At 40.9% G+C, this 72089-nt stretch overlaps 4 protein-coding genes, 1 long non-coding RNA gene and 1 pseudogene across 6 annotated transcripts; 5 read left to right on the plus strand and 1 right to left on the minus strand.

Moving 5' to 3' along the window:
* Window positions 1-12560: 12560 nt before the first annotated feature.
* On the plus strand, window positions 12561-30183 carry LOC131256779 (xylose isomerase-like). 2 transcript variants are annotated; one of them, XM_058257822.1, is made up of 21 exons: window positions 12569-12741; window positions 16325-16399; window positions 16497-16610; window positions 16974-17048; window positions 17148-17277; window positions 17369-17460; window positions 23546-23596; window positions 23754-23830; window positions 23928-23982; window positions 24060-24161; window positions 24464-24515; window positions 25193-25238; window positions 25330-25385; window positions 27772-27823; window positions 28241-28320; window positions 28404-28474; window positions 28582-28622; window positions 28993-29092; window positions 29167-29238; window positions 29351-29428; window positions 29995-30183. In XM_058257822.1, the coding sequence occupies exons 2-21, from the start codon at window positions 16346-16348 to the stop codon at window positions 30028-30030; spliced, it is 1434 nt and encodes a 477-aa protein (XP_058113805.1). In that variant the 5' UTR covers window positions 12569-12741; window positions 16325-16345; the 3' UTR covers window positions 30031-30183. The 2 variants fall into 2 exon arrangements, with proteins under 2 accessions (XP_058113806.1, XP_058113805.1); XM_058257823.1 differs by lacking the exons at window positions 29351-29428; window positions 29995-30183 and adding an exon at window positions 29321-29342 and having other exon boundaries at window positions 12561-12741; window positions 29167-29282.
* On the plus strand, window positions 29435-29941 carry LOC131256782 (uncharacterized). Its single transcript, XR_009176939.1, has 2 exons — window positions 29435-29838; window positions 29888-29941. It is a non-coding gene; the product is annotated as an uncharacterized LOC131256782 (long non-coding RNA).
* Window positions 30184-38523: 8340 nt separating the features above from the next.
* LOC131256338 (mitogen-activated protein kinase kinase 5-like) lies at window positions 38524-39411 on the plus strand. The gene has a single exon (XM_058257287.1). It carries the CDS (start codon window positions 38524-38526, stop codon window positions 39409-39411), a length of 888 nt encoding a protein of 295 aa, XP_058113270.1.
* Window positions 39412-41934: 2523 nt separating this feature from the next.
* Window positions 41935-42894, plus strand: LOC131256341 (mitogen-activated protein kinase kinase 5-like). Its single transcript, XM_058257288.1, has one exon. The coding sequence runs from the start codon at window positions 41935-41937 to the stop codon at window positions 42892-42894; it is 960 nt and encodes a 319-aa protein (XP_058113271.1).
* Window positions 42895-48556: 5662 nt separating this feature from the next.
* On the minus strand, window positions 48557-49647 carry LOC131256781 (polyadenylate-binding protein 2-like; annotated as a pseudogene).
* Window positions 49648-62788: 13141 nt separating this feature from the next.
* LOC131256780 (putative glucose-6-phosphate 1-epimerase) lies at window positions 62789-63700 on the plus strand. Its single transcript, XM_058257824.1, has one exon. The coding sequence runs from the start codon at window positions 62789-62791 to the stop codon at window positions 63698-63700; it is 912 nt and encodes a 303-aa protein (XP_058113807.1).
* Window positions 63701-72089: the final 8389 nt, after the last annotated feature.

Raw genomic sequence — 72089 nt, forward strand, 5'->3', positions numbered from 1 at the left:
TCTCACACATAATGTTGCACCTAAGTCTTTTTTGAAAATGGAGAATTCAATCAAAACTTATTTTTCTATATATTTTCTAAGTTTTTTCAACTAATAATGCATCATTTAATATATGGATAGAATAGTGCATTTGATCCCTTTACTCTTAAGCATACACGCACTTGACTAATTGATTACCAACATAGCTATCTTTAAATTAACCTCTTGAAACTTCAAGTAACAGTGATATGAAGCTTAATTTACATTAAAAAATAGTTTTATTTATTTGTTAAAAAATTATCTTTAGCACAAAACCTTTTAGTTGCTTCTTTTATATATATATGTAGAGTCATGCTCGCCTACGCACATGCGCACCTTTGCACACATGTCATGGGCGTCTAATTCGAATGGTCCATGTGATGCGGAATCTCATGAAATCCCAAGGGACAAATTTTCTCCCTGATCTAAAATTCTGGTGGGCCATAGCAAAGAGAAATGTAAATCAAGGGAGGAAACTGTTTTCATTTTTCATGGCCCACCAAAGTTTTGGATCAAAGTAAAAATTGGGCCTAGGGAGTTTAACAAGGTGCTGCTTCATGTGGACCGTTCAGATTTTAGAGTCACACAAGGTATGATGAGTTCTCAAAATAGTTCTTATGAGTTCCGTGCGAACTGGTGCGTAGCTGAGCATTCGGTTATATACACACACACACGGGAGATGGTTCTTTGCGATCGACCTCATGGAAACTTCCCATGAGGTCGAGCTGTGTGGGCCCCACTGTTATGTGTGTTGAACATCTACCCCATCGGTTAGATGCACCATTCCATGGTGGGCCTCGAGCTTAAAAATCAAGTCAATCCATGACTTGTGTGGGCGACACAATGTACAAAAGTTCTGAGGGGTTACCCTCCCATTAAAACATTCATAATCAAGTTTTGGGCCCATCGAGATGTGGTTCACAAATCCAGCCCATCCATTATGTGTGTCCCACTTGGATGAGGGGACAGACCAAGTTTTAGACACATCCAAATTTTATATGGGCCCCACTAAGTGCTTTTATATGTTTTAGGCATGTCTTCACATGATTTTAGATGCTATGGCCCACCTGAGTTCCCTATACAACTAATTTTTAGAATATTTCATAATTTAAAGGGGACCATCAAATGCGCAGTGTTGATTTTTAATGCGCATCACAATGGGGCCCACACTGCTCGACCTTATGGGAAGTTCCTTGAGGTCGACCGCATAGTACCATTCCCATTTCCATATATATATATATATGGAAATGGTACTATGGGGTTCACCTCATGGGAACTTCCCACTAGGTCAAGCTGTGTGGGCCCCACCGTGATGTGTGTCGAACATCTACCCCATTAGTCGGATGCATCATTCCATGATGGTCCACAATCTTAAAAATAAACTCAATCCATGACTTGGGTGGGTAAGACCACATACAACAGTTACCCTTCCATTAAAACGTTCATAACATTTATTTGGCTCATTGAGATGTGGTTCACAAATCCAAACCATCCATTGTATGTGTCCCACTTGGATGAGTGTTCAGACCAAGTTTCACCTGCATCCAAAACTAAGGTGGGTCCCACCAAGTACTTTTATATGTTTTAGTCATGTCTTTGTATGGTTTTTTTGATGGTATGTCCCACCTGAGTTCCGTATATGGCTAATTTTTGGGATATCCCATAATGTAAACGGGACCCATCAAATGCACGGTGTTGATGTTCAACACACATCACGGTGGGGCCCACACAGCTCGACCTCATGGGAAGTCCTCATATTACCATTTCCTATATATATAATGTAATGTAATGTAAATGAGACCCATCAAATGCATGGTGTTGATGTTCAACACACATCACGGTGGGGCCCACCCAGCTCAACCTCATGGGAAGTCCTCGTATTACCATTTCCTATATATATATATATATATATATATATATATAGAGAGAGAGAGAGAGAGAGAGAGAGAGAGAGAGAGAGAGAGAGAGAGAGATATGCTCACACACAACTAGTTAGACTATTCAAATTGGTCCAACTAAGGGTGTGCATTAAATATAAAAAATACTTTTCTTTATTCATGTGTACATGACATCTAGTATTACATAAGTATTATGAGTTTGTTCATCAAATAGAGTTCACATGCTAGTTGAATTTAGACAGATGAAATGAATTTTTAACATTTCATTTTTCTTGTAAAAGAATATCCTACTATTGATTACAAAAAAATTAATATTTTATATTATTTATGTACTTATAAGGTAACCTACCTGATTAACGGACCAGATTTCTCATGCATGTGGTTCATCATATAAATACATCGCTCATGTATGACATGTCCAGTTATCCCATTTTCTTTGAAAACAAACCTCCTCCTCCTCTAGCGCCTCATTTAATAACTCTCTCCTTGTTTAATAATCTGTTCCCCTATTATATTGGAAACTGGGGAATTGCCTCCAAAAGCTAGGTGGGCCTTCTGTGATGTTTGTGATAAATCTTAGTCGTTTATTAATTTTTATAAGATAAGTTAAGACATGGGTCAAAAAATGAGTTAGCTTCAAAACTCAAGTGGGTCACACAAGTAAAGGTAAGGATTGAACGTTTACAGTGAAACATTCATGATGCCACAAAAATTCTTGATTAGGTTAACATTTTTGTAATTTCAATTCATCCTAAGCAGGAAAGACCTCGTGAACGGTATAAATGATATATAAACATTACGACCGACTAGCACCAACCAGTACCGATACCGGAAAGCCAAAGAGAACTTCGTTAGAAGGTCTCAACTACAGGAGACTGGACTAGAAGCTAAGGTCAAACTAGTCACAACGCCAAACTTTTCATGTATATATAAAATCAAAACCGTTTGATAGATTTTACATCATAATAAATACCTTTTAAAAACGTAATATTCATCATTGATGGTTAGAACTTATTTTCTATTTATCACTGTTTGAAATCTATTTTAAAGGGTGTGGGTCATTTGATGTGTAGATATTAATGATTATTTAAAAATATGATCCAAATTATGGGTCCAAAATTTTGAAAGGGCTGGATTTGATATAAACATCATACTTTATAAGTTATCATATGATGGGCGTAACGTTTAGTCCAACCAGTTGAACTTAAAAGTTTCCTAGGAATGTAACCACACATGTGGAACACCTTTAGGAACGGAAGTACCGGTGGCACTGATGATATATATGCCATCCAACATGGTGTATATATGCCATCCATATGATTTATGAGTCATTCCTACTAGGATGAGCTGAAATTATAAAAACATTAGCATGATCCAACACTTACGTAGCCGTTTGAATGTTTCAACGGTGGAAGTTCAATCCTCACTTTTTCCTTTCGTGTGGCCCACTCAAGGTTTGGATCTATATCATTGTTGGTTCATATAGTAACATGATCTAGCAAAACTGATCAGCGGATAGATTTATCACAAACATCGTGGTGGCCCGAATTAGCTTTCAGTTGCAGCCAAAGGCTCTGGGTTTCCGTTTCCAATAACATAGGGAGAGAGAGAGCGCACGTAAACGAGATAGGGATTGAATGAAGAGAGAGAGCGACAGGATGATGAGAAAACTTATTTTAAAATAAAATGAAACATTTAGAGAAGGTGAACTCTTGTGATTTATCCCAGCAATGTACCACACGTGTAACAAATCCGGTTCATTAAACGGTTATGGTCCCTTAAGAACATGCGAAGCATATAAAATTATTATTTTTATGTAATTACTAATATAATCTTATTCTACAAGAAAAGTAGATGGTTAGAAATTCATTCCAACCATTCCGATTCAATTTGCACGTGTAGCTTAAGTGAATTAGGATCATTTAATAATTTTTTACAGATAAAATTAAATTAATATGACTTATTTGATAAATGGACTAGATAAGTAACATGTATTTCCATCGTACCTATATAAAAGTCAATACCATGTACTCTCATAAGGAGGCATTGCATGTTAATAAATAGGTGTTTTTTTTTTTGTTTTTTTTTTTTTTAATATTTAATGTACAGCGAGTTGGACCATTTAAATTGTCCAGCTAGTTGTGTGTGAGCATTTCTCATATATATATATATATATATATATATATATATATATATATATATATATATATATATATATATGTCTTTTAATTAGTTATCTATTAATAATTATTATTTTAATATCTAACTTAAATACTTTTATATCTTAGCAAGCCACCTAATCATAATTAGGGGTGTACATGAACCGAGCTAGCTCAACTCGGTTCGAAGCTGAGTTCGAGCCGAGTCAAGCTGATTTTTTGAGCTCAAAAATGAGTTTGAGCTGAGTTCGATCAAGCCCCAGCTTGACTCGACTCGGATCGAACCCAGCTCGAATCGAACTTGAATTGAACCAGTTCGATGACTCAGTTACCTTGCCATTGATATTCTCATCAAGTGTTTGATAAAATGACTCAGCCAAGTGTGGCTGGTGGCAAGGAAGGTATGTACATGAAACAAATACTCTTTTGTTCTTGGTTTTTATATTGCTTAGAAGGTGTTTGATAAAATACATGTAAAATCATTGCTTCTGTTTCACATACACATTGATTTTGAAGGTGCAGTCCTAGGTGTTTGTAGAAATGCCTCAATGGTGAACTCGACTCGAACTTGGCCTGAGCTGCTGACCGAATCGAGCCGAGCTGGCCAGTCAAGCTCGAGGACCGAGCCGAGCCGAGTTCGAGCTTAGGTAAGCCAGTGGTCGAGTCGAGTCGAGCTGAGGCCAGCTCGACTCGGTTCGACTCAATATACACCCCTAATCATAATAATTTTAATAGACATGCATGAATATAGTAATGGTATGTGTGTACATATATAAACATGAATGCATATATACATAGAGCGTCTCAAGTCCATGTGGTTGGACCATCAGTTTTTGTTCATGTAGCAAATAGCTTCCAACCTTGATATTTGTGTGACATCGAACCCGTCCAATGGGTTGGCCTTATCGATGAGATCACCTTGTGCAATTGTCAGTAATATTTATTCATCTAGGTGGACCACACTTCTTTTTTGCTATTTTTCCATGGCTAGAAAATTTTCCTATTGTGTCTCTCCTGATGATTAAAAAAGGGGCTGGCTTTGTACTAGGTGATTCTCATGGTGGGCCAACCTATAGAAAGGGTTCCATGCCACATGCACTTAATAGATTGGATGTTATTTGATGGTACGTAGGATCGTACCTTGAAGTCCAACCATCTAAAATAGGGTCACACCATCTGAAATCATTCTTAAAACATCTAAAAGCACTTGGTAGAAACTTTTGATGGTCGGCTCAGATGAGATAAACGTCATGTCATGGTGAGGCCACCCCACCCAACTGCACACATGCTCTCGTGGGTGACCAGCTCTCTCTCCCTCCCTCCCTCATCCAAGAGAACACTATAAAGAATCAACTATATAATATGATATTTTGATATAAGCAACTTTTTAATGCATAATGTGTCATTTATTGATTGCTTTTGCATGCGTGTACCCTTGTATGTGTGAACATTTGAGTTCATCTAGACATTCATACATAATCTATCCATTTATTAACCCAAAACTATGCAAATATACTCTCGTATATTAGGTGCCTCTAGATGAACTCCATTAAATCAGACTCTATTCTCTTTAGAAACTAAAATTTCACAGTTAGTATGATAAAACACACCCAGGGGAACCTATCCTATGGTCCGATCGTCGACTGGACTATTTTATCCTATTCAATCTTAACCATTAAATCTTAAATCAACAATAGAGTCCATTTAGCAGACCATCTAAGAGAGTAAAATGATCAGAATAGTTTCTTTTCATATCTAGTCTCCACCGTTGACACCACGATTGGACACTTACATCACCTTGTAGGACATCCCATAATTATATTAAGGGTGTAAATATATATGCACTTTGATCCTCTCAAAAATATAATTTCTGAACCTCTATTTCTTTTTCAATATTTTTACCACAACCTATCTATATTAGACTAGCTACACATTATAAATTTTGATACAAGATTATATCATCTCAATGTTAAAATAGAAATTTTAGATTTTTAACCCGTGTAGTCCGCTTATATCCAAATTTGAAACGAGCCATACATCGAGTGTGGGGACCATTGGCACGTCACCTTAAAAATGCACACATCAATACACCCTTGCTAAAACGTTCAACTTTAACACATGTTTCTTGATTTTGAGAAGATTCTCATATGCTTTCATCACCGTCCATTTTCCTCCTTAGTGGGAAAATTGTATCTGTTTTTGAAATAATAGACCCTTAAGTAGTCTAAAACAATCATATATATTCTCATTTCCGTAGACACTCCCATCACCCTCCATCGTGTTTTTGGACGACCATAACTTTCAAATGGGTCATCCTTTTTCAAAATTGACAGTCAATTATCTGATCTATGTTTTATCGAACATTTTGACCAGAAAAATTTTGAACCTAGATCATCAACCACACTTGAAGCTTTGACTAAAGTTTTGTTTGTAACCTATGAATGTTAGTCATTTTGTGATTTTAGAAGAAATTTATAATGTGAGTATCCCACCACTTTAGCACTTCAATTGCACTGTCAATTATGACAGTTGAGGACCCATTTTTTAAGATCAAAATATTTTTATTAATAAAGCCACACATTTGGAACCTTTTAAGTGCGCTGGTTCTTGCACATCACCCTTATATAGAGCCCTCTTATAACATACATTACATACACGTTTCTCTAAAAAAACAGAAGATATGATTAAGTAGTTGTAACTTCTTCCCCTATTTGAACAACCCACGTGATGCGACACTCAATGAAACAGTTAGGGCCCAAATTTTAACCCGATTCAAAACTATGGTGAGCCATAGTAAAGAGAGAAGCAAATTAAGGGAGGAAAATATTTCCTTTTACCATGACCCACTAGAGTTTTGGATCAGTCTTAAAGTAGAGCCTCAGGGGGTGTTTGGCACGTGGAATTTAGTGGTATTAAGTGGGATGGAATTAATATTTTGCAATGATGATACGGTGTCACGGTTTGTCTGCAAATCCCATGGTTTTGTAGATACTATATGTTATGTTTGGATTGTAAAAATTGAAAAGTTAAATCCTAGGATTCATCTGAAATCATGTTTGGATTAATAGATGGGATCAACAAATCCCACCATTCACTTGCTAACACTGTTTGGAAATGTCACAGGCTTTCCTACTATATTAATTTCAACAAGTTATTTGGACCCCATTATGATGTATGTGTTATATCCACACCATCCATCCATTTTTCGTGATCGTTTTATGGTATGGGTCAAAAAATAAAGAAAATCAAAAGCTTACATGGACCACACTAGAAAGTAGTAGAAATAATGACGTTGACAGTTGAAACCTTTTTAGGGCCCATCGTGACGTATTTTTAACTATCAAACTTGTTCATAAGATCAAATAGACTTGGACAAAGGGAAAACACAAATATCAGCTTGATCCGAAACTTCTTTAACCCTCAAGAACTTTTCAACAATAGGCGTTCAATTCACATTGCTTTATGTGGTGTGGTCCATGTGAGCATTCGATCTATCTGATTTTTTTTAGCTCATGCCCTAACATGATCTTTAAAAATGGATGTATGCTTTGGATATATTCTATATATCATGGTGGGGCCCACAGATCTTGCTGACATCAATATACTCCTTAGTTGGATGGTCACAGATCATAGGCGGGATGACATGCTACATTTCAAATTTCAAATGTAATTTTCAAATGGATTTGAAAAGACTCGTACAATTTCATGAAATACTTTGTAATCCTCCACAATACATGTCTCATTTTCCGATGCATATATACCTGGTAAAACAAACACGGTGTGGGATTTAACTGGTGGTATTGTCAATTCCATCATACTTAATACCACTTAATTCCACGCGCCAAACACCCCCTTAGGGGTTTCATGGGGTGTCGCATCACATGGACCAATTGGATTTTGTACCCATGACACGTGTACAAAGGTGTGCAGCTAAGAAGTTACATATGTAATCATTTTTTATGTACACACAGTTTAGATAAAAATGAGATTGTGATGCTGGGATCTTGGATAGAAATAGGTGATATTTTAGATGATTAGGGCCATCATCAACATGCATCCGAATGATAAATAGGGTGTCTGCTTGATTCGAAGCCACGAGCGAGATATTGCATGAGATATAAGCTCCAACAAGATAAAGGCCTCGGGTGTGGGAGGATTGAGTTTTCGGAGGAATAAGAAGGTGGATACTTGGGGAGCTTACTAGGGAGACCATTGTATATATGGGCGAATGAACAAAAATTAAACCCCACACTCAATTCTCGAGATTCGTGGGATGTCTCGCGAAGATCTTCAATCTGAACCTTCACTTCACATCTACCCTCTACTACTCGTAGATGGCAATGACTTAATGATTACCTATGAACTAACTCAATACGCTATAGCATAATGAAGGCGCGCGTGTTGGCATTTCATACAAAAATACTTGTATGCATTAAAAACCTAAGGTGTGAAAGGGTAAATACATTAAAAAGGGACCAAATTTAGCGAATGATCTGAACTTTCAAATCTAGGTGTTCCTGAAACTCCTAAAATCAATGAAAAAAAGAGTAGAATTTTATCCCCCTCTAAAGGGCCTACGAGAATAATAGTTTTTCTTTTTCTTTTTTGGTCATAACCAAAGACATCTTTTAATAAACTAGGAGGATATGTAAAAGATATTCGTTTTTTTTTTTTTTTCCCATCACTTGGACATGTGTGAAAAAAATATCGAACAGATTGATAGGGAGCTGAAACACGAGGGGAGCTGAAACACGAGAGTGCTTACCTTCGAGCCAAGAGTGCCTGCCCTTTCTTTAGTCGGCCACTTTTTCCAGAACACAATCTACAATAATTATGACCATGTATATTTATCTCTATATTTTCGAAATTAATCCCATAAATACATATAATTTAGAAGAATATGTAAGTGATTCATACATAACATTTATTTCTTTTATCACCTTTTTCACTCTATTTTTTACTCTAAGCCATGTTAGACCAGAACTTTTCAACCTCTTAATTTTTTATGCTTTTGTTTTTACTATATTTTTAATAATTTAAATAAAGAAATTTTCCACCAGATTTTTCTCTTGTGCCATTTTGCCAGCTATGTGCTAACCACACATATGAAAGAGGAAGACTAATAGTAATTTTACAATTTAAATAAAGAAATTTCCCACGCCAGATTTATCTCTCGTGCTATTTTGCTAACTATGTGCTAACCTACTCATATGAAAGAGGAAAGCTAAGGGTTAATTTGGCACCACAGATTTGGGGGATTTGATGGGATTACAAATCCCCTAATATGTTTGGCACATAAAGTAATTGGGGGTTTCAAATTCAGGGGGTTTCAAATCCCCTCGAGAGGGAGTTTGAAATCCAATGTCAAAGCTTGGACTATATTTAAAATCCTTTTGTGTCACTAGGCTATTAATCTATTGTGTCACCAGGCTATTAATCTACATTTAAAATCCAATGAGAATTAGATATGTTTCATTTTTGGGATCATACTTTTAAAATGAGTGAATGGATCAGCGTGGATATAAGGCAAGTAGATAACGGTGAACCCCACGGTGAGTGAGGTATCCCATTTCACCTTCGTGAAGTAAGTACAGCCATAATTAATGGAAATTCTAAATATCATCCTAATCCAAAACTTCAAAGGCCAGATGAAGGCTTCAATTGCGTGCATCTCCATCCTCACCGCTCATCCGTTGTGTGTCTTAGATAAGCTGTCGATGGGCCTAATTTTTGTGCTCCCATCCTAAAATGATCTCTCGAAAATGATGGACGGAGTGGATTTCACGTATACATCACGGAAGGCCCCACAGCTCTTTCATTTTCTGCCTCCCAATGGGAGGACAGGCTTGGTAAGCAGACGGCGAAACGCTCGGGATAATCGTGCAAGCGACTCGCCGTAGCATTAATACTGCTAAGGCTACTCGCACCTCGTAGGCTTGCTTCATCTATCCAATCTCGTTCTAATCTAGCCGTTCATCTAGTAATTTCTCATGAAAGGTCAGTCACAGAACTAAGACATCTTCTGAATACAGACTATCAACGGTCCAAAACAAATGGAAAATTCTAGATCTTGTTTACCTAAATATCAATGGTGAAGGGAAGCGGCGTACCCAATATATAAAAGTTTCTTTAGAAGATAGAAGGGATAAGATCGGTGAATCACCATCGCGTAGAAAAACAGGCGTGTCTTTAAAAGCGAGTCTCTTTACGAAATCTTCCTTTCCGTTTCTGTCGAAAGTGGATTGCCTTGCCACGGTAGCAATTAGGTGCGGCCTCCGCCTCATCTAAGATGGTGCGTCACTTACCGTGGGGCCCATCTTGATATATGTATTCTATATCCACGCTGTCTATCCGTTTTACCGTATTATATTCGCATATGAACCCAAAAATGAAACAGATCCAAATCTCAGGCAGACCATATCATAGGAAACAGTGCTGATTGAATGGTCCACTATTAAAAACTTCCTAGAGCCCACCGTAATGTTTATCTTCCATCCAACCTGTTAATAGCGTCACGAAAACATAAATGAAGGAAAAAAAAAAAATACCAGATCGATCCAAAATTTTATAACCCACAATAAGTTTTTAATTGTCAATCACCACTGGTATGATCCGCCTGGGATTTGGATCTGCTTGATTTTAGAGGATAATCAGTGAAATGATCCTTCAAAACAGATGGCCGGAGTGGATATAGAATACAGTAGATCTAGATGGGCCCTGCTGTTAGGGTTGAGCCATACTGGGTGAGGCCAGGGCTGCACCCAATTTACTTCCGTGTGGCACACACCACCAACTTCGGTGGTGTGATGATGTCACCATATATATCACGTGCGCACCTACGCACGTGCGCACCTTTGCACACGTGCCATGGGTGTCTAATCTGAACGGTCCATGTGATGCGGAATCCAATTAAACCCTATATGACAAATTTTCACCCCGATCTAAAATCCTGGTGGGCCATAGCAAAGAGAAATGCAAATCAAGGGAGGAAACTGTTTTCATTTTTTATGGCCTATCAAAGTTTTAGATCAAAGTAAAACTTTGGCCCGAGGGGTTTCACAAGGTGCTTCTTCACATGAACGGTTCAGATTTTGGATCCACATCACGTATGATGGGTTCTCAAAAAGTTCATACGTTTTACGTACGAACTGGTTCGCAGGTGAGTGTACATATATATGGGATAAGGTACTATGCGCTCGACCTCACGATAAGCTCCTGTGAGGTCGAGATGTGTGGGCCCCACCATGATGCGTGTCGACCATCAACACCGTGCATTTGATGGGTCCTCTCTAAATTATAGGATATCCCAAAAATCAGCCGTATACAGAACTCAGGTGGGCCATACTATCTAAAATCATGTGAAGACATGCCAAAAACATATAAAAGCACTTGGTGGGGCCCACCTGAGTTTTGAATACTTCTGAAACTTGGTCTGAACCCTCATCCAAGTGGGACACACATAATGGATGGGCTGGATTTACAAACTACATCTCTGTGGGCCCAAAAAATGATTATAAATGTTTTAATGGTACACGGCCCCTCTCCACTTCTGTATATGGTGTGGCCCAAAAAAGTCACGGATTGACTTGATTTTTGAGACCTAGGCCCACGATGGAATGATGCATATGACTGATGGGGTAGATGTTTGAAACGCATCACGGTGAGGCTCACGCAACTCAACCTCATGGGACGTTCTTGTGAGGTCAAGGGCATAGGGAATTGGTTCCACGCGGCCGACCTCACTAGAACTTTCCATGAGTTCGAGTTTTGTGGGCCCACCGTGATGTGTGTCGAACATCAATAATACTGTGTATTTAATGGGTTCACTTTAGATTATGAGTTATACTAAAAAAGATCCGTAATATTACTTAAAACTATGTAAAGATATGCCTGAAATATATAAAAGCATTTATTGAAGCTTATATGAATTTTGGATGCGGCCGAAACTTGGTATGACCCCTAATTTAAGTGGGACACACGCAATGAATGACCTGAATTTGTGAAGCATAAACAAGTAGTCCCGATAAATAATTATAAATGTTTTAATGGAAGGGTAATCCCGCTCGACTGTCATACGTGATGTGGCCCACTCGAGTCATGGCCCACCATGAACTGGGGCATCTGACTGATGGGGTAGATGTTTAACCAACATCACGGTGGGGCCCACACAACTTGACCTCATAATTCCATTTCCCATATATAGAGAGAGGCAGATTGCCGATCCGATCTCAAGATCATTTCAAGGCACGACTATAAAATGAGGTATATCCCCACACGTTAGAAAATAGGTGGGGCCATAAAAGATCTGAATCAAACTCATATTTATGTCTACCCTTCGTCGCCGTTTGGATGAGACTCATTCTTTTTTTGGAACATGCCTAAAATGATTTCTAAATAGATAGACAGTGTGGATATAACACACATCTTGGTGGGCCCCACAGAACTTAGCGACGTCAACACACTACCCTCGGTGGTGTGTGGGACACCACGCAATCCGCTACCTTTCAGTCCGAGATCGTTTTGGATTCAAATACTGAGAAGAGGTGTTCTGGTTTAAGAAGTCTTTATCTCTCTTCGTTTTTATATTTTCTCACTTATCTTCTTTCGTTCGTAGTTTATATTTTATCAAAGAACAGGTATTTTCAACCAAAGAGCCACTTATACTGGTAAACACTGCAATCAATCTCTCTCTTCACATTTTCCTTTATATCTTCTTCTTCTTCTTCTTCTTCTTCTTCTTCTTCTTTTTTTTGTAAATTATTTATTATTTGGGTTTCTGTTTTTTCATCCTATTTGGGGAAACCGAAATACCCTTAGTGAAGTTGTTTATTTATTTATTTATGTATTTATTTTTTATTTTATTGAATGGGCATGTGGGTCTCGTTGGATTGTTGATTTTGATTTTTGAGTTGTATGTGTTAATCTGTGTTTTTACTTTTGCATTAGAAGTGAAGTTCAGTGGAGGTAGAGCAGAAACTATTGTATTCCTTTTTTTTTTTTTTTTTTCAATCTGTTATCTTTTTTGTTTTTTGGGTATGCTAAAAAATTCAACTTGATTGGTTTTTTAATTGAATTTGTGCTGTTTATGGTTTGTCTATTGGAATTGAAGATTTGGACAAGTTAAAAGAGAAAGGGAATAGTTGAAATTAGGCAATCCATGCCCAGTTGGGTGTTGCATGCCATCTGGTGTATAAGTTGCCCACATGCACAGCAATCTGGACAGTCCATATTGTAGATACCAATGTGGATGGAGCATTGCCTGAAAATCACACTAATTGGATGATAGAGAGGTTTAACTGGTCACAGTGAAATGGATGGTTGGAATGAAAATCATGGGCAGAAGTTGATTCGATGTTTGGGGATTTGGTTATACTAAACTTTGAATTTGATTTTTATTTTTAATTGAATTTCTATTGTTTCTTGTTTGTCTATTGAAATAGAAGATATTGACAAGTAGAAAGAAAGAAAGAAAAAAAAGAATGAATATTTGAAATCAGGCAAGGCAAGCCATGCCTCATTGGGTTTTGCATGCCATCAGGTGTAAGTTGCATGCGTGGACCATCCAAATTGTAAGTACCAATGTGGATGGAGCATTGCCTGAAAATCAGACTGATTGGATGAACATAATGGTTAAACTGGTGACAGTGAAATGGATGGCTGGAATGAAAATCATCAGCAGCCTTAAGTTGATTAAATGTTTTGGGGATTTTGATTTCCTCAAAAACTTGCATTTGATTGATTTTTTAAGGGGTCGTTTGGATGCCTGTAAATGGTTTAAGTGGTAAATGATTTACAGGTGTAAATCATTTACAGCCTGTCCTGTTTGGATGTAAGCTATAAGCCTGTAACTTGTTTAAGTCCTTTAAGGGCCTGTTTGGATTCGCGTATTAGATAGCATTGTATGGTATTAGGGGTCCTGATTTGACTTGTATGCTGTTTGGATTGGAATTGAAATGTCTGGAATACCACGCCCGCGAATACATACAAAATCCAAAAATTTCAAATGGCGGTAGAGCATTGTCATACGGCTCTGTTAGCAGGCGTACTCTCTCTTCAATGCACTGTAATATCGTGCGAGAGAATTCCAAGAAACGCAAAAGCTTTTCTCCAGGGAGAGAATGGCGAGTAGTCTACACCGGCCGCTCCTACTCTCATCACCCCACTCTCTTGCATTGTTCAACATTTGCATTCTCCTTTTGGTTTTCTGTTTCGATCACAACATCAGAACCTTCACCCATCTTTTCAAGACTACCCTTTTTTGATGTCAGACGGACCAGTGGAAGTCATCGGAGTCAGATTCTCCTTATCCGACTGAAGTGATTCATCGAAAAGAAGCTTGCAAAGCAGTTCTCCTTTCTTGCATTGTTCAAAACCTGTATTCTCCTTTTGGTTTTCCAATTCGATCACAGCATCACACCTTCACCCATCTTTTCTCCAATCCATCCAGTTTGGATGGAAATGAAGCTAACAGGTTTGCATCTTCTCGATTGAAGGCCTGATTGAAGGCATGGGAAGTGCTGATGGAATCTTCAGTCTCCATGAATCATTTTGTCTCTTCATGGGCGACTTGAGAATCCCATCCTGTAGGAAACAATCAGGTCTGTCATGACAGAGCATTTGAGAAGTAGGATTCTATCGATTCAAGAAGATTCAAGAAGAGCCCTGCAAAGGTGATTTGTGTGACAATGTTGAAATATGGTGCAATCTTCACGGCACATGTGAGATCCAGGTAATTCATTGGGTGTGGCCTGCTGATCCTGGCCCAGTAGGCAGGTTGGTCCAACACATTGTATCGGTTGGGCCTCAAACATGTACATTGAATGCAGAAAGCTGGTCATTTTCATCACAACCACCAATCGAACACATGCAGCAGGACATATTTGTGGTGGGCCCCACCTAATGCATTGCCCAGATCTTGCACACACATTCAACGTCTTCACATGTCCGTCGAAGTACCTCTTCTATTGTATGTTATACGACAGTACACTACGCAGGCCTAATACGTCGTATCCAAACATTGAATAGTACAAGAAATTGTATACTTGCCCGAACAATACGTCCTATCCAAACATTGAATAATGGCATGCTGATTAGGATGTATTTTGAAAATCTTTCAAAGTATACATGAACAGTACTCGAATACAATACAATACACCCTGATACGCGAATCCAAACAGGCCCTAAATGGATAGCCTGTAAATGAAATCACAGCTTTTTGCCCATAAATCAAATGGGGCTGAAAGCTGTAAATGATTTAAGGCCTGTAAACCATTTACAGGAAAATTTCCGCATCCAAACACAGACTGTAAACCATTAACCTGTAAATCATTTACAGTTAGCCTCATTTACATGCATCCAAATGAACCCTAATTGAATTTGTATTGTTTCTCTTCTTCTATTGGAATAGAAGATACAAACAAGTAAAAATGAAAAGAAGTATCTGTTGTCAGGCAATCCATGCCTTAGTTGGGTACCGAATTGTAGGTACCGATGTGGATGGAAATCACACTGATTGGACGATCATAATGCTAAACTGGTTACCATGAAATGGATGGTTGGAATGAAAATCATCAGCGGTCTAAGTTGATTCGATGGATTGATGGGCGAAATCAAGCTATGCCCATGGAGCCTGTGAGTTGCTATGCATTCGTGTGCATATATGACATTTGCATGTTAGATGAGTTGCAGCATGCATGTACTATGTACTGATGATGGTTAGCATCCATACACAAAGGGAAAATAGAAGTTCTGAGTTTATAGGAGTTACTGCAGGGACAGGTTATTTGATCCTCTGCCCAAGGACATGTATAGTTCAGTCTGGTGTCTGCTTGGTGGACCATGCCCCCCCAAAATCTCCCATAGGAGATAATCATAACAGTTCAATGCTTGACCCGCAAGTAAATGGTTAAGAAAAGATTTAGCAAAGGTCAAGGGGCCATCTGATTGAGAGATTTATCAGGTGTGCCCCATCCACATTGGGGCTTATCAGATCAACCGCTTAACCAACAAATCATGGGCCCCAATATGAATGGACTGGTGAAGATCGGATATGTCCTTGTCTGTTAGTGGTCATGTAATATATGTTATTCAATTATTGTTTTCAATTATTTCAATTATTTGTTATTTTGTGCTTCCAAATGGTACTGGGTATTCTAAAAAAATTGAAATCTTTGCTTCAGAACGGGTATTATCTTTCTTTTCTGCATTATTCTGTCATGGTAATGTGTTTCTGTTATTTTCGGATTGCAGAAGATTTGCATGAATTAGAGAATGAAGTCTATCTCGTTCTTATTCCTTTGTTTTAACTTGTCGATCTTGGCAGCGGTAAGTTACTTCTCTTTTATTTCATCTCTCTTTGCTAATTTCTTTCCTGTCTTTATGTTTTGATGATTGTGTCTTCTATTACTCTCCTTGCTTGCAGATTGTTGGTGGTCTGCCAACGTGCCCAGCCAATCTTGGTGCAGAATGCAGCGATGCTGCTTTGGATGATTGGAAAGGCGAGTTCTTTCCAGACGTTCAGAAAATCAAGTATGAGGTAAATGGTTTGAATCCCTTGTTTTTGAAATATCCAGGTTTTATGATGTTTGATCGAGCAATTTGCTTGGCTGGACAAACCCATACGTGCAGGTCCCATCTTTTACTGATCGAAACTGTTCTTATGGTAGCCCTTGTGGTGTATGGAGATACAAAAACAATCTTTCCCCTTGAATTTTACTTAACCGTCTGATTGGGCCTCCACTAAAGGTGGACCATTGGCTATATTTGCCCTTCCACAAGCCACAAATCAGATGGGCCCTAACTGTACCATTGCTGGATTGAACAAATTAACATTACTTCTTTTGTATAAGATTCTCTTTAATCTTTGAAAATATTCATGAATTTTATTTAAAAATTTCAGGGTCCATCCAGCAAGAATCCGCTTTCATATAAATGGTATAATGCCAATGAAGAGATTCTTGGAAAGAAAATGAAGGTAAATTGCTACTATTTCTTATTCACATTTAACTACAATATTTTCTTTCTCAAAACTTTATAATTCCTCATCACTAACAAGACCGTACAATCACCATAGGATTGGTTGAGATTTAGCATTGCATTTTGGCATACATTTCGTGGGACTGGAGCTGACCCTTTTGGGGCACCGACAAAGTACTGGCCTTGGGAGGATGGAACAAATTCCTTGGCTATGGCCAAAAGAAGAAGTAAGACAAAATACAACATCCTGTTGTTGATGGTTGGTTCCCTAAAGCAATGGTTGCTTATACATATTTTTCTTATTTCATGGTGTTACAGTGAGAGCTAACTTTGAATTCATAAAAAAGCTAGGAGTTGACAGATGGTGCTTTCATGATAGGGATATAGCTCCAGACGGTAAAACCCTGGAGGTGAGTCTGACAATGTTAGATATTGTTCTTTTCTGTTATCATTTACATCTATAACGTTTGGGATTGATATGAACTCGATTGCATTATAAAGTGTAAAATTAGAGTATTTGTTTGATCTAAGAAGCTTCTCATTAGATGTTGACCTCAAAACTTCTCATTTAAAATTCAAAAAAATACTTTCAGTTGCTTTTCCACCCAACCCATGAATTGCTGACATGGCTCTCCCCTGCCTCGCTGCTTTTTCCTGCGTGGCATCTTGTTGCCTTTGCCTAGCAATTGACATCCAGTTACCTTTGATGGGGACATCACGCGCACACGCACCCCCTATGCACGTAGGCAAGGAGGAGGAGGGCCCCACCATCGATCTGGATCGATGACGATGTCCAGGGATGACCTCCTAGTTAGAGGGCTGCGTTTTGGTTTCTTGGAGTGGACCCGATCGGCATGTGAATCCCACCATGGGTTCTCATGATCGCAACCCACTATTCTAAATAATCTAGTATTTTGGGTTTTGCTTATTATTATTATTAGGAATATTATGGATGGTTTAGATTGATTCGATTAATTGTTATTTTTGATTACTTCGTCTCCAAGTAATAGGTTGCGCACATGGCGCGAGTTTTGGGGTATAGTTTTATTATAAATAAGAACCCTTTGTAGTATTTTTTTCTTAATGAAGATTAATAAAATTGCTGCTTTTTTCTGCTCCTCTAAATTTCTGAGTTGTGGAGATTCAATTGGGTGTGAAACCCTCCCTTCTTCGAAGGGCTGATTACCGTAGTGCGAAGCCACACCTATCCCGATTCACCCCCACCTTCTTCCATCCATATTTCTCTTCCTACAAGCATTCCATCTGCAAATCCATCAATATTTGCAACTGTTTTTCTCTCTACAGTAGATTTTCAGAATCTGGCCCTGCAAGAGGGCTAAAACTTCGGAGGAGCACGACGCACAAACTATGTGTCGGATTGAGTTGAGATTTGGGGGTTTTGAAGTCCATTCCTGGCCGACCAAGGCTAAGGTGGCATTTTTCTGAATAGTGGGCCCCACACGTGCGGCCGAGATCACACGCACGTGCGTTTGGGCCATTACTGTTGTCCACATGTGCGGTACTTCTCTGGTTCGTCTCACTCATCTCTTTCACTCCTCTTTCACCCAAAATCCCTAAACCTAACCCTAAATTACTCAAATTTCCAATTTTATGCCCTTTCTTCAACCTTAGGGTTTCCCGAATTGAAATTTTTGAATCCCTTGAATTGAGGGAATTATTTCTATGCATGTGTGGATGAATTTACCTTCCTTTGATTATTGTTTGGTCTATAATTTTGATTGATCCGGCCCTAGCATGTGTAGGCCTGGATTCGCGTAAGATTCCCCTCAATTGAGTGTTTGAACTTTTGTGTGGGATGTGGAGTTTTGTATAATTGTTTTTGAACTAGTGTTATCTAAAGCCTGAAAATGTTGCACATCATACTTAAATTTCATGTCCTACATCAAATTTGGTTTCAGAGCATAAGGTTTTTTAGGGGAATGCATTGCATGTTTAGGGTTTAGTTTATTTGTGTCCATTATGCATTAAGTATCATCATATAGAGTTGTTTAAAGGTCCATAATTTCTAATATAGGCTGCTGAATTTTCTGCTATCAGAAAATTCGCATATCTCTTTGCTGGATTTTCTGTTGATAGATTTTTTTTTGGGCAAATAGGTTGCTGGAAATTGAGTAGTATTTTGTCGTTTTCTACATATAGAGTCCTATAGGAGCATTTAGTCTTATCTAGGCACATATAGTCGTAGCAGAAGGTCCTTAGATTGAGTTAGTAGTTGTATGCCCACACGTACGGGTCGTGGTTTTGGCTTGCACCCTATATTAAACATGGAACAATTGCAAAAGTCAATGAACAAACTGACCCAACAGTTTAAGTCTTTGGGTAGGCGCTTGGAACAACGTATGGATCAACACTTTGAACAGCTTGATGTGCGCATTACCTAAGTAGAGACCTCCGCCAGGGCAAACCCCACCATTGGGGTGCCCAATCTCAGGCAGGTGGTCAGGAGGATAGACTAAGGAATGGAGGTGACCAAGGAATCGGTTATGGGCGCGCACCTGTACACCCACCCCGTGACGAATATTAAGACTACTATGACCCCGATGCGCAACTTCTCAAAGGAGTTAGAGTAGATGCCCCTACGTTTGATGGTCACTTGGACCCTAAAGCTTTTTAAGATTGGTTAGTAGACATGGACCACCTTTTTGAGTGGTACGACATCTACAGCCTTGTGGCTAAAGAGAGTGCATCAGAGGCTAGTGTAGAGTTACCCACCGAGGCCATTCCGGTAGTGGATGAGTTTCGTGATATCTTTCCTGATGATCTACCGGATGAGTTTCCCCCTATGAGGGATATACAGCACACCAGGACGTGGGACACCATACTACTTATAACCGACTTTGCGTTTAATAGTTTTGTCGATAGGTCTACAGGTCTAAGTCCTTTTGAAGTCGTTACTGGTTATAAACCTAGGAAACCTATTAATCTTGTCCCTATGTCACTATCCCATAGGCCGTCAGAGCCTTTTGCGCATCATTTTCATTCATGACATCAAGAAACCAGGCAGAAGATCATGACTAGTAATGAACATTACACACTTTCTGCAGACTAACATAAACATTGCAAGGAATTCAATGTAAGAGACTCAGTGATGGTCCGCATCAGGCCAGAGCGGTACCCTTAGGCAGCCTTTCGAAAATTACATGCGCATAACGTTGGACTGTTCAAAATTATAAAACGAAACGGTCTCAATGCGTATGTGGTAGATCTTCCACCCTCTATGGGAATTAGTTCCCTATTTAATGTGGAGGATCTAGTTGCATTTTAGGGGGTCACTGATGCATTGTTCAGCCTTTCGCCTAACCATCCTGATTCCCCAAACCTTTCTCTTGATCCATGGCTCCCTCCCGACCCATCTTCTCAACCTTTACTTCCTATACATACCCTTCCCATACCCAGAGAGGAGATAGAGGATATCCTGGACCATCAGATAGTATCGACGTCGGACGATAGATTTCGAAAGTTCCTGGTTAGGTGAAAGTCACTCCCAGCTTCAGATAGTACGTGGCTCACTGAGGAGGAGCTTTAGAGACTTGATCCTGACATGTTGGAGCGGTTTAGGAGTTTTGTTTCGCCAGTGGCGAAATTTTCGCAACCGGGAAGACTTGATGGGGACATCAAGCGCACATGCACGCCCCCCTATGCACATATGCAAGGAGGAGGGCCCCACCATCGATCTGGATCGATGACGACGTTTAGGGAGAGCATCCTAGTTAGAGGACTGCGTTTTGGTTCCTTGGAGTGGACCCGATCGGCATGTGAATCCCACCATGGGTTCTCATGATCGTGGCCCACTATTCTAAATAATTTAGTACTTTGAGTTTTGCTTATTATTGTTATTATGAATATCATGGACGGTTTAGATTGCTTTGATTAGTTGTTATTTTTGATTACTTCGTCTCTAAGTAATAAGTTGTGCACATGGAGCGAGTTTTGGGGGATAGAGTTTTATTATAAATAGACACTCCTTGTAGTATTTTTTCTTATTGAAGATTAATAAAATTGCTACGTTTTTCTGCTCCTCTAAATTTCTGAGTTGTGGAGATTCAATTGGGTGTGAAACCCTCCCTTCCTCGAAGGGCTGATTACCGTGGTGTGAAGCCATACCTATCCTGATTCACCCCCACCTTCTTCCATCCATATTTCTCCTCCTACAAGCATTCCATTTGCAAATCCATCAATATTTACAGGCATTTTTCTCTCTACAGCAGATTTCCAGAATCTGGCTGTGCAGGAGGGATGAAACTTCGGCGGAGCACCACGCACAAACCGTGCGTCGGATCGAGTTGAGATTTGAGGGTTTTGGAATCCATCCTTGGCTGACCAGGGCCAAGGTGGCCTTTTTCTGAGTAGTGGGCCCCACACATGTGCGGCCGAGATCACACACACATGCATCCGGGCCATTGCTACTGTCCACACGTGCAGTACTTCTCTGGTTCATCTCTCTCCTCTCTTTCACTCTTCTTTCACCTACAATCCCTAAACTTAACCCTAAATTACTCAAATTCCTAATTTTATGCCCTTTCTTCAACCTTAGGGTTTCCCGAATTGAAATTTCTGAATTCCTGGAATTGAGAGAATTATTTCTGTGCATGTGTGGATGAATTTACCTTCCTTTGATTCTTGTTTGGTTTATAATTTTGATTGATCTGGCCCTAGCATGTGTAGGCCTGGATCCACGTTAGATTCCCCTTGATTAAGTGTTTGAACTTTTGTGTGGGATGTGGAATTTTGTGTAATTGTTTTTGAACTAGTGTGATCTAATGCCTGAAAATCTTGTACATCATACTTGAATTTCATGTCCTACATCAACCTTGGTCTTTAAGCTGAGCTGGAGCTTCCTCCTATTGTATCTGGGCCTGGCAATGCTACTTCCACATCATCATTTTCAACTCTCAGCTGCTCAGGTTCCAATGCCTGAAATTGACCCTCTTCCGAGATAGCTTCCTGTTATCTCTCCGTTGTTTGAATTGTAAATATTTTTTGTCCTATCTCCCAATGGCATGGATACCTATGAAGCATTTGATCTGTTTCTTTTAGCTTGACTAGGGGCCCCCATTGTAGGACCCGAGAAACCAATGCCTCGGAGCCTCTGCAACATCAGAGGTTTTTCTTTTGAAACCCCTTGCAAGCTTTGAGAGCTCAACCTCAATATTGTCTGCCCCCCAATTCTGCATTGGTGAGGAACTCCATAGCTATGAAAGCTTCCTCCCTAAGGCCTAGATCCAAATCCCACAAAAGCAAAACTCCTAGATTGCTTAGTTTCTCATGAATTTAAGGATGAAAACATCGATTACCTCATCGTATTCCTAGAACTGATGCCAAATCTCTTAGATTGGTGACGAAAAGAGACCCAGAGCTATTGGCCTCAGTTCTCCGCCTGGGCTCGTTCTTCGACTCTGACATTTCCCCAATACAGTTGGTGTCTCATGAGTCATTTTAGTTTCCAAAATATCAGAGCTACTGCATTTGGGCACTTAGATTGCTAGAAATGAGTCCTGACACTAAGGTTATGTTTGGATGTTCCTGGTGCACAAAGTGGACATAACACTCTATTTCCAATTCAAAAGTGAAACAGAAGCCTCCTTGATGATTTGGGGTTGAAGTCGGAAAGCAGAAACCCATTTAATGCAGGTTCCGTTTTCTGTATTGCCCCAAAGGACAACCATGTTAAGTATGCCATGGAAGCCCCCCAAGCTTCTAGATCTTAACTGGTTTTCGTTGCACAGTTTTATGTATCTGGAGTCATGTTTAGTTGTTTCACATTTTTTTTAGTCTGTTCTAAGTTCTTTCTGTTATTGCTCATTTGAATTAATTTCATCCGCAATACATGTCCATATTAATCTGGATATTATGTGTATTGGACTGCCTTATCATTCCTCATGTATGTACATGGATGGCATGACTTTTGATGATGGTGCTACATGTGAGGGAACAATTTTATGGAGAAGGGTTAGACAATTGTGTTAGCTTTGCATCATAGGAAGTGGTGGTGACTCATCCTCTCAGACATGGCACTGACATATCGCCATCCAAATTATGGGTTCCATTGCGCACTGAGTACACATCTAAAATCACTTTGACCAATCAATCCTGACCATCCTTTTATGGCTACCAAATGGATGGTTAGTAGTAAAATAATGACTAGTCCAATTTTAAACGAATAACTTAGAATGTTAATATTGTCTTTCTTAGTGCAATTTTCGGTTATGCTTTATTCGCAGTTGCATTATAGATTTGGACGGTTTGGATTTCCATCCAACTATGCCATGTGTATGTTCAAAGAGTCGCCACCATTTTTTATTGGTGCAAAACTAACATTGAAGTCTACACAAGTCACTCTCCATGTGGTCCTCAGTTAGGGGAAGTTACCCCCGCTTTTGTAGCTATGCAAGTTCCTTAAGTGTTTCCGATGGGTATTGGCCTTTATTTTTTTTTGGTGCCTTGCTTTGATATATTCGAGCATTCATGTTGCAGGAAGCGAATGCGAACTTGGATGAAGTGGTAGCCCTTGCAAAAGAACTTCAGGTACTGTCCCTGAAAACATCTTGCTCAATTGTTATTCTATGAAATAGAACAAATATTGCAGCAATCATCTCATGCAATTTATTTATTTATTTTTAAAATATGGTATGGTATCTTGCCTCTTCTTTCCGCCTGTTGAGTATTATTTGTGGCTGTTCAGGGAACTAAAATCCGGCCGCTGTGGGGAACTGCCCAACTGTTCATGCATCCCCGGTACATGCACGGAGCTGCTACAAGGTATCTGATTTGCTTATCTAAACCATTGTGGATATTTTTCATTCGGTCTTATACATATATACTCACCATTGCAAAATGGATGCATCTCGGCTGGCAGCTCTGAAATGGGTGTATATGCTTATGCTGCAGCACAAGTCAAGAAAGCAATGGAGGTGAGTGTGGATATTGTAATGAATGCCTCACATCTTGGATTTTGTGTTTATACCAAGTGTTTGTTACTTTTCTACAGGTGACACATTATCTAGGAGGCGAAAATTATGTCTTTTGGGGCGGTAGAGAGGGTTATCAGTCTCTCTTGAACACAGATATGAAAAGAGAGCTCGATCACTTGGTAAGGCAATGAATCTTCTTGTCTTTTGGTTTGTTGGAATATGATCATTTTTAAGATTCGTATCTCGGGCCGACTTGTTCAGTCTTGACTTGAGTTGAGTCATGACTTGCCAGAGTCAGGGGTGACTCAATGGTGTCAACCAGATCGGATCCTGCGGAGTCCAAGTCAACTTGGACAAGTCACATGATATTTCTCGGGATCTTAAAACCCAATCTTGTTATGGAATTTTCATTTTTAAAATGTGAGAGGATATTGGATTTGTTTTCTTGGTTTATCAAACTTACTGCATTCTTCTTTTGCAGGCAAGATTTTTCCAAGCAGCAGTTGATTGGAAGAAGAAGATTGGGTTCAATGGTAATCTTTTGAATAAATCATATACATACATATGCATCATGGGAACATCTGTAAGCTGAATCCGTCCCTGGTTAAGGGTCTGGTTGGATGTATTCCCAAATTGAGTTTTTTTTTTTTTTTGGGCAGATGCATTCTACTTTCTGCCCCATATCGCAAGTGCATTAAGAAAAGATAGATTTGTGCGGAGTGCAATGCCAGAAAAGGGAACTTCCAAGTGAACCTTAGGGCATGTTTGGTGATATCTCCTGCAAAAGGAGTTTCTGGGAATCCCTATGTTCTCCGTTGACATATTCGTCGACTACCTGAAAACCAATCTGATTGGTTTTTGGCAAGTGGGCTTTCTAGCGCCCATTTGGACAAGTGGGGACCAAGGCATAAGGGAAAATGGAGTTATCCTCAAAACAGCGTTTAGCTATCTAAACACCCTTTTGAGAATGCATCCAAATGGGCCCTTACTGACTTTGAGAACCCATGCATGCGTGGGGTGTAATAGGAGTGTGTGTGTTTCTCACCTTTCAAAAAATTAGATAAAAGGCTTATTCAATTTGTAGTGATTCCATTTTTTTGTGGCAATTTGTATTGATTCCTTTGATGCCTGCATTCTTCGGCGAATATTTGCGAATCATCTTTACAATTTTCAAATCTGAAAAAGTATAAATCATTATTTTTTCCTTCAGGAACTCTTCTGATAGAACCCAAACCGCAAGAACCTACTAAGCACCAGTATGTTTCATGGCTGATTTTTGTTTAAGTATGCTACCTTTCTTTTTTCCATCAATGTTCTAAAATGTTAAATTTGGCCATCTTATGTCAGGTACGATTGGGATGCTGCTACCTCAACAAGCTTTCTACAAAAATATGGCCTTACTGGTATCCTCTTCCATCAGTTTCACTTTCACTTTCACTTCATTATATAAACCCTGTGATCATATGTTCTTTTACACTTATACTGCTTTATTGATTATTAATTTGTGCATTAAAATCTATTTTCATGGCTGATAATTGTTTTGGAGCAAGCAACTGAATTCAGTAAACCAAAAAAGGAATATCCAGAAAAAAAAATGTAAGGAATGTTTAATCAAGATGCAAAGCCAAGATGGATATGCAGCAAGCTTTAAGCTCCCCCTATCAGACTCCCCTGCTAGCCCATTTCCACCAACAATTGATCTCAAAATTCACTGATATCTGCCACCAACTTCCCCTTGAAAACCATGTAATTTTCATGACTGATATAAAAAAAAACTATTTTCATGACAACTAATCTTGGAAAGGTTGGGACCTGTTGGTTTGGTTAGATTGTGAACAAAAAGTAAATATCAATTGCACCCAAAAAAAAAAAAAAAAACCTGAATGTCAAAGGCATGGAGGGTAATATAGGGATTTAGCTAGCTCTATCCGCACACATAGAGGAGTTTTTACATAGTAAAAGAGTGAAGAAAGTTCTAGAATAGGCTAGACCGTTGTAACTTTTTCTAGAGATTTCTAGAAGGTTCTGGAGTTCTCTGGCTGAGTCTTATAGCTATATGAGTGTGGAAGAGTCTAATAGGATCCCAGAGCATTCTTGACCATTGGATGTACGCCACATGGCATAATATAAGCAATGGATGTACACATCTAGTCCCTTCCTAGGCTTGTATATAGGTGAGCTCCTCATTCAGGACTCATTCCTCTTGATTGTAATCTTCTCTTCATGTTTTGCAGGATCCTTCTAACTAGGTGTTGCTCCCACTTCGGGTCAAACTTTGGACTCTTATTTCTGGTCCATTGACCTACCTATTTATACTTGTTAACATTTTGGATGCTTCATGCAACTATACTTCATGGTGCAATGCAAGGCTTTCCCATCCCATTCCTATGCTTCTCGTGTTTTCTTCTATCCAAGCTAGTCCTTAGCATTTGGTGGTGCAAGTGGTTGGCAGGCTGACTTTGAGCAGTGATAGTTGGCTGACTAAAATGCCTTAATTTCCAAACTTTCATCTCCCATGAATAGGATATTATCTACTTAAACCCAAAGTTCAAAATAAACCCAAAGTTCAAACTTTCTCAAAAAAAGTGCAACCTATTGACTGATACCCGATTCTATCTGCTAATGAGATATTTTGGAAAAAGAAGAAGCAGAAGGCCACTGCCTATGCATTTTTGTATTTATTGGCAATCCAGCACTAAAATGGTAAAAAATCACTGGTACAATCATTGCATAGTGCATATCAACCGGTATGTACTGACACTTTTTTTTTTTTTTTTTTTGGATTTTTGGCTGGCTGATATGTTCTCTAATACCCGGTATGTTGAACCTTGCATACTCCAAGATGTAGATACTCAATGTGGGGCATGAAAAAAACATTAGAATGATTGAATGAACCTACCCAGACCAGCGTCAATGGTAGTAGCATCATGTACTTTCTCGAACCAAGCTCTGGTGCTTGTTTGAGAACATATAAACCTTTCTTCAATTGACAAACCAATGAAGGGCTTAATACAAACTATGGCCCAAAAGGACATGGGAGGAGGTAGTAAGCAAAGACTTGATGATCTATGGTCCTACTGAAGTCATGTCCCTTGGTAGAGTGGACTGGTGGAGTAAAATTCAGGTAGCTCACCCCAATCAGTTGGGATAAGGCTTAGATAATGATGATGATAATGGTGTTATCTCGATGGTGGCTTCATATAAGCTTCATCATGAAGAAGAGCATTTTTCTTATTGTTGCTATAAATTGAGTTCCGCTGCTTTGACTCGGCAACTTTTGGCACATGTCGGTGGCATTGTGAAATGAGAGGACTAACGATTGTATCTGCATCCACCATATAAATATACTCCAAGGACTTTGTGAGAAGGATGCGCATGCATAGCAACCGCTTCAAAACTTGGTCCATCACATCATAATTCAAAATCCCAAAAACTCGACTCATCTCCAACCATGTTGAGTCGACTCAAAGAGTCAATTAAGTATTTAATTGACTTGACCAGTTGCAGTTACTCGTGAGTTTCCTGGTTACTTGGATTAAAATCTCGTTGTTTTGGGCTGACTTGGCTGAGTTTCGAATTGAGTCACCAAAAGTCTTGGAACCATGCATTGACAACACAAAGTACTAGCCATCTCTCATAATTAAGTAATCCAAGTTCCTACCCGGAATACATAGAAATACCTTACAAAGGATTCATGATGGTCAAAATGATTTTTTATTTTTATTTTCCTTCAAGAAAGTTTGACAATTTCATAACTATGTTATTGACCAGTTCTGTCTTTCTATGCAGGAGAATTCAAGCTCAACATTGAGTGTAACCATGCTACCCTGTCTGGTCATAGGTTTGTCTTTCTTTCTCCATCAATTGCTTAAACTGCATTTGGATGCACCACTGAATTGAATTAAAATAACTAGTTCAAGTAAGCAGAAATGACCAAATTGCAATTACCTTCCACAGTATTCATAGTAAGGTTTTGGCCCCTCAAGAAAAGGAGCTTGTAGTTACTTTTTTCTCCAAACTAGAAAAGTGTTATTTTTGCTATCTGTAGCATATTGGTTATTTCTACTTAATAGAACCAACTATTGCAATTCAATTGAATAATGCATCCAAACACAACCTTAATTAAAAAAAATACCCATTAGAACAGCATGCGAGTTTAGCAACATTCCTAGCCAAAACCAAAATGCGCGTGTGTGTGTGTGTGTGTTTTTTTTTTTTTTAACTTTAAAAAAAAATAATTTTAAATTTTACTTTGCAGTTGCTTCCACGAGCTTGAAACTGCAAGAATCAATGGGCTGCTTGGAAATATTGATGCAAACACTGGCGATCCTCAAGTTGGTACGAATTTATTCTTTGCTTAAGACTCCTGGAAAATTACAAATTTTGAGATTAATGTTTAATTAGGACTGTTATGGCTTCAGGCTGGGATACAGACCAGTTCATGACGGACATAGGAGAGGCAACTTTGGTTATGCTAAGCGTTGTTAGAAATGTACGTAAAAGAGGACAACTCTCCAATGTGACATAAAATAATGAAAAAAGAATATATTGGGTGAATGACTTCATAAATTCGTTTAAATTTGGTTTGCATGTCTACAGGGTGGGCTCGCTCCTGGAGGATTCAACTTTGATGCGAAATTGTTAGTGTTTTATCTTTATGAGAAATGTGATGAGCTTGTGTAGTGCGCTTTTGGCAAACTTGTACGGTAACTGGGACCATTGGTCTGGTGGGTCACCACAAGGGTGGTCCATTAGTCATACTGATTGGATGACTATTCATCCAATTGAAATTGGTTTTGCTTCTTGAATGTGGACTGTTACTTATTTTTGGAGTTAACTATTCCCCTTATTCAGGCCACTGATAGGATGGTACACCATTCTGGTCCCATCCACAAGAAGGCCCCCCAAATTGATGGTCCTGATGGCTGGCCCTGATCAAGTGCCATGTGTACCATAGATGATGGTTTGGATCTGATCCATCAGTTTTATTTGATTAAAACTTGGGTGTAGGCGGAGAGAGAGTACAGATGTTGAGGACCTTTTCATTTCTCACATCTCTGGAATGGATACTATGGCTCGCGGACTCCGCAACGCTGCTAAACTAATTGAGGTGAGTTCACTGACAAAGCCATTAACTTATGTGGGTAATCAGATTCCTGATTGTGGATTTTCGTGGATTATAAGGATGGTTCTTTGGATGAGCTTGTTCGGAAGCGGTACCAGAGTTTTGACTCGGAAATCGGGGCTCTGATTGAGGTTTGTGACTTCTCTGGTTGTCCCTTTTGTCCATCTCTGTTTTATGGCTGATGGGTGGTCCCTTTTGTCCATCTTTGTTTTGTGACTGATGGGTGGGTTGGTGTTTAAACAGGCTGGGAAGGCTGATTTCGAGACACTTGAGAAGAAGGCCATGGAATGGGGTGAACCAACCGTTGCTTCTGGGAAGCAGGTAACATGTCAACTATATTGAGTATGAGCAGGCCTAGTTCAAGTGAGATGTAGGGATGTCTTTGTGGCACACTCTGGAAACTGGGCCCCGCAATGAATTTCCAAAAAACAGGCTGGTCCACTCATCGTGTGGGTGAAATGTGTATGAGAAGAATGGGCAGTTGGGAAAGGAAAAGGCTACATGTCCATCGTACTCATTTTGCTCATTTGGTGAGCGGACTGACCCATTGTTTGGATCTGATGCATGTCCCAAAAAACCAGGCGGGTTTGCTCATCAGGTGCGTGGTATACGTATGTAAGAATGGATGATTAGTAATTCAATGCACACATGTGCCCCACATGATGAGTGGTCTGTCGTGATTTTTGCGCTAGGGCATGCTCTTGGTCTGCCTTACTTAAGGAATATTACAGGTTTTGTACACATCTGCTCTTGGTCTGCCTTACCTAAGGAATATTACAGGTTTTGTACACATCTGCCACATAAGAAAGTCTTGATCCTATCTTCCTTTTTTTATGCCCCTCATTTCAATCTAAATCCAAATGAAAAAATTGTTTCCTTTGTCACAGGAACTTGCGGAGATGATATTTCAATCTTCTATCTAGAAGAAATAGGAGACTCATGGGCCGTCGTTTTAGTAGGTTTCTGAAGTTTCAATTTTAATTTTTTAATGTTAATAATGTTAGTGACAGAAAACCACAGCAGTAACAACATCAGCTGAAAGGCACTCATTTATACTGATAGGGTCTTCAAAATCAGTGAATGGGCTGAAATAAGTTCCCTGGCTCATGGGGTCCTGTTGACAAATCTCAAATGTGAAATTGCTATCTTACCCATGTTTGTTTTTGTGTCCGTTTGGATGCAACTTCCTCAAGTTTTTTCCCATTCGGCGAGTAGGCTTTTAATGCGTATTCCATTTGATGGTCTGATAATCAAATGAGTAGTTTTTGGTTCATCACACGGTATGCAAATTTGAAGAAATCTCTTCAGCAAATGCTCTGATGGGGCATGGCACTTGTTACACTGGTGACTCTTAACTTGTATTTAATTGACTAAATTGAGGAACCACCAAGTCTCTACAAAATCAGATCGGTTTCGGGAATTACCTGGTAGTGGGAACTTTTATCTTAAAAGAGAATCATTGTATATATATTTTCGTTCTTGGATCCCTGACTGTGGGTTCCACCTTGATGTATGTGACTTGTATTCATGATGTCCGTCCATTTTGACAGCTTATTTCAAGACATGATCCTAAAAATGCAGATCCAAATCTGGGGTGGGCCACACCACAGGAAACAGTGGTGATTGACCATTAAAAACTTATTGTGGGCCTCAAAAATTTTGTTGGATCAGCTGATATCTGTGTTTTCCCTTCATCCAGGTTTGTGTTGATATTATCAACAGGTTGGATGGCAAATAAACATCCTTGTGGCCCCCAAGAAGTTTTCGGTGGTGGGTATTCAATCACCACTGTTTCCTGTGGTGTCATCCACCTAAGATTTGTCTCTGCATCGTTTTTGGCATCATGACCTAAAATGAGCCATGAAAACGGATGGATGGTGTTGATATAAGGCACATACCTCACGATGGACCCAACAGTCAGGGATCCACCCAAAGAACGAGAAATGCAGTGGCACTGCTGAAGAGCTCGTCTCTCACGTGGAAACAGGGTATAAAAGCAACTTATCGGGTCATCCCTCTTTGTAGTATCCATCTAAAAAAAATCATACTAATCTGATCATCAGGTGGGCCACATGTATATGCTGGATTTTGGATCATTGGTCAATTTATCGGAACCATCCATTAGTTTTGTTCATTGGCAGTCCATATGATGATCTTATCCGCCCCATCTTCCATACACTGCATTCACCTGCGAACTCACAAGGTCGATCCACACAAGCTGATGAGTTATTTGATACTCTGACAGAGCATGACTCTTGATACACAGGCACCCAAAACAAGTAGACATGGCATATATAAACACAAATTGAACTGGCTAAATTGTGGAACACACTGTCTTTAAATCACATATCCAAAATCAGATTGTTTGGACAATAATAGCCTCTGATTCTTTTACACTTATTTATTGAAATAGGACCATTAGATATTTTTATTTTCAAAAATCTCTTTGAGAATCATAATCTCTTAATCAGTAGGCTTTTAGTTCCATTGATCTGGACCGTTATTTTCATTTTTTAATTTTTAGTAACATCTTACGGGTATTTTCAGAAAGATTTTTGGGATATCCCCATTGACTGAGATCCCAGTAAGATGAACGGTCTGGATCACGTTAACATGAGAAAGTATTTGGAGCTCAGCACGAACTGTGGGTCCCAACAAGCTCAAGCATCTTCTCCCGTTGAAGATCATATTCATAAATGCCTCCTCACCGGGCCGTCCAACCAGGGGACCCGCCATAGATACGTGTATAATCCTAAGATCATATCGATCGGATGATCTCAACCGCTGATTAACATGCATTTGTTAGTTTTCATTCTAACCGTCCAATAGATGTTCCTCAACGGTCATTTATGGCCATATCAATCCAGTGTGATAGTCGTTTTACGACTGCTTACCACAAACTGAACGATTGTATTTGATCTCAATGTGTGTCAGGTCAACAATTTCCGAGTGCATGAATATGAATCATCACACTCGGTCAGAGCATTCAAGTATTTCTCAAACAGAAATAACGGTAACCAAACGAACGAACCCATCAAGATACGCAGAAAACAAATAACAGAGAGAATTCCCATTTTGACATTTCCAATTTCCCAATATACCCTGGTTTCGAATTTTCGTATCATCCACCAGCAAGCCACCAGTAAAAGCGCCAATTAGTATTAAAGAAAAAAGAAAAATTCAGCGTAAAAGAAGAAATAATCAGCCATGAGAAGAGTAAAAAGGGAAATCAGATAGAAAAATTCATCGATGTGCAATGTTAGAAGTAGAAGAAGATGCTGCTGCCGGTGGATTCTGATTGATCAAAGCCTGCACGCTGCCATCGGCCTGCTACATAATGAATAGTTGCTCCCGCAGTCGCTCTGCGACCCACCGATCAGATGGTTCTTTCTTCAAACAACACTTGATAAAGCTCTGAAACTCCTTCATTGCCCACCGGTGGCATGATCGGGAATCTTGATGCAGGGATGAGCGTGATGAGGTCGAGCATCGTCTTCCTCAGGGAGATAACTATTTCGAATCCACGAAACTTCTCGAGATGCCTCGAATCCACTACAAAAAAGAAGAAGAGAGCTTACAACGTCTTAAATAATAAAATAAACCCTAGGAAGAAGTTTCAAACTCATATTGTAACTAAAACTCCTAGAAATCGAGACTTACTATAAAGAGCAAACTTACTATTTATAGATTGTCGGATTTCTAATAGACCTCGTGGTTTTTGGCCAAAAATGGTGTCCTGATCCTAATTATTCTAGCACTTTTCATGTTGGGCGCAACTCCTAAAGCCCGATGGATGAAGAGTTATACTCAACCAAAAAATTACTATAAATAGTAAAAACAAAATTAAAATGTGAATTCGACTGTGGATCTAGTTTCTCTTACCCCAAAATCATATATGGTACTTACGATAGCTCATTCCGGTTTGTAATATAGCCCGTTTTAAGTTCTGACGGTCCGAATCATCTCTGTCTCTGATCAAGCCTTTTCTGGTCCATCTTGGCTATGAAATTATTCGTGACCCTCTCTACATCAAATCTCCCCAAATAGCAGTCAAGAACAGGTAACCTGAATCCCCAAATATTACCTTTGTGACCTTATGAACGTGTTAGATGGCAAATACAAATCATGGTGGGCCCTAAGAAGGTTTTAATGTCGGGCATAAGTGTCCCCACAACTTTATGTAGTATGATCCACTTGAATTTTGGATCTACCTTATTTTTTAGCCCTTGCCCTACAATGATCTCCTAAAATGGATGGACAATGTGGATATAACACATACATCATGGTGAGGCCCATAGGACCCGGTGACATCAATACACCACACAGGTTTGCTACTCGCTGCCCTGTTAGATACATGCTCTATCTATATGAATCTCGTCAGAATAAAGTACAGGGATTGAACAACTATCATTGAAACCTTCCTAGAGTCTATCGTAAGATTTATTTCCCATCTAACCTCTTCATAAGATCAAATAAACCTAAACAAGGCAAAATTATGTTTAAGGGGGTAGATTGTAATGCCTCGAACTTTTCAATACTCGAGTATTGGAAGTTCTCGAGCGTTACTGTAAGATTCAACTTATTATGTACATGAATACAGTACCAATCTATCTAACCTAACCTTACATCGTATTTCAAATCGAATTAGACCATTGAGAATTATCTCCATCCATAAGACCAGACCATCTGACCATTGAATTTAAGACAAGACCAGCTATCAGGCAATTTGACCTATGCACATTCTTCTAAATGATTTGGCAAATAGCCCTTTCTCCATAATGATTTAGATATAAGTTCGCATGTAAGAATTGTGTAAGAAGATGCATATGACCCCGTAGAGCCATTAGATTTCCCAAAACTCACAGATCAACAATAGATACGAAAACGCCCTTAACCTTGATCACTGAATTCTAGATTACATGGTTCCCACAATCTGTTTAATGCAAAATTCTATACCATGCCTTTATATCATGAATTAGCTGTACACGTCAGATTTCAACCCTTAGATCATTGAAAAAGTGACCCAATTGACAGATCAACCCTTAACCGTTGATTTGGCGTTCATAAAAGGTCACGAGTAGTTATAGTAAGATATTTCCCTTCATTTAAGTCTGTAGGATCTTATAAGTAGGTTAGATGACAAACAAACATCACTATAGGGCCTAGAAAGGATTTAACGGTAGAAATCATAAATATCCCATTTCATGTAGTATGATCCACCTGATCTTGGGATATACTTCAATTTTGGGCTCGACTCCTTAAATTAGATGGAAAAATGAATGGATGGTGTAGATTTCTCAGATACATCACTGTGGGCCCCACAACCCATTGAGATTGTATGCAGGTGTGTACACCGGCAGTGCATTGAATGAGAGATCGGGTCAAACATGGTTTGACCCGATGAATCTCAAAACAAGAAAGGAATTTCCTTTCTTCCTTCCGCACTCTGCACGACCGTCCGCTGGGACGAGTTGTGGCCCACCACGATCATCCATCACGATGATTTAAACTGTCCACCATGTTCAGAAGCCCGATCCGAGTAAACCCATGTCGTCCCTACGAACCCATGAACACGTGCATGCGCACAAACATGAGTCAACAATGGTGCGTGCGATGGGCTCCTTCGAAAACCCGTCTTCTCCCACAATTCCCGCATCTGAGATTTAAAACCCATCCCAACGAAGACATGCAACGGGACCCACCATCACTCAACGAGGAACAGATCCAAACCATTCATCATCATCCATCGACGATCATCATCATCTTCCCGGACTGACAAAGCGACTACTTTGCATGGAGGAAAGAAAGAGAGTGATCGGATCTTTGGATGACGATGAAAGGGAAGCAGCGTTTGGATCCATGCCAGATTTCTCGGACGCATTCACCGGCTTTCACGCGGAGGTGTGGAAAGATCTCTTGTCTCAATTGAAACATCGAGATTCTTGGACGTCTGCGTAAGCTGCGGAGGAAATTTGTGGAAGAGTTGCTTTTCGAAAACCCACCGACAAAGCACGTCCCAACCTCTAATTTCTGTGGCCCACAAGCTCCCTAGAACCCATCCAAATAGGCTTCAATCAATGAATCAATAAAGGAAGCCCTGGTTGATGATCCACTGTTGAATCAGATTACCTCTTCCATCCAAGAATCGGCCTCTACTGCTTTACATTGTCGACTTAACCAGAAGATGTAAGACGTCCATACGATAGCACGTCTAGACCCGACCTAATCTATGGAGGAAAGATGAAGAGATATGGAGGGAGGTCTGATGGTTGTAGAAAACAATTGTGTTGGTCCGTTTTCCTTGGTTACTCAACATAAGTTGCGCAGGAAATTCGCACACAGAGTCTAGAGACTCTTACACCCTATAAATCCTCTCTTCCGATGTTAGAGAGAGAGAGAGAGAGAGAGAGAGAGAGAGAGAGAGAGAGAGAGAGAGAGAGCAACGACCAGCCTCTGCTGGACGTAGTAGCAAGAAAAGAAAAAGAAAGAAGGAAAGGAAAAAGAAATGAAAGGAAAGAATAGAGAAAGGGAAAGAGAAGGAGAAAAAGAAAAAGAAAGGAAAGGAAGGAAAGAAAGAAAAAGAGAGAAAGGTTGTGTGTTGAGTTGACTTGTCGAGTCAGCCTCTGAGTTGCTAGTTGACGTTAGTTCAAGACAGGAAAGCGGGTTCGATCCTAGGATTACTCGAGGCCTTTAACCTTATTAGTAGACATCAAATAACTGAAGGTGAGGGTTTTATTCTTTAAGATTATATTAATTTAAGTTGTTATATTTATCTTATCTTTTACATGCTTTCATGTTATTATGAATCCTTCTTGCAATTATATGTTTTACCATCAATTATTTGTCCTTTGGGATTATGGTGTAATGTTGATAACAAATGATCTTTATGAATTTATGTGGGGCGATGGATACAAGCCTTGCCCCTTGCTTTTATCAATTTATCGAGTTGGCCCTTGCTACTCTCCTTATTATTGGGTTGGTCACTACCACTCTCCTTGTTATCAAGTTGGCCAATGTCACTCGTCTATTTGTTGAGTTAGCCATTGCTACTCTTCTTTTATTGAGTTGACCATTGTCACTCTCCTCTTTATTACATTGGCCATTGCCACTTTTATCTTTGCTGAGTTGGCCATTGCCTCTTTTCTCCTTATTACATTGGCTTTGTGTTATTTATCTTTAAGGCTTGGGTTTGTGTCTTGATATTCCTGAAATCCCATGATTCAATAATGAATTTTCTTTTTTTAGTGTAAGTACTATATTGGGTATTCCTCTTCTAGCGATCGAATAAATATCGTGGAGGTAATGCGTTTTTGCTGGTGGCCTTGGGGCGACACGTAATTCCATGTTTCATGGGTGATGGTGCACAAATTGGTGTATGTAAATCGTTACACGTGTTACATCAATTCTTTTCTTTTTAGGGATTAGATGTCGCATTTAGTCGCTCCAATCCGGTTTTTTCTTTTTGGGGGTTGGATGTCACAATTAGTAGCTCCAATCAGGGTTGCGTGATTCACTGAGTCATGTGTTGTGTTTGTCTTGGGATAACCACATAAAGTTATGTTAAACGTGGGACACGCCGGCGAATCTTCGTAGTATGGGATGCGGGGCAAGTTGGATAATTCTAATCATATTCCACATTGTGGCGATTGCTAAGTGTGATAAACCACATATACTTTGCTCGGCATACATTTCATGTAGATTGCTTGTGCGTATTGATACCTCTTATAGTTGTGGAGTACTGGATGTATTAGAACCTTTACATTGCTTTTATGAATCTCTTCAAATTTTTATTAATTTTAAAAGATAACCATCACTATAAGTAGGGCATTGACCCTCTCCCAACCGTACAAATGATGTAGGTGATGTACAGATTGAAGACGTAGAGGACCATCTCTCTATAGAAGACCATACTGAAAGAACATGAATATAATTTTATTATTTAGTTTTATACTTCCACTGCGAACTCAATTAATGTAATAAGCTTCCATTGAGAAATCATTTGATTATTTATTGAATTTCTTTAATTTGATGAAATAATCAATACAGTTGATTTTATTCTCGTAAATGAGTACATTCATAAATGTATTTGGATGCGATTTTTTTATTTATTTAAAAAGGTGTAATTTCTGAAGCATCCAAGTTTATATTATTAACACCCGGTTTTCTCAGGCACAAGTATAAACTTTGGTTATAAAAATTTGGGATGTTACAGCATCGCTTAGGGCTCAGGGTGGAAATAGCGCATTCGTAAGACGGTCGATGCTTACGTACAGCTCTTACATGGTCAACTGACTCTCCTACTGGAAAGCTTTCATTCTTCCCGTAAGATAACGAATCTCTGGTTCATACTTTCGTTGTTTGCCATCGGCCCGAGGGGAATCCTTTCTCAGATACCAATTGACACTGGGATGAACATGATAAGATCAAGCACCGTCTTCCTTAAGGGGATAATTGTCCCGAATCCACAGAACTTCTCTGGACTTCTCACAGAGACTTCTCAAATCCACGAGGAAAGAAAGTAAGAAAATAGAAATAAATTCTAATAAATTCGTAAATTGATTGATGAATGAAATAAATGAGTTCACAACCCTTTAAATAGAGATACCAAGCAATGAGAGATATTTCAAAAAATCATACTATATCTAAAACTCATAGAATTCACAACTTATTGTAAATAGTAAACTTACTATTTATAGACAGTAGTGATGTCTACTAGTGCGCAAGGTTTTCGGCCAAAAATAGTAAGTGTCCTATTTGGCTTCACAAGCTCTTTTCATGTTGGGCGCAACTCTTCAAGTCCAACGGATGAAGAGTTATAATCAAACTAAAACTTACTATTTATAGTAAAAACATAATTAAAATAAGGAAACGCTCGTCAATCTGGTGGTATTTCGCAAATCCGGCTTGCGCAACCCGACATGGCGGGGTAGGGTGGCTAAAGTAGCCTGTTCTAACCCAAAATCATATATTTTACGTCCGAAAACTCATTCCAGATTGCAAGATACACCCGATTTAAGGTCCAACGGTCCGGATCACTTCTATTGTCGACCAAGAATTTTCTGATCCATCTTGGCCACTCTACATCGGAAGGACACCACTTCGGTTGGACTCACGTGGGTTCGAGTCCTTGCCTCGGTGGTAGACTCTCGGATCTGCTTTATTTTTGAATCACGACCTAAAATGAGCTTCGAAAACGGTGGACGGGGTGGATATAAGGCACATCACGGTGGGCCTACAGTCAGTGATCCACCGAGCACGGTTCTCTACCGCAAGCATTGTGGGAAATTGGTTTCCTTACCTTATTTAAAAAGAACGCCCCTCGTATCCTTGCCACATTCTAAAGAACGTCTCTCTCTCTCTCTCTCTCTCTCTCTCTCTCTCTCTCTCCTGAAACTCGTCAAGAAATCCACCAAGAAATGGAGTTCCGACCTCCCCTTATCGCCCCCACCCGACCCTTCCTTCACCTTCCCCCCTCCGCCATATCATCACCATCATCATCGTCCTCCATCATACGATTCATACCGTCCGACCTTGACCACATCAAGATCCTTGGCATCGGCGGCAGCAGCATCGTCCATCTCGTCTCCCACCGCCCCACCAACCAATTATACGCCCTCAAGATCATCTATGGCCCCAGTGTGGAAATCCTCCGTGAGACCCAAATCCTCTGTGCAACTAACAGTCCCTTCATCGTCTACTGCCACGGCCACTTTCCACGAGGATATGACTTCCATCTCATCCTCGATTACATGGACCGCGGCCACATCGGCTTGATTGCCGGAGTCCTTGAGCCGACCCTCGCTAACATGGCCTACCAGATCCTTCAAGGCCTTGCCTACCTTCACGGAAGAAATATCATCCACCGCGACCTCAAGCCAACGAATATCCTGATAAACAGTCAGAATCAAATCAAGATTTGTGATTTCGGGTCGAGCTGCTTCGTGATTGGAGGGGTGCCTGTCTGCACTTCACATGTGGGGACATTCCAGTACACGTGCCCACAGCGGCTCAAAAGGGAACCCTATGACGGATACGCCAGCGATATTTGGAGCTTCGGAATTTCTATTCTTGAATGCTATTTGGGGAGATTTCCGGTCTCCCGGCGTGATGCCCTTTGGTATTGTATTATGCATGGGAAATTATCTGATGCGTCACCGCCAAGGGCACCAGCTGACTCATCTGAGAAGTTCCAGAGCTTTATCAACTGTTGCTTGCAGATAGAACAATTTGAACGGTGGACCGCACAGCAATTGCTGAATCATCCATTCATTACCGGGCAGGACGAAGGAATGCCTAGTCTTTGATTGGTCAGAATCCACCGGAAGCATCTTCTTCTTCTTCTTCATCTTCTTCTAACAGTGCAATGAATGAATTTTTCTATCTGATTTCCATTTTTACCATTTTCTTCTTCTACCCTTCTATTCGCTGCATTTTCTTTTGTTTTACTTCTCTACCCTTCTCATGGCTGAATTTTTCCTTCTTCCTTTTTGTGGTTTTTTCTTCTTCTTATTTTCCCTTTTGCTGCTGGATTGCTGGTGTATGATACGATGATGTGAAACCTGGGTATATTGGGAAATTGGAAATGTCAAGATCGTAATTCTCTCTCTTGTTCTTGTTTTCTTGTATCTTGATGGGTTCGTTTTCGTTGTTTCCGTTATTTCAGTCTGAGAAGTACTTCAATACTCTTGTGGAGTTTGATTATTCATACTGATATGCACTCAGAAATTGTTGATCTGGCATGCTCTGAGATCAAAATTTAACCGTTGAGTTTGTGGTCCCCAGTTAGAAAAAACGACTATCACAGTGAATTAATGTGGCCAATATGCTATTGGCTGACATCTAATGGATGGTTAAGATGAAAACCATTCAGCGGTTCTAATTTAACTAACAAATGAGTATTACTCAACGGTTGAGATCATCCGTTGAGTGCTTGGGTTTCTAGTCTGTGCAAGTGGAGCCCACGATTCAGTAATCCAATCCATTGGTCTGTTGGGACCCACCGTGAATATACCACGCCCTAAATATCTACTTGATGGACAATTCTAACCTTTCAACTTCCGTACTCAACTAAAGAAACGGCCATTGGATGGGAACCTGGGATCTTCCAGTGTGGAATGGTTCAGGAGCACACGGTCCATGCATTGTGGGCCGATTCAGCTCGAGTTGGGAAATTGGAAATGTCAAAATGGGAATTCTCTCTCTTGTTATTGTTTTCTCTGTATCTTAGATGGGTTCGTTTGTTTCGTTACCGTTACGGTCTGTTTGAGAAATACTTCAATACTCTGAAAGAATGTGATGGTTCATACTCATGCACTCAGAAATTGTTTACCTGGCATGCGCTAAGATCAAATTTAACCGTTACCCAGTCGGAAACAACTATTCAATATAATGGATGGTTAAACCATTCAGCAGTTCCAATTCAACTAACAAATGAGTATTAATCAGCGGTTGAGATCATCCTATCGACATGATCTAATTGTCCTATTCCTACCAATCTGATTTTGGATTTGTGTGTATATCTGAGTGCCTGTGCATCAAAATTCCTGCTCTGTCAGAGTATAAATAACCCATCAGCTTCTCATCTGCCCATCTCCATTGTGTTAATGCAGTGTAGGGTCGATGCGATCATCACGTATTGGATTTTGAATGCAACACATGCAACAGTGGTCGTATATGAGAATGTTATTGGATTCTGAATGCAACACAACCTTTCATTTGGATTTCAAAATAGGCCATTTGCTGTCCATGAATTTCATTTATTTTCGAATTCAATGTGCCAAATGACCTCTAAGGAATTTGTTGTACATATTTTTTTTTAGATATTTTTATTTTTTGTTTGTTTTTTCTAATGATATCACAAAAAACCCCTCAAATTTTAAAAATCACAAGTGAAAATGTTGTCTGGAACAGTTACGCGCGTGACATCCTTCACAGACTCTTGTTATCGTTCACCACCATCGTGAAAATGTTTGTTTCTCATCCACTTTACACGTTCTACATAAGTAAAGATATGCAAACCATCTAAGCTCTGGGGCCCTTTGTTGGATTATATATCCAAAATCACATTCACTGACTGCTCTTACCCGTCAACATGGTCGATTGTTTGCATGGTCTGGATCTCCCTCAAATTATGCCACGTCTATATGTGAAGAGTCACCACCATTTCTAACATGGTGGTCAACAAACTTTCTTTTTTGTTTTTGGAATTCAACCCATTCTCCTGCCAAAAATCGTTGCCAATTTCCTGTAACACTTGTTCTTGAGACCGTACAAATAGAAGCTCTGTGGGGCCACAATGATATACATAACACATCCACTCCGTCCATCAATTGCAGCATATCACTTTAGTAAGTGATTCCAAAACGCAAGTGGGCCACACCACAGGAAACAGTGTGAATGGGGAAGTCTCCCACTGAAACCTTCTTAGGGCCCAACATGATGTTTCCATCTGATCCAATCCATTCATAAGATGAATCCCACCATGATGAACTGGAAAAAACAAATATCAGCCTCATCCAAAGCTTATGACGGCTCCATAAAGGTTTAGATGGTAGGCATTCTATCCCTACTGTTGCCTGTGCCGTCGCCCACATGAGTTTTGGATCAGCTTGATTTTTTGGGTACTGTCCTAAACTATTCTGGATCAACTGATGTACGGAGTGGATGTGATACAGACATCATGGTGGGCATCACTTATCCTTTCGTTGCACGGGTTCTTTACCGCAAGGGTGGTAGGAAATTCATATCCTAGCTATAATTTGAAAAATCTCTCTCTCTCTCTCTCTCTCTCTCTCTCTCTCTCCACCCGACCCGGCTTTCATCTCACCATGAAACCGGTCCAAGTCATCAAGAAATTCATCAAGAAACTCACCAAGAAACTGGAAACCAACCATGCCGCCTCTTCCCCACCACCCGATCCTTCCCTCACTCTCCCCATCCCCAGCAACCTTCATGCCACGTCGTCATCCTCCACCTCCACCATCAGACTGTCAGATCTTGACATGATCAGAGTCATCGGCACTGGTGGCAGCGCCACTGTCCATCACGTCCGCCACCGCCTCACTGGCCAATCCTACGCCCTAAAGATCATCCGTGGCATCCATAAGGAAATCATCCGCATCCAAATCTCCCGTGAGATTCATATCCTCCGTGAAGCTGACAGTCCCTTTATCATCCACTACCATGCCATTTTTGAAGAAGACGATGAAATCAAAATCCTCCTGGATTACATGGACAAAGGCCACATTGGCTCCCTCGGCCGCATCCCCGAGCCAACCCTTTCCAAATTCGCTCGCCAGATCCTCCTCGGCCTCACCTACCTTCACCGCAAAAAGATTGTCCACTGCGATATCAAGCCCAAGAATATCCTGATCAACAGTCAGGATCAAATCAAGATTTGTGATTTTGGGTTGAGCGTTATCCTGAGTGAGGCGACCAGCATCTGCGAGACAGGAACGCAGGGGACGATCGCATACATGAGCCCAGAGTGGGCTAGAGAGAAGTATTCGGACGGATATGCCAACGACATCTGGGGTTTCGGAATGTCGGTTCTGGAATGCCATTTGGGGAGACATCCACTCAAGAAGCCAAACGACATCGACGAGTTGAAGCAGTGGACATGCGTTATGTATTTGTTTGAATATGAGGAGCCTCCGGAGATGCCAGCTGACTCTTCCGAGGAATTCCAGAGCTTTATCAAGAGTTGCATGCGTGAAGAACCTTCTAATCGGTTGAGTGCAGAGCAACTGCTGGAGCATCCATTCATTACTATGCACCAAGACGACTGAAATGCCCAGGATTTGATCGATGAGAATTCATAGGCGGCATCATCTTCTTCTTCTTCTTCTTCTTCTAACACTTCTCAGAATTCATAGGCAGCATCATCTTCTTCTTCTAACACTGCTCAGGATCCACTGGCATCGGCATCTTCTTCTTGCACATCAATGAATTTTTCTAAGCTGATTTCCGTTTTTACCCTTCTCATGGCTGATTATTTCTTTTTTCTACCGTGTCGTCGTCGCTGCATTTCCTTTTACATTTCTACCCTTCTCATGGTTAAATTTTCTTTCTTTCTTTTTTTTTTAAAAATTTTTTTTTTTTTTAAAAAATACTTATTTTCCCCTTTTGCTGCTGGCTGGATAATGTAAGATACGATGATGCGAAATGTCAAAATGGAAATTCTCTCTCTTGTTCTTTCGTTGTTCACACATCACATTAGGATTGGTGGGTTTCTCATAGTTGGTGTTGCAAAAAAAAAAAAAAAAAAAACCACTCGATATAACGATCTGTATCTTGATGGGTTCATTCGTTTGGTTACCGTTATTTCTGTTTGAGAAATACTTCAATACTCTGGCAGAGTGTGATTCATACTCATGCACTTAGAAATTGTTTATCTGGCACGCGCTGAGATTAAATGTAACCGTTCAGTTTATGGTCACCACTAGTAAAATGGTTATTACACCGAACAGATGTGGCCAATAGGCTATTGGCGGAAATCTAATGGATGGTTAAGATGAAAACTATTCAAAGGTTGAGATCTATAATGATCTTAGGATTATACACTTATCTTTTTTTATTTTGATGTAGAGCGGGTCGCAGACAGTTTCATGGCCAAGATGGATTAGAAAAGGCCCGGTCGACAACAGAAGTGATCCGGACCGTCGGACCTTAATCTCACTGAATGAGTTATCGGATGTAAAATATATGATTTTGGGGTAGAATGAGCTACTTTAGCCACCCAATCCTGCTATGCTGGGTTGCGCAAGCCGGATTTATGAAATACCACCTGATCAACTACCGTTTCTGTATTTTAATTCTGTTTTTACTATAAATAGTAAGTTTTAGTTTGATTATAACTCTTCATCCATTGGGCTTCTGGAGTTGCGCCCAACGCGAGAAGTGCTTAGAATAATTAGGAGATCTTCATAAAGCTAAATAGGACATTACTATTTTTGGCTGAAAACCTGGATTCCGACTAAAATCCAAATTCCTCCCCAATATTTTCAAAAACCCCAACATCAAAAGGAACAACACCACCCAATAGGTTTCTGTTCACATTCAGATGGTATATGCGAGGGAGGTTTCCCAACCCAACATGCATTTCACTTGTCAGCCTTTTGTTCTGTAGAAACAAGGTGGTGAGATTCAACAACCGAGAAAAGCTTGAAGGAATTACTCCAAAATACCCTGAATTCGCAAGCCTCAGCTCCTGTAGTTTCACTATCTAGTTTTCCAAAACCAGCAAGCAATTACATGAACATTAGATTTTTAACCATGATAAAGTACTGGAGGCTTTGCCGCTTTCCCAACCCCTTTGGGAACTTCCCTATAAGTCTGTTGTTGCTGAGAGCTATGAAAGCCAAGAGACTGAGCCTCTCTTAGCTGTCTGGAATGCCTCTTGTTAGTGAATTTGAGCTCAAATCAAGCTTTTGAAGAAGACCCAACTGTCCAATTTCATCAGAGCAGAGAGATCCAGACCAAAGGTAGGGTTGAACTAACCAAAAGAAGCTACACAACGGGGCTCCACGGATGAGAGGCAGCAAGAGTCAAGACGTAGGCCGTGGAAGACAACTCAGAAACCGGATTATCCAATCCCCTTTTTATAATTTTTGGATCGGCGAAGAGACTCGATGCCTACACTACCCAAGGTGAGAAAGCCCCCGATTTGCCTAGGGAGATATGAATAATTGGAATAAATCTTGTTTGGGTATCCATCACTAGCCCTCTTAGATAAAGCATCAGCCACTGAATTACCCTCCCGCAAAGTATGAGAAAAAGAGAGGCAGAGAGGCTCACGCTTGTCAGTAATAAGAGCCATATATTGCTAAATGTTCCATGGGCAGTTATTAGAATCGGAGGATGCCACGTCTGCAATGATACGTGAATAAATTTTTACCAGAAAATCAGGTTGGGAGACTATAAATAGCACCCTCCCCTTCTCATTTCAAGCATCCCAAAAACATCGGAAACCTTCCCTTCTCATTTCAGAAGTCACACCCATCAGGGTCCATTCCTCCACAAAGGAGAGTAAGAGTGAGAGAGAGAGAGAGAGAGAGAGAGAGAGAGAGAGAGAGCCCAACCCTTGTCTAGTATATCCTAGCCAAAGTCCAAGCCTCCTGAGCCACCCAAGTTCAAATCTAAACAACTCAATCTAGCCTTGTGATACTACCATTCATCCAACCATTCAAGTTTCGATAAATTTCATCAGATCATCGCGTTATCATCGTGTAACATTCATTCCCTTCTCAACCTCCTTGCTTCTCATATACATCGCATCATATCACAATTTCATCATTTTCTCACATCTGATTGGCGTCGTATGCTCTAAAGCTTACCTATATTATCGAATCTTGCCAATTAGAAACCTTAGCCAGTCAGCTGTTGTTTTAGCATATACATTGCATTCCATTGTTTTCTTGTATCTGACTGACGGGCGTATGCTCCGAGATCTGCCAATATAATCGCATCATGTCCACTAGAAACCTTAGCTAATTGGCCATTGTTTTATCATAAGTATCAATCCAGCATCAAGCATCTCATAAATACATACTCTACACCTTACACTTGATTGTTTCAAACGTATGCTCTACAGCTCGATATAATTAGAAACTGCCCATCAGAAATTTGGATTAATCAATCACTACTGCCATTGCATTGCATTTTATTTTCTGCATGTGAGAACTACTCTTATTATTCAGAAATTAGTCAAATATTATTAAGTAAAGATCGTATGTTCGTACGGGGCAGAGTGGGTGCCTAACACCTTCCCTCTTTGTTACCGCGGTCCCTTACTCGGAATCTCTGAAACGTAAATTCATTAGTCATATTCTTAGGATTAAGGATCTTCACATTCTAATATTAAGTGTTTCTATGGGGTCTAATCAATTGTAGAATTGTAATATTTGGTTAGTGGCGACTCTGGTCAAATATTACGCCCTTTTGAAAGTCCTTGAGAGAGGCAACCGGTGGAAGAGAGAGAGTAGATCTCCCATACCCTCAGGGAATTTGCCCTGCAGCGTCTACAATATGATTGCTAGGATTTTTGAATTTAAATCAATCTGATCATTTTGTGAATTTTTCAGTGCTCGACCCAACTGAGTAATCCCAACACGTCTCATATTCATAGAAATTAAAATATAATTGATTTTGTGGTTAATTGATTGATGGGTTATGTTGATTGATGTATTGTTTTGTTAATTTAATTGGTGGTAATATATAAATTTGTGACACATGTTAATATATAATCTCACATTTGATTACTGGAACACGATGGAATCATATACGTATATTCCTAATAAGACAAGAATTTATGAATAGTATGATGAAATCATACATCATCAATCGCATGAGTACTTTGCATTGTCGATCCTAGGGGACCTCTCCGGAAGAATGTCAATGCTGGTAGATCGTTATCAGATGTGGGCCGTGCTTATGCCTAACAAAAGGTGGAAGCCTATCCAACGGGTGGATGTGGGTCGATGATTATCCAACCCAAGTATTTGGATGATCACCCCATTTGATGCATTCATACATCATGTGCATTCATGTCATTTCACATTCTATATATTATACTATTTTAATTGGTACGTATATGAACCATGTTAAGTTATTTCACTATGCCTGGCCAGCTTACATTTTTATTGATGGAAAAGTCATACAGATGGAGATAAAATTGATGAAGTTGCTTAGGAAATAGAGCATGCAGTGGAACCTGAACATAACCCAAGGGAAACGTGGTTGTACGTATCAGAAGTGGGACTGGCCGCATTTGGACCGTTCCTAATTATTTAATTGAAAATTTACTTGTTATGATGGTCTGATTTATATATAATGAATGATAGTATTAGTTGTAGGATTTTAAACATTTGATCAATTTTATTTAATTGAATTTTTCTAGGTTTGTATCAAGTATTCATTAGTAAACTGTATTGACTGATGAATGATACCTAATTTATACTGATTAAATGTTTATGGATGTTGAGACTAGACGAATATTTGTACTTAAATTATTTTGTGTAAACGATTGTGAATGTACCTAGTTGGAATGTAAAATGAATATTACTTTTACCTTTGAATAATCGTATAATGGAATAAGTTAAGTACCCATAATGTATGAGTTATGACTCGAAACTTGGGTATTGTTTTTTTCAAAAATGGTGCGGCGTAGATCTTAGGACCCACCAACTATATATATTGCAAAAAAACACTGCATACAACCTAGGCTGTTTGGGCAGGACTGCAGCACCAAAGCAGCCCCGCCTATCATATCCTATACAATTAGTGCCTCTTTAACACCCTGACTGAGCTGACACCGGCTTTATTTAACAGTAAACAACCCTTAATCAGCCGGGAGGTCTCATGGAAGAAACCATTGGTTTGCGCCCTGCTCCCCTCTTTAGCCAGACCGTCTGCTGGGCCGTTAGCTTCTCTAGGGATGAGGGAGATCCGAAAGGATCCCCTCCCATAAAGATTCTTGATTCTAGCCAACCAATATGTCCATTTCTAGGCGCAGGTGGACATCCCGGATATGTAGTCCACCACCCATTTTGAATCCGATTCAATGAGAACTCTATGTAGACCGGAAGAGACAATACTTTAAACTGTCAAAAACAGCCCGAAGCTCGGCCATATTGTTGGCAGCGTTCCTGTACCCGCTGAAGAAAGCAAATATCGTCTCGCCATGGCTATCCCTGCAAATGCCTCCACCACCTGCAGGCCCCGGATTGGATAGGGCGGCACCATTGACGTTCAGCTTAAACTAGCCCCTGAAGGGCCTAATCCATCTGACTATTTCGATTGCCCAGGAGGGGAGGAAATGGCAAGTTGGACATGTGGCATAGGGAAATAGTGGAAGTAGCACCGGCTGCCAAGGGCTCCTCTTGTCCGAAAGAGAGATAGTTTCCATCCACCATTTAACTTTCCCAAACACGTCAAAAACTAAGATAAAGCGGCCGTCATATCTAGCGTCGTTCCTGGCTCTCCAAATTTCCCAAAGAGAGAAGGATGGAGCTAAACGGAGAGGCACCGGGATCCTTTTGAATGGCAGGGGTCTAAGCCACCATCAGTGTAGCTAGTCCGCTATGGAGAGGTGAGAAGCTAGGGAAATCCCAAAGAAACTCGCAAGCAATAGCCCAACCTTACTTGTCAATACACCGAATCAGAACAGGTGCGTAATACATTATGTAGAAGGGTTGGAAACTGGGCCACCACCACAGCAAGCACACTTTGAGGCTAGGGGAATCCCTTTTTCTAGATGCATACATCAACAAGTAGAACCCCCTGAATTGTTTTCCACAAACAATGTTGAAATTTTAGGGGGAATTTTTGGGTGTCATACCCACTTCGCCCATTCTTTCTTCTGCCCATATTCTCTGCCAACGTTTTTTTTTTAAACTACTAAAACGAACTGATAAAAAACACACAACATGGTCACTACATCTTGGATCCCTGTGCGAGAACCTGACATCATACTAGAGTTCAGGGTGCTCTTTGAATCATTGATTGGAACCAGTAACTTTGAATAGGTTGCCAAGTTCTCTATCCTAAAATTTTTCATAAGAATCATTAACATGACAAAAAATTGCATATTTCCACAACACTAGAACAATTCCATCCCTTTTAAGCTCCCATCAATCAAATGCACCCAACATTCACCAAGACGGGGATTGGAGAACCCCACGAGAGGATTGTAAATTTAGGCAATCAAGTTGGCCCTCAACTTATAGATAATACAAGCTGTTAGCGAGATGGATTTCAGTGCTCCAACAAACAAGGAACTGACATCTAAACATACCATGCAATGGCCACTCGTACAAATGTTTTGCAATATTTTGGTTCTGCGGCCTGCTGACAAGAACCCCGGCCCGTCAGTAGTATGGCTTGTATCGCATGGGCCGTCGAAACCTTGGAGCCTTTCCATATCCGTAAGGAGAATAGAAGGGGGCTGGCATGAATGGCCTTCGGAATCGAGAATAAAGGTATGGGTTGGGGCGCCTTCCTTGGTACTACTTCATTCCTAGAATGTTGGTTCGTTTAGCTAACACGTTCAATTGACGACCATGCAACTCAGTCTCATTCAACAGGAGAGCATTCTACACGGAATCTATTTCAACAAACTCCACGTAAGCAAACCTCTTGGGTTGACCAAACTTGTCGGTCAAAATCGTCACTTTGTTTACTGTCCCACATGATTGGAAGTGCTGCTGGACTTCCTCAGGAGTACATGCATAGTCTACATTACCAACATAGATTGAGCGGGAATCCACCTCCTCCTTTTCAGCTTGGGTTGCAGCAGTACCAGAAGGATCTTGAACGACGCCCATCTCCTTCTCGACCTTTGCCAGCATCTCACGAAGGGCGCCAGCTTCATCTTCGATCTCCTTCAGCCTCTTCTTCATCTCCTCGAGATTCTCCTTGGAATTGGGATCGTCGTCGTTAGCCCTTTGCATTTCGACATTGCCATCCATCTCGCCTTCTTCTTCTGGAACATCTCCACTATAGGATTCATGGTCATACTGTTCCTCTATCTGATCAGTACTCGCCCCCCCTCTGCTAATGTTCCAGGCAGACTTAACTGAGAAATTTCCAGCAGGGTCGAAAGGACATATTGGGGAGTCGTCCGCTGTAGAGGTGCAGAAGCCTTCATGAATTATGTGGGCCGAGACCCTGACGGGAAGACCGAGAGGATCATCTAGCTTGAGCCCATCATCCCCAACAAAATTAGCCACCCGCAGGGCCCTCTGATCGGGCATGATATCAACTGATGCCAGCAATCCCAAGGGGCCCATCCTAGTCCAATTGCAATCCCACATGTTGAGGTTTCCTTGGCCTACTTCCCATTGGACGTTCCTATTCAGAACTAGGAAAAGGCCCACCATATGTTTTCAGATCAGTGAGGCCCCAGAAATAATTCTTGTTGGAAACACCAGTAGGCCCCACGATCCCTCCGGATCCTTCTCAGTTAAATCAACCTAGAATTTGAGAAGAGACACAACCCTGTCTACGTGGTGGTCCAAATGATCTGGAATAGGAAACTCCCGCCGAAAATGTCAGTGTTCCTTTGGAGACTGATGCAGGGTGCGGTCCCAGTGGACGATATAGTGCAGTCTAGAGGCATTCAACTAGCCTCTTCTTGTTCGTGCTATGTTCAGAATAGCTCCTTCAGGCCAGAGCCTGAGACGATTCCGCATCTGTTCCTCAATGGGCTGACGGTCGGACAGATTTGGTGCCATTTCTCTACCATATGTGGGATCCCTCTTCTCCCCCACCAATCTTTAGAGGGGCGGTTGATGCAATGGAAACAAGCTACGACTACTGGGTCAGCGCCATCCACTACTAGGAAGATTCTCCCCATCCTCATTGTTTGAGAATTATGGAGAGCCAGAAATGGGGCCAGGCAAGACGGCATCCCCATGCACGCGGTAGATCCATTTCGCGCATTAATTGGTGGGCCAATTCCTTTCTTGAAGGTGACCATCAACTGTTGAGGGAGCAGCCAGGGGCGAGATAGAGCAGTCAACCCCCTATCGGTCGGGAGTTCCCCTCGAGCATCGTTAAGTGGGTGATGGACTGGGTCAAACTGAATGTGGATGGCTCGGCCATAGGCAATCCAGGTTTGGTAGGAGGGGGAGGCATCTGTAGGAGAGATGATGAAAGCTTCATTTTTTACTTTCTCGAGAGGTTATGGGGTGGGGACGAATAATAGAGCGGAGTTGCGTGTTATCTATGATGGCCTCCTGCAGTGTTTGGATAGAGGGTTGACAAAAGTAGAGGTTGAAACCAATTCGAAGGTAGTGGCTGAGCTCCTCTCTGGCAAATATGGCTCGCACTAGCGATGACGGCCTTGGGTAAGGCGAATCTCCACCCTGGGGCGAAAAATGTCCTTTCAGATCCGTCTCATTCAGTGAGAAGGAAATGGTCAGGCTGATGGTATGGCCAGCGAAGGTAGCAGGAGTCAGATGGATGTCGATCTAGCCCACTTGAGGGACCCGTCGCCCCATGTGCGCGAGCTTGTTTTCCTTGACAAAGTCGGGTTAGGTTCCTTCAGATCTTTCCATGTGAAGTTGTAGAGTTTTTCCTTTTTCTTTTTATGATTTTCTTAGCCTTAGGCGGCCTACTTAATTGGCCTTATGATAGGCTCCCATGTTTCCTTTTTGTTCCAGGGGACGCCTGAAGTCCATGATAGATGTACAACTTCTTTTTGAAATGAAACTTTTTTTATTAAAAAAATAAAAATAAATAAAGAAAAATAAAGAATTTTTTTTAAAAAAAACTCTGCCCAGAGACTGTTTTCCTTATTGAACCTAATAGCCCATGCCATTTTCAGATAAAGAGCATTTATCACCTCCTTTAAGTTCCTAACTCCGAGGCCCCCCTCTTCTTTTGGTAATGCAATGGTGCTCCATTTCTTCCAATGCAACTTCCTCTTGCCTTCCGGCCAACCCCAAAAGAAATTAGCAAAGGAGTTCTCCAATATATCCAGCACTTTCTATGGAATAACCATGGCTACCAAATAATGAACCGGAATCCCACTCAGGACACACGAGATAAGAGTTAATCTATCTACCTAGGAGAGGACTTAGGCGTTCCAACCTTGGACCTTGGCAGCCACCTTATCTAATAGAGGCTTGAATAGGTTGCATTTAATCCTCTCTTTAGCAGTTGGGACCCCCAGGTAAGAGAAGCTCGAAGTGGATTTACCGAGGCTAAGAGCTCTCTCAATACTTCTTAACCTAGCAACGAACAACTTGGAAGAGAAGTGGAAGAAGCTTTTCCTCAGGTTAATCCTCTGACCGGATACTGCCTGAAAGTTGGAGAGGAAGGAGCGGACCTCGACCAGAGATTTGTGGGAACCGTTCAGGAGGTATCATCTACATAGAGCAGATGAGAGATCTGATTGCATCCCTGCTTCAACTTGAAAGGCTTACATAGCCCATTAAAAACCAAGTTTGAGAAACCGCTACTAAGAACTTTGACTACACGGATGAATAGATTAGGAGTGAGGGGATCGGCTTGCCTCAACTCTGTAGTGGATTCGAAGAAGCCACAACTGTCGCCATTAATGAGAACAGAGAACCAGTTATTGCTCTAACAAGATTCCACCATCTTAACCCAGTTGGAACAAAAACCAAACTTGAGAAGAACTTGTTTTAGGAAACTCCATTCTATCCTATCATAGGCCTTCTCCATGTCAAGATTCAAAACAAGGTTCCCTTCCTGAACCTTTCTATATATCTCTAAAGATTTCTTGACAAAGAGCGATATTTTCAGCGATGGACCGACCTTTAACAAAGACCCCTTATTCGGCTGAGATCAACTTCGGGAGAAAGGAGCTGAGCTTGACAACGATAATCTTGGCGAAGATTTTGTAGAAAACGTTGCATAGGCTAATCGGCTTGAAATCATCGAAGAATTTACGGCCTGACGATTTTAGAACCAAACATATTAACGTGGAAGAGAAAGCTCTGGGCAGACAACTCCCTTGAAAGAAATCCACTACTGCTTTTTGGATATCAGCCCCCACTATGCTCCAGCACCCTATAAAGAAGGCCCCAGACATCCCATCTGCCCTAGGGGGCCCATCTTTGGAAAGAGCAAACACCGATTCTTTTACTTCATCAAAGGTGGGGGCCCCCATGAGGTGAGCGTTGTCATGAACGGAAACCAAGGAAGGGATGCAGTCTAACAGTCCGCCTGCAGCAGAGGAGGAGCTAGGAGGGAAATCCGAGGAGAAGAGAAGGGCTTTCATAAAAGCCACAACTTCTAACTTAATGACTGCTTGATGGGAAGTAGCCTCTCCATATTCCAGTTGAATTTCATGAATCATGTCCCTTCTAACTCTCTCAGTGGCCGATAGGTGAAAGAATTTTGTATTCCTATCACCCTTTGAAAGCGAGTTGTTATGGGCCTTATGTTTCCAGAAGATTTCTTCTGCGAGCTCTAAATTTGCTAACTTCAACCTGGCTTCAGAAAGTTCTGCTGGGTTAATGACAGAAGAGGAGGATATGGGCGCGAGACTCTAAGAGGGCCAGCTCCTGCTCTACTATTTTGAGATTTTGAAATACATTGCCAAAAACTTCTCTATTCCAGTTCCTCAGTCAAAATTTGACCTTCTTGATTTTTAGAAGCAGATTTAAAATGGGCTTATCTGACAGTCAAAGACCCCGGGTGTCTTCAACTAGCTGAGAGAAAGAACCATCCAACAACCACATCCGTTGAAATCGGAAAGGCCTTGAGATGGAAATGGCTGGGGAAGGAAAGGAAAGAAGAAGCAGGGAGTGGTCTGAATTCATCTTAGGGAGATGATTGACTTGGAAACCGTTGAATTTATAGACCCAATTTGCATTGCAAAGGACCCTATCTAGCTTGGCCCACATTCTCAAGCCACCCGCGCGATTGTTACACCAAGTGAACCTGTTGCCATTAAAACCTGTGTCCAACATCCTGACCTTGTCTATAGCTCCCTTGAATTCGTCAGAGCTAGCTTGATCTTGGCTTTTGCTGCCCGACCTCTTAGAAGAATCGAGCACGACATTGAAGTCACTGCAGACAGCCCATGACCCATTTGGGCCTGAGGCAAGGGATTCCATGGAGTCCTAGAGATATCTTCTACTAAACTTGGAACATTTAGCATATATAAAGGATAAACGGCAAGAAACCAACAGATTAATCAAAGAAGCATGTATAGAAACAATTTGGTTCGTCATACCAATAACTGATACAGAAAGGTCATCCTTGTGAAAGATCCAGATTTTACCCCCCTTCGTCAGTATTGGAGATTGAAGAGTGGAACCCAAGTTTTAAACCAAAGCCCATCCTCTTCCTATTCGAGGCCAAGGGCTCAAGGATGGCTACGATCGAGGGTTTATGACCTCGAATAAGCCTAATTGCACTTCGAACCATGGCCGCACTGGCCATACCCTAGGCATTCTAGATTAGGATGCTATTCATCAGAAATATTTCCTGAGAAAATAGCCATCTTCTTCAGCCTCTTAAGTCTAACCTTCCAAACATCTGCCTTTGAGCAAGGATCAACCATAACCTCTTGCAACCCAACTTCCTGGCCCACTTCATCACCAAGGGAGACCCTGTCTGAACTACCAGAGTGAAGATGGAGGAAAGCAGGCATAAACGATTCTTCCCGAGGGAACTCCTTGTCCCATGCGACCTGGGAATTCCCAGGGAGAAAGTTCAAAATTCAGTTTCAGCATGCTGTTTCCCTGGAGCAGAGGCTGATTCAATGGTGGTATGGATCGGCAGTAGGTCAGCCCAATTCAACGACTAAAAATCTAGCCCCTTGTTTTCTCCTCTGGGAAATTTGGATTACAAGAAATGCAGTAGTATTTGACGGGTTGGTACCTTTGAAGCTCAAATTAAAGGCGTGAATAAAGTGGGGGATCTCCTGTTGTCTCTCTAATCGGAAGCAATCAAGGTTAGTTCCAAGGACTTCGGTGGGGCCTTTGCTAGGTCATTCTATTTCCCATGACCAGTCCACTCCTTCCTTCTGCTTGGTGGTGAAATAGAAGCGGCCCCCTTCAGGATGGGTCAAAATCAACGTTGACGGATTAGCCTTAGAAAACCCGGGTCCTTCGGGTGGTGGGGGCATTTGTAGAGGAGATTCTGGGAACTTTATTTTTGCTTTCTCTGAAGGATATGATTTCGGGTCTAATATTCATGTGGAGCTTAGGGCCATTCATGATGGTATTCAGAGGTGTCTTGACAAGGGGTTCAACAACATCATAATTGAATTTGATTCTCAACTTATTGTTAGAATTTTGCAAGATCATTCCAATCCTAGCTAGAACTGGAGATATTGGCTAGCTAGGATTCGGCTAATGATGGATGCTGGGCAAATGGTGTTATCTCATATTCTTAGGGAGGGCAACACTCCGGTGGATGCGATGACTCGGATGGGGAGTGGAAATCAAGCTTCATCGATCCTTTCCAATTTCGACGATCTGCCTCCGGTTGTCAGGGGTCTTCTTTTTCTCGACAAGCTGGGGTTAGGCTCCATCAGAAACGGTTCAAGATCGTGCAGATAAGTAGCTTCTTCTCCTCTTCTTGGTTCTTTTCCTAACTTTGGTCTCCTTTTCGTTAGTGGCCGAGTATAGTCTACTGTTGATTCTCTGTCTCAGTCCCTGTTTTTTGTCCCCGGGGCTGGGCGTATATTTTGGCAGATATATATACATATCAATACTTTTTGGAAAAAAAAGTTTTGTGGGTCTGATCATGAGGTATGTGTTATATCCAAACCGTCCTTCTATTTGGAAAAAAAAAACTCCTTGTTCCCATCAGAAAGAGAATTTCCCCCTGCCACAGGGAGGCTAGCACCCAGAGTAGATCCATTCCTTTGATTTGTGTACTTATCACTACTGCCTCCCTGACCTTTGAAATTCTTAAGCCCCCATCACTATGGGGAAGCTGATAAGGGAACAGATCAATTGAAAGATCTAACTGCTTGTAGATGGAAATACACCCATCAGTGGTTCCATTAAGAGGCTGGAAAGGCTCTCTAATCCTTGTCGGAGGCAGGGGGTATGATATGGGGAGATCCCAGCATCATAGTCCTCCTCAACAACCCTGATCCTTAAGGGGCTAACATGGGAGAGATCAACCGATCTGGAGGTGATTTGAATGTTACACTCTCCCTTGGCAGGGCTGGCCTGAGAAGGAGAGCTACATAATTCAACATCTCTGAGTATGTAGTTAGGATCGGGATCACCTGAGGTGGATAATACGTAAGCCTGCCCATGGGTGGGAGTGCGCACTTGTGCTGGCAATAGGGGTCCTTTGAAGGTGCCCTGTCCAGGAGTTTGGTTCACCATCTGCTCCAGCGCAGCTGGGAGATCCCCCGAAGGGTGACTGTTAGGCACTTATGACTTGATCATGTGGGAAGGGCCTCTTAATGGAAGAGATTGGGAGTCAGCTGTAGTTTCCTCTGCTGGAGCTTTAATCAAACGCTGAGGGGGAGGGAATTGATGGGTTTCCAAGGAAACAACGAGATGAGGTAGAATCTGGTCCTTCTGAACATTACCACAAACAGGTTATAAATCTGGCTCGCCGCTGAGATTTACATTAACGCAAACACTTGTTGACCAGTGCTCAGTGCCAGTACCCAAAGAAACAGCCAGATGAGCTAAAGCCTGGTTTTCTTCAACATTACCGCAAATAGGTTGAATGTCTGACTTGCCATTGAGATTGGCATTAACACAAACACATGCTAAGCAGAGCTCGGTGTCAGTTGTTCTCCCTACTTGCTTCTTGCAGTTGATATTGCCTTGGCCGGTTTGGAAATCCCCTGCATATTCCTCTATTTGAGCCCAGATCCTGAAAGATTCCCTTGCAACTATCAGCATTTGAGGCGAGTTGAAGGATGACCTCGCCAACAGGTTAACCTTAACTCTGGCAAATTTCTGGAAGATCTCGTACCTCGAGCAGGTGTCGATCTGAACTACATTCTCGAAGGCCAGGCTTAGGTCCTTTATCACAGATTCGAACCAGGCATGTGTCAGGATCCCATACAATCGGATCCAAGCTTCTTCACGACCATGATATATCTCCAGACACCATGGGGACACCTATAGTACCAGACCCAGATCCTCCCAGAAGGGGGTGTCGGCCACAAAATTTGTAAGCTCCGATTTAGATATGAAAATAATCAAGAAGCGAAAATTCGATATTCTAGCAACATCAATGGTGGAGGCTCTAAATCTAAAGTCCCTAAAACCATCAATCAACTACAGGATTGAGATCATCTTGTCACCAGTATCTCCCCCCAGCCCCAATTCTAGATCACGAAGTTTTTGGGCAACTATGTCCGGATTCGCCTTTATACATTCATTGCCATGTTTGAATCTCCCTGTTTGGGTTTGTGGCTTCTCCCATCCTCTCCGGGAAAATAGGGGATCTTTGGTGGGAGCATTTCCAAGCTTTACCTCTGTGGAGGGAAGTTAGGTACTTTGGTTAGGGTCATAGGTAGAGGACAACCAAGTGTGGGATTTAGGCCTGGCTTCCTTTACCATAACCTTCTTGTCATCGATCTTATGCCCATCTAACACACCCATAGCTGCCCTAAAATCATCTTCATACATAAAATGGACAAACGCATATCCCCTGGATTTGCTTGTCCCAGGGAAATGGGGAAGAAAAACCTTTGTAATGCTATCGTACCTCTGAAAAATTTTAAATAGATCTTCCATGGAGCAGTTGAAGGGGAGATTGCCAACGAAGAGGTTCTTCCGGTTGTCGAATCCTGCCGAGGGCACACACACCCAAAAAAAAAACCCTGCTTTTGAGGGTGCACAATTTGTGCTCAAATTTTATGGCGTGATATGGATGACCAACATCAAAGATGACCCTACCTTATGAATAGTGCACATTAAGGGCAAGTCTTAATGATGAATGATCCACATCAAAGGTGGTCCCCGCATGATGGATGACCCACATCTAAGTTAGGGCCCACCTAACAAATGATCCACATCAAAAGGGGGGATCAAACAAACTCAAGGGATAATTACTTATGATGCTGAAAAACCAAACGTGCTTTTCTACTTTATGTATGATAAGTATGTAATATACTTATTTGATAATTAAGTAGCTTATCTAAAGTAACTTCAATTGGGATGATAAAAGATTCAAGCCTCCATCAGCATAGTGAATACAGTGAGACCGAGGACATTCAGTATCGAAACCTTTCTAAGTCCGCTGTCATGTTTATATGCCATTGTAAATTGGGGGAGCGGGTTGGGTGGCTCCCTAATTGTGGGGTCCACTGTGATGTATATACCTTACATCCACACCGTACATCCATTTTGACATCTCATTTTTGGCATCATCCAAAAAATGAAACATGTGATTGAATCTCCACCATTAAAAATGTCATGGGGCCACCATCATGTTTATGGCCCACGAGAAGTTTCTAATGGTCAATTATCACTGTTTCCTGTGTTATGGTCCACCAAAGAATTAGATCTGCTTCAGTTTTGTGATCATGCTGTAGAATGAGTGAATGGACGGCGTGGATGTAAGGCGCATACGTCATGGTGAACCCCACAGCCGGAGATCCCATTGCGCCTTCATAAATTGAGTACAATCAGAAATTCTAAATATCATCCTCGTCCAAAACTTCAAAGGCCACATGAAGCTTTCAATTGCTTGCATCTCCATCCCGATCGCTCCTCTGTTGTTCTGTTGTGCGTCCTAGTTGAGCGGTTGATGGGCCTAATTTTTATGCTCATATCTGAAATGATCTCTCGATGGACGGAGTGGATTTCACACATACATCACGGCAGGCCCCACAGCTTTTTCGTTTTCTGCCTCCCAATGGGAGGACAAGCTACACGCGAAACGCTCGGGATAATCGCGCAAGCGACTCGCCGTAGCATTAATACTACTGAGGCTACACACACTTTATAGGCTTGCTTCATCTATCTATCCCATCTCGTCCTAATCTAGCCGTTCATCTAATAATTTCTCATGGAAGATCGGTCACAGAACTAAAACATCTTCTGAATACAGACTATCGACGGTCCAAAACAAATGGAAAAGTCTAGATCTTGTAATGTAATATACCTCAGTATCGATGGTGTACGGAAGCGGCGTACTTTATTTCGAATTATCTTCTCCTTATGGACACTGAAGTGTGAACTGACGGCGGGTGTACTAACAAACTAACAGGAAAAAAATTAAAAAAAAAATCTTCTCCTCATGGAAGATAGGACACGTGATGTAGAAAAAGAGGCGAGTCTCTTTAAAAAATCTCTGTTGGAAGTGGATTGTGTTGCCCTGGTAACAGATTAGATGCTTCCTCGGCCTCACCTGAGATGGTGCGTCACTTACCGTGGGGCATATTTTGATGTATGTTTTCTATATCGACGCTGTCTATCCGTCTTTACATATTATTTTGCCATACGAGCCCAAAAACAGAGTTGATCCAGATCTCAAATGGACCATATCATAGGAAACAGTGCTGATTGAATACTCCACTATTAAAAACTTCGTAGAGCCCACCGTAATATTGTTTATCTTCCATCCAATGTCAAAAAAGGCCTGGACGAAGGAAAAAAAATAAAATCAGATTGATCCAAAACTTTTGTGGCCCATGATAAGTTTTTAATGATCAATCACCGGTTTCCTATGGTATGATCCACTTGGGATTTGCATCTACCTTATCTCAGGGAATGATTAATAAAATGATCCTTCAAAAGGGATGGACGGAGTGGATATAGAATACAGTAGATTTAGATGGGCCCTACTGTAAGGGTTGCGCAGTGGGTGAGGCTGCAGCCGCACCCAATTCATAATCAATTGTTGTGCCCACCAAGATGGGATTCACAAATCCAGCCCATCCATGATGTGTGTCTTACTTGGATGAGGGGTCAGACTAGGTTTTAGACGCATTCAAATTTGAAGCGAGCTCCACCAAATGCTTTTATATGTTTTGGGTATGTCTCACATGATTTTAGATGGTATTACCCACATGAGTTTCACTGCGTATAGAACTGATTTTTGAAATATGTTATAATTTGAAGGGGAACTATCAAATGCATGGTGTTAATGTTCAACACGCATCACAGTGGGGCCCACACAGCTTGACCTCATGGGACGTTCTCATGGGCTCGACAGCATAGAACCTTTTATATATATATATATATATATATATATAAGCTGTCCACCCATCTATCAAGATTATTTTAGGACGTGTGGTAGATCCAAACGTCAAGTGGACCACACAATAAAAAGCAGTTGGGCCATGGAAGTTTTGGATAAAGTTGATATTTGTCTTCCCTCCATCTATATTGTATAACCTTATGAACATATTGGATGGAAAATAAACGTCACGGTGGGCCATAAGAGGGTTTAAATGGTGGACGTCATTTTACTATTATTCTCTATGTTATGGTTCACGCGAGATTTGGATGAGGCTCATATTTTCGAACATGCTCTAAGATAATCTGTAAAAATAGATGGACAGTATGGATATAACACATACATTTGGGTGGGCCCCACGGAACTTAATGACATAAACACACGACCTTCGGTGGCATGTGGCACACCACGCAACCCGCGGCCTTTCAGTCGGGGACGCGGATTAGCTACTGAGAGGTTGAGTAGCTAGACTCGCGGCTGCTGAAGTGAGGTCACCAAAATTCTGTGGGATCCGCATGATGCATGTGTTGTATCCACACCGTTCATCTATTTGGAGATACCGATTTAGTGCATGAGACAAAAAATGACTTATATCCAAAGCTAGAGTGAACCTCACCACAGAAAACAGTTGAGAGAGTGATGTCCACCATTAAAAAGTTCTAAGGGCCACGAATGTTTTTGATCAAGCTGAAATTTGTGTTTTCCCTTCTTTCATGTCTGTCTTAACTTATGGACACGTTGGATCTCAGATAAACATCATAGTGGACCTTAGAAGGGTTTCAACGGTGGGCGTCACTCTTCCCAGTTTTTTCTGTAGTGGGGTCCACTCCAGATTTGGATCTGACTCATTCTTTGTCTCGTGCCCTAAAATGATCTCTCCAAATGGATGGATGGTGTGGATACAACACACACATCAAGGTGGGTCCGAGTCTGGCTACTCAACCTCTGAGTATCTAATCCGCATCCTTCAGTCGGAGATCGTGTTGGATTCAAATAATGAGAAGAGGTGTTCTGGTTCAAGAAGTCTTCTTTCTCCTTGTATTTATATTTTCTCACGTATCTTCTTTCGTAATTTTTATTTTATCGAAGAAAAGGTCTTTCCATCAAAAGAGCCTTATACTGGTAAACACCGCAATCATTCTCTCTCTTCACCTTTTCCTTTAAATCTTCTGTTTTATTTATTTATTATTTATTATTTGGGTTTCTGTTTTTTCACCATACAAACCTCTCTTTGCGTGTTTTGGATTGAATGGGCATGTGAGTCTCCTTGGATTGTTGATTTTGAATTTTCAGTTGTATGTGTTAATCTATGTTTTTACTTTTGCATTATATGTGAAGTTCAGTGGAGGTAGAGAGTAGAAACTGTTGTATCTATTTTTATTTTTTTTGGATGTAAGCGGTAAGCCAGTAAATTATTTACAAGTTGGATAGCTTGTAAATTGCTTACGTCCTTTAAATGGAGAGCATGTAAATGAAATCAGAGCTTTTCACCCATAAATCAAATGGGGTTGAAAGCTGTAAATGATTTACAGCCTGTAAACCATTTACAAGAAACTTTCTGCATCCAAACACAGATGGCAAGCCATTAACCTGTAAATTATTTCCAGTTAGCCTCATTTACAGGCATCCAAACAACCCCTAAAGTAACTTATGTATTTTTTCTATCTAATTTCCATTTTTATTCTTGTAATGGTTTTTATCGCTTCTTATATCCTTTTTGTTGCTGATTTCTTATATATATATATAAACACTAATTTTTTAAGACATTCCCAATATCTTGATGTCGAATATTGATCTTCAATACCTGATATCTTTAAGAGAATCTTTAATGAGACTAGGGTTTTCTCTCGTGTTGGTGAGGCGACCAAGAAATTTATTCATAGGAAAGAGGGTTAGAGAAGCTTACCTATCACACTTCTCAGTCAACATATCGTATGTTTTCATATCTTGTTTAATAACCGTGTGTAGGGATCACGGTTCAAGCATCCCATCCCAAACCTATTTATAATGATCACAACTATAGCGGGGCCCACTGAATCACTCAATCTGAATAATCCAACGGTTATATCTAAATCGATGATAATGTATGACCACTTGATAAGAGTCTTACAAATCATCTAGCAAAGCTAGCAGTAGATGGTCTAGCAAAGCTAGCAAGCAATGGGAGTCCAAACAAGCTCTATTGTAATAGAGCTGATCTTCCCAAACCTGTTAGGGACTCATTAGCCTCAGATAATGCAGGTGTGGAAATCATTAATTAGGATAAGGAAAGACAAGAAGGGCTGAACTGTTTACAGGAGGATTCAGTTTGGGATGTTTTTCTTTCACTTTTTCATTATGGACGTATTTATATATGGGCTCATATGATAGGCTGGATCCCTGATTTTTTTTTTTTTGTCTTTGTTTTTGTAGGGCCATGCCCGAATACATCGTGTTAATGATTGTTAATAGAATCCCCTTCTTAATAATAATAATAAAAAAAAACTAAAAAAAAAACTTTGAGCTAGGATAGTTAGCAAAAGATACTTTAAAAAGATAATTTACCTATGATTTCAAAATAAAGGATCATTTTATCCTTAATATCTATTTTATGGCAGGCGTGGCTCATCATGATGTTTTTATGACATCCATAATGTCCATTTGTTTGAGCCACACATTTTACTACATGAGCCAAAATTGATGGAGTTTCAAAACACAAATGGTGGCCCATACAAGAAGATATAATGGAGGTTAGATGCCAACCGTTCTTAGGCCCAGAGAAGTTTTGGATCAGGATAATCTTTGTCCCCATTTCTTCCTAGTGTGAATAAGGAAATGACTGGGTTGGATAGCATAGTAAATGGGCTAGGCATCTGGGTTGGATATCATAGTAAATGGGCTAGGCATCTGGGTTAGATAACTTATTATCCACGTACTTTTTGGTTGTTTACAAAACACAGTATGAATTTCTGAGCATCCAATTCTCTCTCTCTCTCTCTCTCTCTCTCTCTCTCTCTCATTTCATTTCAATTTCATTTGTAATTAGGGTTTTGGGAGATGTCGATGAAGAAGGTTGTAGTCGAGCAGTGCAAGGGCATCAATGACCTCGACAAGATCGTCTTGAGAGTGGCCTGTGGTTTCTTTGCCCAGGTGTATTTGTATGGGGGTCAAGTGACTTCTTGGAAGAATGACCATGGGGAAGAGCTGCTTTTCATGAGTAGTAATGCTATTTTCGAGCCTCCAAAAAACATACGTGGAGGGATTTCAATATGCTTTCCTCAATTCTCTAGTGATGGATCTCTTGAACAACAAGGGTTTGTAAGGAACAAGATTTGGAGTATTGACACCGATCCACCACCTTTCCCGACAAATAATTCCAATAAGGCTTTTGTTGATTTAATTCTAAAGCAATCTGAAGAAGATATGAAAACCTGGCCTCACTTTTATGAGTTTCGTCTAAGGGTAAATCTCAGTCCCAGTGGAGATCTGATATTGACATCCCGCATCCGAAATACCAACAGTAATGGAAAGCCGTTTTCTTTCAACTTCGCATATCATACTCATTTCTCTGTTTCTGATAACAGTTATGTGCGGGTAGAAGGACTGGAGACTCTTTATTATCTAGACAATCTAAAGGACAAGGAACTATTCACCGACCAAGGAGATGCAATAACGTTTGAATCGGAAGTTGACAAGATATATGTCAGCACACCAACCAAAATTGCAATTCTGGATCATGAGAAGAAGCAAACATTTATTTTGAGGAAAGAAGGACTTCCGGATGCTGTCGTATGGAATCCTTGGGACAGGAAAGCGAAGTCCATACCGGATTTGGGTAATGATGATTACAATCATATGGTGTGTGTGGACGCTGCAGCTGTTGAGAAGCCTATCACTTTGAAACCTGGCCATGAATGGAAAGGAACACAAGTACTGTGTCTTGTTCCTTCCAGTTACTGTAGTGATTAATTGGCATATGCTCTCGATAATGAAATCTAGCCGTTCGATTTGGGTAATGATGATTACAATCATATGCTGTGTGTGGACGCTGCAGCTGTTGAGAAGCTATCACTTTGAAACCTGGCCAGGAATGGAAAGGAGCACAAGTCCTGTGTCTTGTTCCTTCCAGTTACTGTAGTGATTAATTGGCATATGCTCTCGTCAATGAAATCTAGCCGTTCGTTCTCTCTCATGGTCAAACAAATTCCAAATCAGAATTCTGTTACCCTTTTTAATTATTTGTTGCTTCAGACAAATTCCAAATTTCAAATCAGAGTGTTTTGATAATATTAGATTAGTGTTTTGATACATACTATATTTATCATTTAGTTGTTTCTTTAAAAAATCTGTCAAATGAATGATGCTTTCCTTTAGTATTATTCCTCTAAGGAGAGAGTCTGAACTTGTTTTTGAATATATAATGCTTTGGTTTCTCGAAATTTATAAATAAATAAATAAATAAAGAAGAAGAAGAAGAAAGAAGAGTCATTTATTTAAAATCCACCTATCTTTTAATCTATTTACGAAAAATCACATATTTTTAAGTTATTTAAAGTAATCTTCCTACCCTTTTGCTCCGTTATCGATTTAACCGCTGACATCATACGGGCGTGGATTGGATACTGACAAGGTCAGTAGCCAAGTGACGTCACCAAGCTATGTGGACCCCACCATGATGCATGTGTTGTATCCATACCGTCCAACCATTTGTAGAGATCTTTTTATGGCTTTAAAAAGAGAATGAGATAGATCTAAATTTCATGTGGATCCACCACAGATAACCGTGGGAGCCATCACACCCACTGTTGAAACATTTATAGGGCCCACAGTGATGTATTTTTGAGATCCATCCTATTCATAAGTTAACATAGAGATAGATGAAGTGAAAACAAAAATATCAGCTTCATCGGAAACTACTGTGGCCATTAAGAAGTTTTGAACAGTGGATGTCACTGTTCCCACTATTTTCTATGGTGGGGTCCACTAGAACTTTAGATCCATCTCATTCTCTTTGTAATGCCATAAAACGATCTCTAAAAATGGTTGGACGGTATGGATACAACACATGCATCATGGTGGGGTCTACAGAGCTTGGTGACGTCACTTCAGTAGGGATTTGGCTACTGACCTTGTCAGTATCCAATCCGCGCCCACATCATACACGGTTGAGACATATGGCGTTGTATACGGTTGAGACTATAAATGGATTTCTCTTGACCATCACGGTGCGCCTACATGCAGTGGGGTCTCATACGGCAAATCACCCTGCTGTAATTCGCTGACAGCTCCGGCAGATAGAGGGGAGAAATCGGATTGCGTACTGAGTAAACTCAGTTGGGCCCACCTTGAATGTATGTCGTCTATCCATCTAATTTAATGGGTTGAGGCCAAAATTGAAGCATATCTAAGGATCAAGTGGATCATACCACATGAAACAGTGGGGATAATGATTTCCACCATTGAAACCTTCCTAGGCGCTACACGGATGTTTTATTTGTCATCCAACCTGTTCATAAGATCATACGGACATGGATGAAGGGAAAACACAAATATAAGCTTGATCCAAAACTTCTGTGGCCCCTGAGATTTTTTCAACATTGGATGTTCAATTCAACTATTTTCTGTGTTGTGGTCCATTTGAACATTTTATATGTTTAATTTTTTGTTTCAAGCCATAAAATTATCTGTTAAAATGGATGGATGGTACGATAAAATACATAAATAATAAATCATAAGGGACATTACAGAGTTTACTTTGCTCACCAGGTTGAGTAGCGAAACTCGCTAATGAAGTGACGTCACCAAGTTGTCTGAGGCACTATGATATGACGCTACTGACAGTTTGAGTAGCGAGTCTGCTACTGAAGTGACGTCACTAAGTTATGTGGGCCCCACTATAATAAATGCGATGTATCCACACCGTCTATACATTTTGAGATATCATTTTAGGGCTTGAGCCAAAGAACGAGTCAGATAAAAAGCTGTAGTGGATCCCACCACAGAAAACAGTGGGGAGAGTGATTCACACAGTTGAAACTATCCTAAGGCCCACCATAATGTTTATTTGAAATCCAACCTATTCAAAAGTTAAAAAAGACATTAAATAATGGAAAACATAAATATCAGCTTGATCTAAAACTTCTGTGGCCTTTAAAAGTTTTTAATGGTGGACGTATTGTCAATGTTTTTTATGCTGGAGTGTGTGCTGGGGTCCACTGGAGCTTTGGATTTAACTCAGTCTTTGGATATTGCCTAAAATGATCTCTTCAAATGGATGGAAGGTGTGGATACAAAACATACATCATGATAAGGCCCACGGAACTTGGTGACGTCACTTCAGTAGCGACTCTCGCTACTCAACCTGTTAGTACCTAATCCGAATCCGCGCCCATTATGATATATGTGTTGTATCGTGATAACTGCAAGCAAATAAATGCATGCATAAAGCAGGGGAGGTCAAACCGCACGCACTGAGATACGAGATCACATCAGTCGGATTGGGATCATATCCGGTAATCCAAACCATCGACTCCATTGGTCTTATTGTATATTGGTGGCAATCAATTAAAAAAAATAAAAATAAATAAAAAATCCTCTCATTAGGAATACCTTAACACTGATCATTCAACTCTTTTCCTTTGAACGTAGACCGCCATCTTAACCGTTTCTAATGGACCATTGATTGAACGTTTAGGATCTTCCAGTGTTGATCTCTTTAGAGAGACTCCCCAGCAGCAGCTTCTTTCCATACTCCGTTGGCTGCAAAACATCTTTTAGCACCACATTGCATGGATGCACTCCTTTTCATTACCTTCTTAAATCTATTACCGGACTATGTCCGTACCGTTGTGATTTTAGATGGACAGTTTAGGTTTTCCCGTTAGTGTGATATGGATGCTCCATCCACAAATTGTCATCCACGGTGGAGCCCACGATTCGTACGGCCTGGAGCGGAGATTACGTCATCGTTGGGTAAGCCGCGGGAAAACTCACGTACTTACGGGCGCGGATTGGCTACTGGCAAGTTGAGTAGCAAGACTCGAACTGAAGTGACGTCACCAAGTTCTGTGGACCCCACTATGAAGTATGTTTAGTATCCACGCCGTCCATCCATCTGGAGAGATCATTTTAGCTAAGATGCAAAAAATGAGTCACATCCAAAGCTCCAGTGGACCCCACCAGAGAAAACAGTGGGGAGAGTGACACCACCGTTAAAAACTTCTAAAGTCCACGAAAGTTTTATATCAAGCTGATATTTGTGTTTTCCCTTCTTTAATGTCTTTGTTAACTTTTGAACAGGTTGGATTTCGAAAAAGCATCATGGTGGGCCTTAGGAAGGTTTCAACGGTGGGCATCAATCTTCCTGCTGTTTTCTTTGGTGGGATCCATTAAAGCTTTGAATCTTCCTCATTCTCTAGGTCATACCTTAAAATAATATATCCAAATGAATGGACGTTGTGGATACAACACATCCATCATAGTGGGTCCACATAACTTGATGACGTCACTTCTTTAGCGAGTCTCGCAACTCAACCTGTCTGTATCTAATCCGCGTCCCGTACTAACACCAAAGTCAACCCCATGCAAATGCCATAATTTCGACGGACGCGGATTGCGGGGTGTGCCTCACACCACCGATCTCCGTATTGATGTGGCAAACTAATGTGGCCCCACCATAATGTATATTTTATATCCACACCCTCCATCCATTTATAGACATCATTTTAGAGTATGTATCTAAAAATGAGATAGATCTAAGTCACAAGAGGACCACACCATAGAAAGCACTGGGACACTAAGACCTACGGCTGAAAACTTCTTGTGGGCCAGAAACGCTTTGGATCAAGCTGATATTTGTATTTTCCCTTCACCCTAGTCTTTGAGACATAGAGAACAGGTTGGATGGCCAAATAAAAAAACGTCGTAGTGGGCCCTAGGAACGTTTCAACTTTGGGCTTCATTGATCCCACTACTCTCTATGGTGTGGTCCACTAGAACACTGATTCTGCCTCATTTTTGTTTAAAGCCCGTACATGATCTCATAAAATGGATGGACTGTGTGGATATAATACATACAACATGTTGGGCCCACAGAAGTTTCGACTCTGTCGCGATTAAGGATCCATAGGACGTCTCCACACAGGGGGGCCCACATACTAAGTGGTCAGTTGATCAAAGCCATCCATATTGTGGAATCTATTCCACAAGGGTCGCTTGAGGAAAAAGACTTTGAACGATGATTGTAACCATCAGGCGAACGGATAAGTTTAAAACAATGAAAAGGAAACTTTCAATGTCTCTCACTAAGTCTAAAAATCGAAGGTTTGGATCACGAATTAAGAGTGAATTTGAAAAATAACTAGACTACGGACGGTTATCATCATCGGGATATCTATGCATGTGGGTCCCAGTGAATGTTAACAAACGTAGTATAATGAGTGGTGACAGGTGACAGAGACAAAACAAACTCATTTTAACTTGTACGATCCATGACTTCCCTCTCTTGAATCCAGATTACTTTCTATTTTCTGGGTTAGTTACAAAAACCGCATGCCTTTTGGTCTATTTCCGACCTCACCATCTCTATCTGCCTGACCCAATGCCCAACTCACCATGAAACCCGTCTTGAAATCCACCAAGAAACAAGAAACGGAGAACCGACCTCACCATATCTTCCCCGCCATCCGACCCTTCCCTCCGCTACCCCCCTTCCGCCATGTCATCATCATCGTCCTCCATTAATCCATCCGACTTTGTCTGCATTGGCATCCTCGGCAGTGGTGAACGCAGAACCGTTGAAAAGGTCTGCCACCGCCTGACGGGCCAAATCTATGCCCTCAAGATCATCCGTGGGCCCCACGATAAAATCATCTGCCGCCAAATCTACCACGAGATTGGTATCCTCTGTGAAACCGAAAGTCCCTTCATCATCCGCTGCCATGGCTACTCTGAAGAGAACGGTGACATCAAAATCCTCCATGAATATATTGGAAACCGTGGATTCTTGCAAATCCAAAACTAGAGGTGGGCATTGAGCGAGTCGAGTCGAGGTGGGCCAAGCTTGGCTTGGCTTGTCCATGATGTACTCGAGTTCGAGCTCGAGCTCGAGCTTGGCCTCAAGCTCAACATTGAAGCTTGGCTTGTTTGCCAAAGCTGTCGAGTCGAGTTCGAGTCGAGCTAGTGGTTCGAGTCGAGTCGAGCTCGAGCTTGTTGGGTGAGAGAGTAATGGATTTTGTTCTTGATCCTCCTCCATTGATAAAAAATTCAAAAATCTTAAGAGAATCAAAGCAAAACCCGATGAAAAAACCAAACAAAGCTTTGAATCAGATGAGGAAACCTGTAAGAACCGATCGGTTCTTCATCTTCTTTCACCAGCAGAGATCCAAGTACTAGAAAAAAAAACAGAGCAGAACATAGATCGGAAATCCAAGTAAAGAGCTCTAGCCAATCAGATCATTAGATTTCCTTGAAGCTCTAACAAATCTAAGAAGAACCTATCTCGAATTTCTGGGGTTTCTCACCTAAGAAGTAGATCTCAAGAGATTGAAATCATACTATTGTGGAGTTGAAATGAAAACTGGTGGTGGTGGTCAGGGCGGGCGTGTGGCTGGCAGTGTGCAGAGAAAGAGAAGAAAGGGAAAGGGAAGGGGGTGCGTGCGGTCGGGTAGAGACTCTAGGGTTTATTTTTTATTTTTTTATTTTTAAGTTTAAACTTAAACTTATATTAATATTATATATATATATACATAAATATAATATTTAATATATTTATTAATCGAGCCGAGTCGAGCTCAAGTTCGAGTCGAAATGCCCCATGGGCGAACTTGGCTTGAACTCAACTCGAGCTTCAAATAAATAGCTTGGCTTGGCTCGAATCGGCCATTCAAGCCGAGTCAATCCGAGCTGACTCGAGCCGAGTCGAGCGAGCTTTTCGAGCTAGCTTGACTCATGAACAGCCCTATCCAAAACCATGTCCATACCGTGTGCAAGTTTTGTGAAGATTGAAATAGGTGAGTGTAATTTGTGGAGCTCGAATTAGACAGGACTGGGCTCCCTTCTCCTGATTGAAGGAATCCAGATTCCTCCTGAGATGCGGCAGTTGAAAGTAAATCAATTCCTTGGTAAGGCTGGCCCTTTGCCTCCATCGGCAGTTTTTCGACTCCTCACCAAGAAGTGATCAATCTCATTTTCCAAGCGGGTTTCTGCTTATCCCTAGGCCTAGACAAGCCTTTTTGGCCATTCACTCCATCAGAAAATTTCTCGGTAAAATCAGCATGGGGCTTATATAGATCAGGTCAGGATCGCAAAGGGTGGGCCAGATGGGTATGCCATACAATCCTTCCCCCAAAAATCTCCCTCTTGGTCTGGAGAATCTTGGTGAAAGCGGTGCCAGTTGAGGTCGCGGTGCAAGCTAGGGGCATCCATTTGGCTTCTAGATGCGTTTGTTGTGAGGGAAGTTTGGCTCAGGGCCGAGTTAGCCATGATAGCGAGTCAATTTGTCACCTGTGCTTGATGGTGGCTTGGCGAAAACGGTCTAGGACTTCGTCGGGAGATGGTTCGGGATCAACATCCAGGGAGCTTCATCAGTGGAACAGAGGCTGTCCTAATGGTGGTCTATTCCGGCAGCAAGAATGCATCAGTCCGTTGCCTAAAAACTGGCCCCCTGCTTTGTTCTCTGGGAAACTTAGAAGGCGAGAAACGCGGCGATCTTCGAGAGGATCAAGCCATCGATTCACAAGTTGATCGCCCATGTCAATTGGTGGATTGACTTCATCGGGAGCCAAGGAAAGGCAGAGGCGTCGAGCCCCCTCCCCTCCAACATGAGTGCCCGGGCAGCCGATCAACATCCACCATCACTCGGGGGTCCCTCTCCTCTAAGAGCTATAGATACTCCTCCCCCAATTGCATCATTTTCCTCGGCTCACTCTCGGTTTCCAGTTCTAGTAGTGAAATGGCAGAGGCTCCTCAGCAGCTAGGTCAGGATCAATGTGGACGGGTCGGCTTTAGGGAACCCAGGATTATCAGGTGGAGGAGGAATTTGTAGAAGAGATAAAGGAAAATTTCTCTTTGCTTTTACTGAAGGCTATGGTTTCAGTTCCAACATTCACGTTAAACTCAGGGCCATCCATGATGGATTACATGTGTGCCTTAGCAAAGGACTGAAGAAGATTATAGTTGAATTGGACTCCCAACCAGTAATCAATTTCTTGGTAGGAGCAACATCTCCAGGCTGGAAATGGAGATCCTGGATATCCAGAATTCAATTTATGTCATCTAGGGGTCAGGTGGTGTTCTCCCATATTCTCAAAGAGGGTAACGCCCCAACGGACGCCATGACTTGTTTTTCAACTCATTTTTTGGCCTCCTACCTGTTGCAGAAATAACAACATCACCACCACTAAGATGGCAAGCGCAATCCAGCCACAAATTCCCAAGTTGTCCAAGGACAACTACGAAAACCGGTGTATATAAATGAAGGCCTTGTTCAGATCTAAAGATCTTTGGGAGATCATCACCGATAGGTACAAAGATCCCACAAGGAGCAAGAAGCCGCCTATATTGCCGAACAAAAAGCCACTCTCAAGGATCAAAGGAAAAAAGATAAGAAGGCTCTTTTCCTCATCTATCAAAGGTTGGATTATTCCACCTTTGAACGGATCACGGAAGTGACATCATGCAAGCAAGCATGGGAGGGCCTTAGCACCATCTTTAAGGGTGTTGATAGTGTCAAGAGGGTTTGGCTCCAAACCTTAGAGCTGAGTTCGAAGCAACTCACTTGAAGGAAGGTGAGAATATTGCCAATTATTTTTCATAGTTGCTTGTAATTGTCAATAACCTAAAAAGAAATGGTGAGAAGATTGAAGATGTCCAGATGATTTAAAAGATACTTCGATCACTCACAACCAAGTTTGAGCATGTGATTGTGGCGATCGAAGAATCAAAAGATATTGAAAAACTCTCAATTGAGGAGCTGATGGGGTCATTGCAAGTTCATGAGCAACGAATGTAGAAGAATGCCAGTTTCATGGTGGTGGAACAAGCTTTGGAGTCAAGATTGACTCTGAATGATCAAAAGGGCAGACGTGGAAGTTTATAATGTGGTGGACGTGTTACTAGCAATCGAGCAAGAGGCAGAGGGCGTAGATACCAACAAAGCCATGACTAAAACTAGCAGAAGAATACCAATTTTCGTGGAAGAGGAAATGGTAGAGGCAGATCGATGCGTGGATGAGAAAGTATAAAGAACATCCAATGCTATAATTGCAACAAACTTGGCCACTATGCATTTGATTGTCGGAGCAAGCCGGTGAATAAAGACGAGCGATCTAACTATGCCGAAGCATCAGGTCATGAAAAA

Source organism: Magnolia sinica, chromosome 9 (assembly GCF_029962835.1).
Source record: "Magnolia sinica isolate HGM2019 chromosome 9, MsV1, whole genome shotgun sequence".
Classification (NCBI taxonomy): Eukaryota; Viridiplantae; Streptophyta; class Magnoliopsida; order Magnoliales; family Magnoliaceae; genus Magnolia; species Magnolia sinica.

Coding starts and splice junctions, on each gene's coding strand:
- LOC131256779 (XM_058257822.1), top strand. CDS start 16,346: ATGAAGTCTATCTCGTTCTTATTCCTTTGTTTTAACTTGTCGATCTTG. Junction 23,597..23,753: donor CCCTTGCAAAAGAACTTCAG/GTACTGTCCCTG, acceptor GTGGCTGTTCAG/GGAACTAAAATCCGGCCGCT. Junction 29,239..29,350: donor AAATCGGGGCTCTGATTGAG/GTTTGTGACTTC, acceptor GTGTTTAAACAG/GCTGGGAAGGCTGATTTCGA.
- LOC131256338 (XM_058257287.1), top strand. CDS start 38,524: ATGGAGTTCCGACCTCCCCTTATCGCCCCCACCCGACCCTTCCTTCAC.
- LOC131256341 (XM_058257288.1), top strand. CDS start 41,935: ATGAAACCGGTCCAAGTCATCAAGAAATTCATCAAGAAACTCACCAAG.
- LOC131256780 (XM_058257824.1), top strand. CDS start 62,789: ATGTCGATGAAGAAGGTTGTAGTCGAGCAGTGCAAGGGCATCAATGAC.